At 45.9% G+C, this 63,831-nt stretch overlaps 1 protein-coding gene and 1 long non-coding RNA gene across 6 annotated transcripts; one reads left to right on the top strand and one right to left on the bottom strand.

The window, feature by feature from the left end:
- Window positions 1-1,193: 1,193 nt before the first annotated feature.
- Window positions 1,194-29,262, bottom strand: PIGG (phosphatidylinositol glycan anchor biosynthesis class G (EMM blood group)). Of its 5 annotated transcripts, none has more exons than XM_045519469.2 (13): window positions 28,973-29,260; window positions 27,854-28,059; window positions 22,205-22,414; window positions 20,749-20,937; window positions 19,811-19,952; window positions 16,987-17,199; window positions 15,041-15,258; window positions 14,398-14,679; window positions 12,578-13,035; window positions 10,134-10,325; window positions 5,568-5,877; window positions 3,068-3,231; window positions 1,194-1,997 (listed from the first exon to the last, which is right to left on the bottom strand). In XM_045519469.2, exons 1-13 carry the CDS (start codon window positions 29,124-29,126, stop codon window positions 1,787-1,789), a joined length of 2,949 nt encoding a protein of 982 aa, XP_045375425.2. In that variant the 5' UTR covers window positions 29,127-29,260; the 3' UTR covers window positions 1,194-1,786. The 5 variants fall into 5 exon arrangements, 4 of the variants coding, with proteins under 4 accessions (XP_045375425.2, XP_010956996.2, XP_045375426.2 ...); XM_010958694.3 differs by having other exon boundaries at window positions 1,194-2,000; window positions 28,973-29,259; XM_045519470.2 differs by lacking the exons at window positions 27,854-28,059; window positions 28,973-29,260 and adding an exon at window positions 24,988-26,379 and having other exon boundaries at window positions 1,194-2,000.
- A 59-nt stretch (window positions 29,263-29,321) lies between these two features.
- On the top strand, window positions 29,322-35,916 carry LOC141574973 (uncharacterized). Its single transcript, XR_012502150.1, has 3 exons — window positions 29,322-32,826; window positions 33,494-33,782; window positions 34,294-35,916. It is a non-coding gene; the product is annotated as an uncharacterized LOC141574973 (long non-coding RNA).
- Window positions 35,917-63,831: the final 27,915 nt, after the last annotated feature.

Below are 63,831 nucleotides of genomic sequence, written 5' to 3' on the forward strand. Positions count from 1 at the left end.
GGACCTCAGCAAGAAGGGTCAGAGGTCATTCTGAATACTGTCTACAGGCTGCCTGAGACTGGGTGCCAAGCACGTGAAGAGCAACAAACAGTGGGGCAAACTGTCATGCCCTGTGGTCACTGGGCTCCTCACCACCAGGTTCCTGCAGCACGTGCTGCATGAGCAGGGCAACCCTGCGGGAGGTGGGAGTGCACACGGTGCTGCCCCCACACCTGAGGTTGTCTCCAGAAAAAGCCCCGTCCCCGAATGCACCTGTACCTGAAAGAATGACAAACTGGTTATTCGAGTTTGGGTCTGTGGCAGACATTATCTTCAAGATGAACAAAGTGAGACTGTCAGTCCCAGGAAAAAAAAGAACACTCAGAACTTACTGTCAATCATAAAATTTGAGTTTTCACATGTAAGTTAAAGTCTTAGAAAACTTGCATTTGCCACTGTGAGCTTCCAATATTCTCAGACTTTTCTGATGAGACTGTTGACGATGTAACAAGTGAATTCTGGTTCTGAACAGTGGACAGTGTCAACACTGGAGGAGCTACATAACTCAGAGAATCGTCACTTTCCAAATGATAACACAGATGTTACAGGACCACACCTGGGAAAAAGATCCACTCAGAGTGCAGACAGATCAATGGATTGAACGCCACAGAGCACAGATCACTGATACGGTTTCAGATTCTACAGTAGGACTAATCTTTTCTTTTGTAAAATAACTTTTATTTTGAAAAGTTTAAATCTCACAAGATGTTGCAAAAATATTACAGCTCCATATACCATGCACCCAGCTTCCCCTAGTGATAGTATTGCCACAGCACTTGTCAAAACTGGCGAAAGAGGCTGGTGCCAGTCTGGTAGCAGGCGTGGACCCGGCAGGTCTCATCTGTTCACAAGCACTTGTTTCTTTCTTTGCCAGCTAACTTGGAAGAAACCATCACCTGTTGAATTTTAGTGCAGTGTCAAAAAAAAAGAACATCCACAATGATCAGAAAAGGACATTAAAGCAACTGCGTATCTGTGACTACTTTAACCACACCCACGCATCACAACGGACTGAATGCAGAATCCAACAGTCTTCAGTTAAGCCAGACATCAGATTTGCAAAAATGTAAAACAATGCCACCCTCCCAGCTACATACTTTTGTTTTGGAAAATATAAGGTTTTTTTCCCTTAAAAATGTTATATTAACACGCAATGGGTTTATATCTTTATTTTCAAATGAATGTATATTTCAAATGAATATGTATTTTATATGTACATAGAATTAGTTTTAATTTTAAATGCCATCAATGCTGACAGAAGTAATCACATAAACCGAAGCTCCTGGGGACCCCAGTGGCTTCCAGGGTATTAAAAGGCTCCCCGAGCTCTGCGAGGTGAACCTTGGCAGAAGGACATCCTCCTGCCAACAGAGCCCCCGGGCTCTCTGAAGTTCACACGCACCATGACAAACCTGGAAATGTCTTCTTCTATTTAAACACATATATTTGGGTCATATCATAACCTACCCTGAGAAAATTAAAAGTTTAGAAGTTTCTGGAGTGATTGTCAGCAGGGGAATATAACTTGTATCCAAACTAAGTGACTTTTTATTAAACCACTTACTATTTAATCTAAATTCAAGTACAGTCATCACAGAAATTGAAACTATTCATCAACATGGTAGAATTTACATCTTTTTTTTAGAATGATCTTGCATTTAAATAAGATTTTTTTATTATGCCAATCCATGAAATAAACAGTAGACTTTAAAATTAAATTATTTTTCCAGTGCCTCAGTAGTGTAGTCTAAGACTTTGTGTTGGTCCGGTCCATGGCTGTGAAGAACACACAGACAGCAGCTGTGACGAGCAGGTGCATTCCCTCATAGAGAAGTTTTGGAGAAAACACACTCCATATAAATAAATGGTAACGCAGAGATGTCACCAAAATGATATATGCGGAAACTGGAAAAGAACAAACCAATGCGTAGCAGAAGCAAGCATGACTCAGTGCTGAACTGCTGTTAACAAAAAGGGAAATATGTATTAGTATACATACGCCACCTCCTTACTGTGTAAGGCATGGACACATATGTAACCACATTTCTATACTGAAAATGGCTGTGGCAGTTCCTGCTCCTGGGAACACGCCCCTCCCCCGCCACTTGAAGTCTGGGTCTGGTCAGTCTGGTGGCCACTGAGGTGCTAAGGAGTCAGAGCTGCACATGGGCAGCTCCAGTTACTCTCCAGGGCCACCACAATCTGTAAAATATTGTCGAAAATGCACCCCCAAATTTTACATAGTTATTTATTTAAGAACTATACACACAGTATAAAATATAAACAAAGAAAAGAAAGCCACACAAGGATGAGATGCACATGCTGCCCAGCGGGCGCCTCGTCTGCCTGGCCTGGTCTGGGGACACTGGCTCCAGGGTGTGTGCTACGCAAACAGGGAGGCAGAGCCTTCCTGAAATGGAAGCAACCCCTCAGAGTGCACAAACATACTGCCTTTGCTTTCAAGCCACCAACAAACCATGACATAAATCTAACCTACTCTTTAAGGCAACTTCCTGAGATGGTGACTATTTCAAGACAGCAAGTTCCAGGCACCCTTCACTCTTATCCACCCCACAGACCCTCGGAGGTCACGCTCCCAGATTCTGGTTAAGCCCAGTTCCAGTTCTGCCACCCTGCCCCCCCACCCCCGCAGTGAGCCCATGGGTGGCATCTCTGTGGTCACAGGACTGCTGCGGCTCTCCTGTGCCCAGAGGACCCGCAGCCCCAAATGGCCTGCCCTACCCCTGGGCTCTCTCACTGCCCTCACCCTCAGCGGGAACATGCTCTGCTTATTTGCATGGGCAGTCTCCACTGGCTGTGGTCACTCCCACCTGCAGCCCCTCCTCCGGGATGGCGCATAACTGGCCCACACACTGTGGACTGTTCATTCTTATTTAAGGAAAAGGAAAGTGATGACAAAGACCTTTGAGCCCTTGGGTTTCAGACATCCTGTCTCTGGAACAGGAGTGGCTCTTCAAACTGTCCACTTGCCACCAGAGTTTGCGTTAAAGACAAAGGAGAGTTTCACCTGTTGGTTTCTGAGCTCAGGAAGTTCACCAAGTGGCTGGCCCACAGCACGGGCCCCGCGTACGTCGCAAATGCTGTCAAGAACACCGCTGGGATCTCCATGTAGGTGTCCAGGCCCACAAAGCCTGCCGAGATGTCCACGGTGGTGATGCTGTTTGAGTTTCCCTGCACATGGAAGAAACACGGCTGACCCAGCTAGTGTCATGACATGGCCACTAGCGACCGTGAGAGCCACAATCATGGTGACGTGGACACACAGGAGCCCCAGCTGCCCATCCACTCTTGGTCTGGGGTTGACCCTGGATGAGCTGCCCCTCCACCGGCCTGCCTTACTCCCAAGTGTGGAGGAGCAAGTGAAATGTCCCTTACCTTTGAGAAACTATATAAATGTGTGTGCAGACAACAACTATGGATAATTTCAAACTTTCCCCAGCTCATCTAACTTAGACAGACACCCTGACCTCCCTCCTCAGGGACACTGTCTGAAGGCTGCACATGGCCCTGGGGGCTGAGGGTGGCGTTGCCACACGGCTCATTCGAGGGTGGGCGCTGCTGCTGGGTGGCGGAGGGCAGGCTGGCTGCTTGGTGTCTGGCTTATGTGTCAGACTCAAGATCCTGGCGGTCACTGCCCAGGCCCGGCCAGGAACAGGATAGTTCGTCCTGCACAGGAAGGGTGGGGGTTTGAATCCAAGGGCGGGGTCCACTTCCAGTCTTTGATACTGGTGTCCTGTCCTCAGACATGACATTTACAAATCTGACAGCACAAATGTCTGTCCCGGCCCAGCGAAGGCCCTCCCGACCTGGAACTCTTTATCTGATGGCCCAGGACATGAATCCAGACCCCACCACCTCCTCCTTTGGCTGCATGTCACTTGGTGGTCACTGATGCAGGGGCCCCGACGCACACGGAACAGGTGCTCAGACCCCCAGTCTCCTCCCTCTCTGCCTCTTCGGCGCCCTGTCCACACTGGTTCCTTTGTCTTCTTCCTGCTCCCAGCTGGTGCTCTGGGACCCCCGGGCATGCTCTGCATTTCCCCACGTCTGCGATGCCTGGGACCTTCGAACTTTCTTCTGATAGCTAAGAAAAAGCCGTGTTCTCAGTGGTAAAACACGTGAGGCACACAAAGAATGGCACTTGTGGTCCCGGCGCTCTGGTTGTCAGAGGGGCTGCCTTCCTGTGAGGGGCAGCTTGGACCCCAGGGAGGCGGGCCACCCTCCAGGTTTGCGCGGACCCCAACCCTGACTTCTCGGCAGGGTCCTGATCAAGGCCGGCTGGCGCTGAGAGCTTATGCGCACGGGCTACCTCCTGCTTCTCATGCTGGGTCATCTAACCCTCACAGCCCCTGAGGAGAAGGTGAACTACTTATGAGCTTATGACCCAATTTTACAGACGAGGAAACTGAGGCACGGCAAATGCCTGCAAGAGGCCTCCTATCTCAGAGGTGCTGAGCACCAGGGTCAGGACAACCTGCCTGCAGCTCTGCTGGGAACTGCCACCCTGGATGCTGCAGGAGCGCACGTCTGGAGAGAGGAGCACGTGGGCTGTCAGGGGAGAGCTACAGCTGCAGTGAAAGGGAAGGAAAGTGGGGTCTGAGGCTCAGGGGCAGGTCAGATCCCTCCTGCACTTACGGACTTCTAGAACTTCACCCCCGCCCACTCTTGGGCTTTAGGAAACAGAAGGAAAAGCCACGCACCTGAGGTGAGTGTCAGGAAACCAGGGAGGAGGAGATGAGGAAAAGGCCCTGGGCCAAGCTGGAGACACACTGAACCAGGTAAGCCTCAGGGGTCTCAGTGGAGGAGAAGGGAGGAGCCAGTGACACAAAGGAAAGACAGATCTTCATTGTAGAGATGGGAAGACACAGACGCTCAGGAGGTTTGCAAAGTTCCTTGGCAGAGAGCTCATGTGTCCACCCTCATGAGTGCCCCTTGACCAGGGTGGTGATGCAGGAAGACTTGGATGGAACTGCGTCCCTCTGAGGCCAGGAGCTGGACACTCTGTCCAGCTTCCCAGGCGCCATTCCAAGTACACAGGTGCATACTGAGGTCTACCCTGGAGGTACCTTGAACTTGCCTCTGATGGACCCTCAATACTCAAGAGAAGAAGTGACAACCACAGGGCCCTGGGGGATTAATGACCAAATGGGGAGACCCAACAGTGCCCAGTGCTGACAGGCAGGGGTGGAGGACGAGAGCACAGTTATCATCCACCTCCGATAAATCATGGAAACATGACGTGCATCCCTGACTGCCCGTGTAATCAGACCCAGCACAGCAACTACATGTCGTCACCAAGGACGTCTGCCTTAAATGAGTAAATGTACTTTTTCTTATGAAATATATGCGAGGTTTAAGCATAATATACCACGTCACACTGACAGCTCCTTCACTAGACAGACGTTGTAACTTCCCAGCTTACGGTAAAATTTTCTCAAAGAAAACTAAAGACAAGGGACATAAAGAGTTATTGTTGTTTTCTACCTGCAGTGATCACGAACACCTACCTGAAAATAGAAGAATGCCTGACCAAACCAATAATGCATCACGGTGATCTCAGCTGCGTCGTGCCTCAGGGGCCTCCAGATGAATGTGGTCAGGATGGCCTGGACCAGGAGGCTCAGCACTAGGACGGGGAGGTTGTGTGGTCGGAAGAGCAGCGCTGCCAGAAGCACCAAGCCGCTGTACACCTCCCAGAGGCCCAGGGTCCTGGCTGCAGAGTCCGTGGTGATGACTTGAGATTTAAGCAAGTCTTTGGTGCCCGTGAACAGAATGCCAAGGACAAAGACATAAACAAAACGAGCTTCAGTAATGCCCCTAAAAAAGCAAAACAGTTAGATTCACTAGCACCAACTAGAAAAATTCAAACCCACAATTTCCCTTGAAACCATGTGTCTACTGAACTGACTATACAAGCCTCAGCACCTGCCCTCCAGGGACTCTTTGGCCGTACGGGTGTCTGCCTCTGCACATCAGCTCCCCCAAGACCCCTGCTGGGGGCTGACAGGCCTGCCTTCTCCGAGCGGCTGGCCCTCTCTGTGCGCACTTCTCTGACAGAGCTGGCTTACGGGAAATCTTGCTCATTTGGCCCAAGGATCACCTGGGTACAAGACCGGAGACAAAAACCCTGTCCACCTGCTTCACACAGTTAATTTGAAAAACTGTTGCAGCAGGATAGGGTCCAGCTCTGTGAGGAACTTCCAAGCATGTTCACAACCGAGCAGACTGAAGTTAAGTACTCGCATGTGTATACGGATACACACATACAGAGGTGCAGTCCAAACTGTGGGGTCTGGAGGAAGGCAGGGCCAGGGTGGTCTGGGCTCTGCCCCTTGCTGACTCTGTTGCTGGGGGTGAGTTAATTACAACTTCTGATGCTCAGCTTTGTTACTCATAAAATGAAGAGAAATGGTACCTACACCTCACAAGGCTATCCTGGGAATTAAACAGAGAACAAATGTAAAGTGTCTGGCACAGAGTAAATGTGAAATGTTAGTATGAATTAAGTATGTTAGCACTTCATTTACACCCATCTGTAGAGGATACAATTTACGACCCATACCAAAGAATTTTGTCTTATGAAACACATACATTCCTAAAACATGTTTAAATAAATTTCATAACTCAAACATTCTATACATACTAGAAAAGCTGATCATTTAAAGTAATACAAAAAAAGTAATACTAACTAAATAAAATTTTAAATGAAATAAGCACCCTAATAATGTATCTGTATCAAAAACTGAATTTTCCTGTATCAGATTTTCTTAGGAAATGGTTTATGCATTTTTAAAAAATTCCTTTTTCAATATGGTCAGTTTAATGTAAACAGTGGGACACACTCTCTCATGTGCCTGGCAGTGTGGGAACACCAGAGACTGACATGATGTGCTGAGTGCTAAGGACGGCCCACAGGGGTTACAGAAGGAGGAGCCAGCAAAGGTCCAAGCAATGGGAGAAGTTCCAAAGAGGAAGGAGGCTGGGCTTTCTATGGAGGAAGGGCCAGGGTGGGGTGGATGGAGAGCAGGAGAGCGTGCGTCCCCCTCGCCTTCAGCAGGCCCACCTCCTGGCCCAGCCAGCTGGCTGTGCCTGCACATGGAGAGCTGCCAATCGGGGCCTCCCCTCAAGCCAGGCTCGGGCTTCAGGGTGGAGAAGAAGCTCAAGAGTTAAGCGTAAAGGGCTCTAGAGCACACATGGACAGCAGCAGCTGGGGCTGCCAGGAGAGAAGCAGCTTTCAGGCGATCTAGAACCAGGGAAGATCCAGAACCAGGGAGGATCTAGAAACAGAATGGTTCTAGAATTGGAATGGACTTGGATCCAGGCTCAACCTAGAATGGAAGTATCTCACAAGAGGGTGAGAACAAGCAGTGCAGGTTAGGGAAGCGGGGCACTGCCTACGTTCTGGACACCAATGAGGTACAAGCCGTTGTATCCACGAAAGGTAAGTGAGAGACACTGAAATTAGGTGTGTCTACCTGAGAGAAAAGAGGAATTTACTCATATACCACACTCTGAGATTTAAACAAACACCCCATATTGAACCCCCTCACACTGACATCTAGCCTTGACATCTGTCCAGAGCCTCAGACTCTGAAGTGAACAGCCTTCAAGATGTCTCCCCACCACACTCTCCCTACCTGACCTCCCTGCCTCAGGTGAAGTCCTGCCACTCTGCTGTCACCTCAGCCAGGCTCTCAGTATCACCCTGAATCCCTACACCAGTTGACACGTCCTGTTTCCAGGTGAGGCCCTTGTGCCCCTCGGCCACCCATATGACTTGATCATAGCCCTCAGAACTCACTCTGACCCTTCCACAGATGACACCTGCTTTTCTTTCTCTCTAGAAAAGCAATACCAAACATTCAGAGAAGAGTTAACACCTATCCTTCTGAAACTATTCCAGAAAATTGCACAGGAAGGAATGCTTCCAAACTCATTGTACAAGGCTACTATCACCCTCATACCAAAACTAGACAAAGATATCACACAAAAAATTATAGGCTACACCAGAAATTGACACAACAGTGTAAACTGAGTATACTTCAATACAAAACAATTTTTTTAAATAATAAAATAAAAAACAAAGAAAAAATGTATAGGCCAATATCACTGATGAACATTGATGCAAAACCTACAATAAAATATTAGCAAACCAAATTCAGCGATACATTAAGAGGATCATACACTGTGATGAAGTGGGATTTATCCCAGGAAAGCAAGGATGGTTCAATATCCACAAATCAAAGTGATACGCCACGTTAACAAACTGAAAAATGAAAATCACATGATCATCTCAGTAGACCCAGAAAATGCACTTGACAAAATTCAACATTCATTTATGATAAAAACTCTCCAGAAAGTGGGCACAGAGGAAACATACCTCAACGTAATAAAGGTCACATATGGTAATCCCACAGCTAATATCACACACAATGGTGAAAAGATGAAAGCATTCCCCTAAGATCAGAAACAAAACAAGGATGCCCACTGTCACCACTTTTATTCAACATAGTATTGTAAGTTCGAGTCACAACAAACAGATAAGAAAAAAAAAAAGGGGGGGTGGAAACCAAATTAGAAAGGAAGAAGTAAAACTGTCAGTGTTTGCAGATTCCATAATACTATACGTAGAGAATCTTAAAGACACCGCCATAAAACTACTAGAGCTCATCAATGAATTCAGTAAAGTTACAGGATACAAAATTAATATATACAGAAATTGGCTGCATTTCTATACACTAACAACAAACTAGCATAAAGAGAAATGAAGAAAACAATCCCACTGACAAGTACCTCCAAACGAACAAAATACCTAGGAATAAGTGTAACCAAGGAGGTGAAAGGCCTGTACTAGGAAACGATGCCACAATGGAAGAAACTGGAGACAACACACACAGATGGAAAGACACACCCTCTTCATGAATCGGAAGAATCAATATTGTTAAAATGACCACACTACCCAAGGCAATCTACAGACTTACTGCAATCCCTATCAAATTACCAATGGCATTTTTCAAGGAACTAGAACAAACAATCTCAAAATTTGTAGGGAAACACAAAAGACCCCAATTAGCTAAAACAATCAAAGAAAGAGGAACAAAGCTGGAGGAATCACACTCCCTGACTTTAAACCATAAGACAAAGCTGCAGTAATCAAAACACACACACACACCCCTTCATGGAACAGAATGAAGAGTTCAGATGAACCCACACTTACATGGTCAGTTAAACTACAACAAAGGAACAACAAATAAAATGGGGAGAAACCGCCTATTCAATAAATGGTGTTGGGAAAACTGGACAGCTACATGCAGAAGAATCAAACCACGCACAGAAATAAATTCAAAATGGACTAAAGACTTAAATGTAACCTGAAACCACCACCGTCGGCCACTTACGTGTTTTTTGTTATGCGCAACTGTAAATAGCGCTTCAGAGAACACGCCTGTATCCCCATGTCTGGCCTCTCCTCTAGTTGTTTTTTTGACATAAATTCTATAAAAGCATACCTGAGTCAGAGGGTTGGAGAAACTCAAGGTTCTTAACATATTTGATGAACAGCCCTCCAGAACGGCCTCTGCTTGCACCAACCCACATCACCATTAAAAACAGAGAAGCGGCCACTTAGGCAGAAAGTGCAAAAAGTGGTATTCCTGATTCAGTCAGCAAGAGCCGCCCCCTGCCTACAGGACTCACCATAAACCCTGGGAAAGCTGTTTTCCGGCATGCTTCACCCTCAACAGCTAGGAGGCATCCAGTCCTTATTATCCTCATTACTTGCTACTTCTTGATGGAGCAAAACTGAATCCTTTAAATTCTTTATATTTAAAGAATTCCTTATTTAAAACATAAACCTCAGTGACCTTACTCCTAAGTTATTTCTCTGTCTTCTACCAAAAAAAGGCGGCTAACAGAATTGGTTCACTGAGGTGTTGTCAGATAGTAACTGCTGACAAGATCACAATTCACGCAAACTAAACTCTAGTGCTCTCAAGACTGCAACGGCAGTTTTTAGTACATAAAACGCTAGACCAGATCTAAAGACAAATGCTCACATCTGCCAGTACACTTACTTTGAAATGTCTTTGTTGTCTTGTTGCCATGGGAACAGTACATTTCCAATGGCTGCCCGGTAGCAGTAGACGCCCAGCAGGCCAAACGCCATGGCCACTTTTGATGCAGGGGAGCACCTCCTCTGAACCAACACAAAAATCATGATGAGGGAAAGTGCAGCCAGAACAGAGAGCTCAGCTTTATGATCAGAGCTGAAAAGAAATGGAGAATGCCCCAAATTACTAACGACTATGGCTAGTGATGTTACGGATCTACACCAAGTGCCTTCTAAGAACTGTGCTAAAAAGAGCTGATCTTCCTAAAAAGTGAAAAAGGAACCTGTTGGTTATTTAAATTCAAACAAGTTCTTCCAATGGAACAAATAAAGGGCTATTCCCCTGCACTTCCACTGCTTGCTCTCAAGTGTCAGCCATCATCAGCTCTGCACCGGCCAGCGTGGTGACATCTTTAAAACTGTGTCCGCTGTCTCTCCGGTGCCCTCTCTGGGGCAGCCCCACTTTCCCCACAGACAGGTGAAGAGGCTCTGGGCAGCTCACCCTGCTCATGGGAGACACACACACCCTGCTGCCAACCTCTTCCAGTCACTCGTAACGCAGATGGTCTCACATAAGTGTATGCCCCCTCCCAGGCGGGAGACTTTGGGGGGGCAGTGGGGCACACAGCTGTCCAGGGCAGGCCAGTCCCCTCTCTCTACCTAGCCTTGCCCACCACCCCTGCTACCTCGGGGGCGCCTCACTGTGGAGGCATGGTCTTTTCTGTTTTATTCACTGCAGCCCTACTCACAAAGCCCAAACACTCAACAGTCTGCCAAGGGGTACACACTGATAGGAAAAACTGTGTGGGAAGACGCAGAGGAAAGGTGTAGCCAGTGTCAGGACATGAGTCCTGAGGATGGCAGATGAGGATGGGGGCCACACTGGGGCCTGGCACTGCTGGGTCCACTTCTTGTTGCTCTGTAAACTGTACACTTTATGCAAATCCCAGATTGCTAACTGTCACAAATGACAACAGAGAAGGCGACTTTGGGGATTTCACGGAGGCTCTGCTGTGGAGAACACTGCAGCCTCTTCACAAACTGGTGGGAAGGGCTGGGGTCCAGTGTGCTGGAAGGGGATCCAGACCGAGATGCGGACCTGGAGAGGGGGCAAGGCTTGTGGGGGCACCACTGCATGCACCTTAGTGCATCTAGGGATGGAAATCAGCAGATCCTCCTGTGGTGTGTCAGTTTCCCAGGAGAATAAGAAGTGTGGTCCCTGTGCCGCCTCAGCGCTCTCACCCTCACATGCTCTGGCCATGACACCCAGCAAGGCCTCTCACTCTTGGTGATGCCCTAACTCCCCTCTGCCTCCTCACCCTAAGTAGGGATGGGCCATCATCCTCTCTTCAGGGCTGCTGTGAAAAGGAAATGAGCGGGCACACAGCAGGCGCCCAAAAATGCTACCTGTGGTCACTGTGGTTGCCAAGGGTTTGCTAATACAGTTAATACTGGGGAGAAATTCACCACAGGAATTATTTAGCCAGAGGAAAAATAATTTTACAGCCTTTGAGGTACAATTCCAGGTATCTTCCAAAAAGGCTGTGCCAGCGTGTGGTCCTAGGACCCTCCAGTGCTCACCGAGACTTTATCCCTTCCTTTGGTTTCTGTACCTCATTAGTTATGAAATTGCGTGCTGTTATTTAGTTGAAGTTCCCTAATTTCTAGCAGAACTGAGCATTTTCCTTCTCTTTCCTTTGGCACTTCCTTCTCTAGGAATGTGTGTTATTCTCCTGAGCCCCCTTCCTGTTGGTAATTTTTACAGAAGTTCTTCACAGCAACCAGACAGTGACCTTCGTTTGTCTCTCTCGGAAACACTTTTTCATTTTGCTGTTCTCCCCTTACTTGGGCTTTCTAAGCCTTCGCTGACTGTTAAAATGCGTGAGTTAGCCAAAGTCTCGGTCTTTTCTGCCCTAGTTTCCTCTCATTGCTTTACTCCTCTCTATCTGCTGTGCTTTCTACTGGGCTTTCCAGCCGTTCGAGAGGCTTTGCAGGGCTGAAGGCTCACCCACTGGCTCCAACCAACATAGCTGCCCTTTCCGGGGCTGGGGAGAGAAAAGGGGGGTGGACACACGTGCCTTGCCAGCCTGTCACCCCAGACTTGCACCATTTGGGACAAGGCAGTGGGGACAAACTACACCCTTGCTGCAATTACCATTTCAAACTTTCAGGTTTTCAAACATGAACAGTTACAGTGATTTTAGCACTAAAAAAAACCAAACATGTTAGGGCAGCCTCAAATAAATTCACCTTTCAACATGAATTCATGGTCATTTTTCTATTTCTTCAGGTCCCAAATACCATGCCTATCCTGAATATAAAAACTAGGCCTACAATTTGAAAAAGGAGACACTGTATATGGCCAGTCGGCTATGGAAGGTCTGGCCCGAGGCCATGCTCTGCTCTCACCTGGTGAGCCAGTGCCCCAGGTCAGGCCGGTGGGCCCACTGCACACCCGTCTGGTTCAGAGACCGCAGCAGCCGGCAGCAGGTAAGTACCAGCCACGGGCTTGCCAGCACCATCCACCTCTCACAGCCTCTGGGCACCTCCACAGAAGAGGGGCCCTTGGACACCGCGTCGAGCTCTAGCACGTTGCAGTCAGCTCTCTTGGCCTGCAGGGCTGGCGTGGCCCCTTCAGGTTCCTCTTCTGCGTGTAAGCAGTGCTGAGGCCCACAGTCGTCCCCCAGAAAGCAGCTCCTGTAGACTTCGTGACACAGGGCTAGACACAGGGTGTTAATAAGGAAGTACCAGGTCTGGTGCTCCTCTTCGACGAAGCTGCTCGCACCCAGACTCAAGACGTGGCCCACAGTCCCTAACAAGATAAGAAGGTCTAACTCCGACCACCGTGAGATGGGATGAGCTGGAGTCTGCAAAAAGGAAAACGTGCTGTGTAAGGGGAAGGTCTGAGAAGTGCACCTGTCCTGTTGCAGGTACCACAAGCTTTTGCTCACAGAACACAGCCTGTTGTGACAGGACCCAACACAGGACCCACACAGGACCCAACCCACCCTGCTCGGTGGAACAGCCCATCTGCCTGGGGTGCTGCAGGGAGGTCATGGGGACAGTAGGGCAGGCCTCACCCTGGACTGCAAGTCCTAAGCTGAGTGACAGCGAGACTGAAGATGTCTGGACCCACATCGTCTCGACAGGGCCTGGGTCAGATGGCTCACCCACCAGCTCCGGGACCCATCCTTCCAGGCCCTCGTCCTCACCTTCTCAGAGTCAGTTCCTGCTACTTGAACTCAGAGAACCCCAAGGACATATTCCACCAAACCAGACATCTAATTTCTCCATGAATTTTCCCGAAATCCAGGGAGTTCCCACTACAACAGTCAATTTTATTGAAATGACAAGGTTGGCATCACAGGGCTATTCCTTAAATATACTAACTTAAGGCATTTAAAGGTGAAGATGAGGACTTGACGATGTCATTGGTAACTACTCAACATTCATTCTACTAATTGCGTGCAGCTAGTACACAATGGAGAGGTGCTGTGAACCTCGTCAGGCCCCGAGAGCCCCACGTGTGAGCAGGGAGAGAGGTGTCGTGAACGACAACACACCAGCTGCTCAGCCATGGGCATGTGGGCCGGGGGTATCTGCGGCCCCTGTGACCAGTCCCTGCACTGGGTCCCCTGGGCCCTGGGCGCTGTGGCCTGAAAGGACTGCCCATCTCCTCCTTGCCGCCCTGCCACCACAACCAGCTGATGCAGGAAGGTGTCAGAGGCTGAAGGCTGTAAGGATTCTAAAGCAAAGTGCCAGTCTTGGAAAGCAAACTGCATTTATGAAGCAGAATGAGGATAGGGTCCGAGACTCCTTTTGACCTCCCTGGAGTGTTAAGGGGTTGACGCCTTCCTCCCGGTAACGTCCTTCCCTTGGCTGCGCTCAAATGCAGCCTCTGATTCAAGCACTTCCCCATCAGTCAGCGGCCCAGCAGCTATGTGCGGTCCCTGGGTACAGTCAGGGGACTTGTCTCTTCAACTCGGATGGAAGCATGAGACCCGACAACACAGGTCTGAGAGACTGAAGTCAGGGTGCTCAGGGGCCCGGGAGACCTGCTGCTGTGAGCACATCCTGTTGGCTTCTAGGAAGGGCGTGCCCCTCTCCTCGGCTCCCACCAGCACTGTGCCTGGTCCACACCAGGGGTTCAACCAACGTCTGATCAGCTGAAATAACCTGAAAAGGCCTACCCAAAAAGACACTGCTGTGTCTGCGGGGCCCAGCCCTACCTGACTCAGAAGCTTCCCACGGGCGAGCGTCTTGGCGAGAGCAGATGTGACTGCACAGAGCAGCGTGGAGATCAGCACCATCACTCCACCGGCTGCCGGCCACGAGAGGCTGCACAGGTAGCACCGACTGCCAGCAGAGGTGCACACGATGACATGCAGGGCCGAGAGAACCAGGAGTACCAGGTAAAAGAGCAGCGAAAACACAGGCGACAAGAGAGGGACGTCCAGCTCAGCCTTGCTGCTCAGCGCTTGTGGGACGCTGAGCAGGAGCAGGGTGAGAACCTGGAACAGGAACACAACAGCAGTGTCAACGGCTGCTGGGTGTGGAGAAGCCTGCGTAGAAGCAGCCCATCTCTTGACCCTGTGTCATCGTTCAAATGGCAGAAACTGAAAAGAAAGCAGAAACCCAACACATAGTATTTGTCATGAACTGCCAGGAAGGGGCACCGAGTGGTGTGGAGCAGGGCCCTGGGACACCTGACGACACTGGGGTGTCAGGACGCCCCACGAAAGTCTAACAAGCAGAGACACTCACTTCTCCCTTTTCAGAAACACTGATGCTGCATATCCTTCAAACTACAGAATCCTGGCTGTTCTACAATTGGCCTGCCAGCCGAGCCCCCACTCCACACGAGGACCGTACCTCCAGAACGACGACAGTCCCCACCACCATGGAGTAGACATCGTACTGGGCCATCTGTCTGCTCAGGGACAGGCTCAGGGTCCTCAGGGCATCCAAGTACTGCCTGCGCAGCTTGCTTCCCAGGTTGAAAAGGACTTCTGAGGAGCTCTCCTCCAAGTACAGCCTGATCCAGTTCCCATGCAGCCTCTCTGATACTTTAAACTGCTCGAATCCAGGGTCTGACAAGAAGAGAAGGCGACTTACACAGATCACAGACACGCCACCCACGTTCATTTCACAGCATTCAGTTACTTGCGGCTTGTGGTAAAGCCTGACACCTGACTGCCCCTTGGGGAGGGGTGGTCAGCGACACCGTCAGTAAAACCGCAACATCTAGCGATGCTGGCCTAGGCTCTGACGCCAGCTCCTTCCACGGCCTCGGCACACGGCCACGCACAACACCCCGCAACTTGGCCCTGTCTTCCTCTGCCTCCTGCTTACCCCTCTCCCCTTCTCTCTCCACTTGCTTCCTCAAGGTGCAATGTTAAAATAACCCAGAAAGGCACTGCACTAAGAGGCCCTTGGTTTTACAAAATCTTTCCAACCCTCAGGCACTGAGCACGGACTGGGTAGGAGTGGCCTGAAGCCTCCTCCACTGCATCCACTTTTCCGAGGGGGGCAGGCCACCCCCACCCCCACCAGCTCCCTTTTTCCACTGTGTCCCTTCCTCACAGTCTCTCCTGGGAAGCCCCTCCTACCCCAACGCTGAGCTAAGTCTTCACTTCAGGGCTGGCCACAGCTTGTGGACAGAGCCCAGCCCCGGCAGCCGCTGGCTCCCTCTTCGGGACAGCAGTGAACCAACCCCTCCTCACACAGCCGCTGAGATCCTCAACTGTCGGATGGGTCAGTTCTCAGTTCCTCATTTCACTTTACCTTGAGCAGCATTCAACACATCCTCACACCCTCCTTCTTGACATTCTTTCTTTACTTGGCTTCCTCAACAAGCCTGCCCCCCACCCGCGAAACACACACACACACACACACACACACACACACACACACACACACAGCCTTGCAAACATGTCCTTCCTACAGCCTTCTCTCCCTCGATCATGGCCACTGCATCCTTTCACTGCTCAGCTGAGAACCCCAAGTTGTTCCTTACACCTCTGGTTTGCATGCACCTGATACCCAGCGCATCAGCAAATCCTGTTTGCGCTGCCTTCAAAATGAATTGAGAATTCAACCATCTGTCCCAGATTCCACCACCTGGGCCCGCCCTCCCTCATCTGTCTCTGAAGGCACACGGGCACCTGAAAGAGTCTCTGCAGATGCAAGGGCAACACTTCAGGCTCTGCGCGAAACCCTGTAGCAGCTCCCACTGAACTTAGAATGGAAGTAAGAAACCTTCCACCCTCAGGCCTCAGGTCCTTCTGCCTGCCCCCAGTTCACTCTGCTCCAGACACTGCGGCCCCCGGTCACTCCATGAATGTGCCGGCAGGTCCCCAACACTAGACCTTGCGCCTGCCACGATGCCCCTGCCAGGCTCCCAAGCCAGACTACCCCTACGGCCCTCACCGCCTGCACCCCTCTTCCAGCTTCAGCCTTTTCCTAAGGCACCGTCACTGTCCAACACTTACTGCCCCCTCTCTTTCTGTCCTCCCTCCGGACGACTGGCTCTGTGAGGGCAGAGCTCTCGTGCTGTGTTTCCACAGTCTCGAGTGCTTTCCACAGTCCCTGGCCAAACAGGACACTGAAAAAACTCAACATTTGCTGAATGAGTAAATGTATGAAACAATCAGCTTTAGACAAGTACATCTGCAGGCACCACTAGTGGCGACAGTCAGGGCTCTGATCAAACAGAACACACAGCCTGACTGCTGAAGCCCCACCACGGACACACCAGGACAACGCCAGGCACGCGGAAACACAGTGCAACAGGTGTCAGCAACTGTTAACTGGCTCACCTTTCTTATAAGATGGTACATTCTCTTGCAACAACTTGCTAAGCTGTACTGTATTTAAATGTAAAAATCTCAGTTGTTCTCTCATTGGTTTTCCTTCTACAACTGGGAACAGGAGACTGCCCACGCTGTTCTCTGGAATCGGCAGACCAAGCCCTATGGACAGGGTTGCAGCTAAGTCAGTCTGCTGGACACGCTTTGGGTGTCTGATGTCACCTAGAAGAAAGGAGACAGTTTAAGTGACAGGCTCGAGGGTGTGTATGATGGTAGTCACTCCTGAATCTGACCTTCTACAGCAGTGTAAATCAAATCACCCATCTCTACAAACTGTTCCGTGTAGATTCAGACAGAAATCACCTCGTTGTCTTCTATGTCAATAAATTTACACAACACTCACTGTACGCGGAGCCTGGTGCCTTCCCCAGAGTAGCACACGTACAAGGGAGGGATACTAGCACGAGGAACTCTGTAACGTGTGAGTTTTGGAGTGTGGGGTAGACACTGAGGTAGAGGGAGCCCAGTGGATGCAGAGGCACATTCACTTTGGAGAGGTCAAGTCAACCCCGCTGTCCCTCTGGATTCAGAGCATGCACACAGCCCCCCAGAGAAGCTGATGGGTGAGACCAAGGACAAATGTGAGAACAGGCTGAGGGGCTGTGGATGACGGGGTCAGGCCACGTGAGGAAAAGCTTGTCACCTGGAGGACCTGTGGGAGGCCCGGATACGGTGAGTAATGGGGAATGCAGCTCAGGACAAAGCAATGAGGTAGGCAGGGAGCCTCACGTAGGAGTTTTACTGTATGTGAGGTTCAGCTACTGAAAGGTGGTATGTATGGGAGATGGGGCTGGTCCAGCGTGTGGAAGGAGCAAAGGAGGACACCAGGCTTCTACCCTAAAGAACGGGGAGTGGGGGGCAGAGCAGAGGTGCAGTTGTCCCATGCACTCCAGGCGTGGGAGGGCCACACAGGTGCGTCAGCAGGCAGCTGGGCAGACAGTCTAGACAGAGGAAAGAGGAGACAGCTGGAGGGACAGATGTGACAGCTGTGCCCCTCTCATGGAAGTAGATGAGGTCCACTGGAGTGAGGAGTGAACGCAGAATGAAAGAGGCCGCCCAGAAAAAGAGGCGAGGGCACTAAGCCCACAGAGACGACACGGCCAAGGGAGAGGTCAGAGGGAAACCGGACAAATGGGAGGCCCCAGGGTGGGGGGTCAGCCTGCCCACTGGAACTGAGGGGTCATGAGGGAGGGAGCCAGCGTCCAGCGTGGGAACACTCGTGAGGCCCAGATCAAGGGTGGGGAGCCAGACGGCCAGCCAAGTGCAAAGGGCTGGTGAATCTGAGCCAGAGAGCCACTGGCAGGCCCTCGAGCTGGTCCTGTGACTTGCTGACACTGCTATTCAGTATATACGTTCAAATAATGGACACTATTTAAAAGTTTAATTTTTTATGTTTCTCTCAGTTTGCACACGCAGTTCTGAAGTCTCTAAGCTGCCAGCACTTCTTATTAACAGTTCCAGACACCTAGGCCGTGACATTCACACCAGAAAATTCCTGAAAAGAATATTTGTATTTGAAGAATCAGGGCAAGAAATGTAAAGTCCAAACCTTGACCGACCCTCACGCTGTTAGTTTTCATCCTCACACCGCTCAGGGTTTTCAAACTTAAACCGCTTCCAAAAAGGTTGTTTTTAAAACTAAAATCAGCTCATACAACTTAATAAGAAAAAAACCAAACAACCCCATCCAAAAATGGGCAGAAGACCTAAACAAGCATTTCTCCAATGAAGACAGACAAATGGCCAACAGGCACATGAAAAAATGCTCAACATCGCTAATTATCAGAGAAATGCAAATCAAAACTACAATGAGCTGTCACCTCACACCAGTCAGAACGGCCATCATTTAAAAGTCCACAAACGATAAATGCTGGAGAGGGTGTGGAGAAAAGGAAACCCTCCGACACTGTTGGTGGGAATGCAGTTTGGTGCAGCCACTGTGGAAAACAGTATGGAGATTCCTCAAAAGACTAAAAATACACTTATCACGTGATCCAGCAATTCCACTCCTGGGCATACATCTGGAGGAAACTCTAATTCGAAAACACACATGCCCTATTTACAATAGCCAAGACATGGAAACAACCTAAATGTCCATCGACAGATGACTGAATAAAGAAGATTTGGTATATTTATACAGTGGAATAGTACTCTGCCATAAAAAATAATGCCATTTGCAGCAGCATGGATGGACCCAGAGATTGTTATTCTAAGTGAATTAAGCCAGAAAGAGAAAGAAAAGTACCATATGATATCACTTGTATGTGGAATCTAAAAAAAAGACAAACGAACTTACTTGCAAACCAGAAGCTGACTCTCAGACACAGAGAACAAACTTACAGTTGCCGAGGGGGAGAGGGTGGGAGGGGATAAAATGAGAGTTAGAGATTTGCAGATACTAACTGATATATATAGAATAGATGAACAGCAAGTTTACACTGTAGAGCACAGGAAACTATATTCAATATCTTGTAGTAACTTATGGTGAAAAAGAGCATGAAAATGAATATATGTATGTTCATGTATAACTGAAGCATGGCGCCATATACCAGAAATTGACACAACACTGTAAACTGATTGCACTTCAAAAAAAAAATATATATATATATACACACAAAATAAATAAAGAATCCTAAAAAAAATTAATTGAAAAAAATAAAACTAAAATCAAGTGGTAAAACAAAACAAAACAAATTTATTTAAATTAAAAAAAATCAGACTATAGAAAACGGAGAAAATACAATTTTAGAGTTAAACATCCCCAGAGTCTCACCATGTTTCCTTCCAAATGCAGAGCTGATTAGGACCAGAGGGGTGTTCACTTCCTCCGGGGAAGAGGCCCCATGACCCCCTGTTTCAGCCATGCCGTGGTCTGCACAAAGAACCAGCAGATTGGGTACCAAAGTCTCTCTCTCCTGTGAGGTAAAGGAAAAGTATTTCCAGTGTACCCAGACCGAGGAAGACATACCATCTTGTTAAGAAAACAACTTCAGATTTTAGTTTTATTTTATAAATTGTAGCTCTTTCTAAGTGAGTTGGTTTTCCTTTTTTTTAACCTAGGAGCTCATTGCCAGATCAAGGGTCAAAGTCAAGTGAATCATAAACAAAACAGATGGAATCATGTGGAGGTCAGAGCACAGAAGGGCTGTGTGTTCAGCCTCTCAGGGCAGAGGATCTGGGTTTGGTTTCTGTCTCTGTGACTCCAAGCTGTAGGAGCCGGGGCCCCCGCCCCCTTGTCTGTCAAACAGAGCCACCCCTGGGGCACAGCAGCGGCCGCGGCTGCCCCTGGATTTGCCTGCAGGCTCTGGCTTCCATCGCTGCTTCTCAGCCTGGAACACACCTGCACAGGTGGCGCCTTGGCCCTACCACCCCCTTCAATCTCTGCTCACAACTCACACATCCTCAAGGACCACTGCTCTGAACACACCATTTTAAATTATGGCTTTTCTCTCAGATTCTGTGCCCAGAGAGGGACGGTGGCAGAGGAGGCACTCAGGAAACATCTGTGATGAACAGGGAGAGGTAAGAGCTGCTATTCCACAGGGCTGCGGGGAGATGGTGTCAGCACAGGGCACGTGCTCGTAGGTGAGGGCTGCCTGAGTGCCGGTGGGGGTGAGGTTCACGCAAGGTCACCCGACTTCATGTTAGGAGCTTTACTTCCTCTAGGAAATACTGGCGCCCTGACACCCGAGCCCACTCAGCGCACCTCACCTCGGACAGCAGCGAGGTGTGGACCTTCATCAGGACGCCGTCCATCTCGCTGAGCTTGTGCCCGATCAGCGGGCTGCTGGGCCCAGAAATGTGGCCGATGTGGTCCAGCCCGAGGTAGTGGAGGATTAACATGTCCCAGTCCCGCCTTTTTAATACTTTATCCAAATGCCTTGTAACATTATCATCCACCTTGATAGGGGAAAACGTACACATGAAGAGCTCCCTGAAGTCCCCTGAGTTCACCCTTCAAGGGAAAGGGATGTGGTTGTTATAAAAATGAGGGGTTTATGTTAGGTAACCGGACTCATGGGAGTTTGAAAAGACATAAAAAAGAAACCCCCAAGTAAAAACTGTCTTTAAAAATGTTTGCATTAGATTAAGCTTTCACTAATACTGTTTTTAATGTCTCTAAGCTGTAGATAGGACAAATTACAATTCAAATGAACATGGGCTGTTCTGACAAAACAGTTCCGTGAGGTCACTACCGGAGCTTAAGCGGAAGTAACCAGTGACCAAGTTCAACAGGTGCCAAGTTGCTGAGGCTACTAAGGGCAGTGAGCTAAGACAGGGCAGCACCCAGAGTGCAGGAGAGGAGCAGCAGCAGCTGAGGGCATCTCGTGTGCCTACAAGGCTGTTCCGAAGAAGGGACGCAGCCCTCGGTGACTCGCAGTCACAGCCCCCGACAGAGCTTCAGCCCCGTCGGCCTAACTCTTCAGCCGGCCCCTCCCTCCCCATGAAAAACCTACTACAGAGAGAAGAACTTCAGAGTGTACACACAGGATGGGCAGTAACTGCTGTGTTCACACTGCTCGGCCTGGTGTGGCAGGACTGCAGATGTTCCCCCAGGCCCAGCAAGCAGGCAAGGGTGGTGCGAGGCATCCACCCAACGCCAGCCCAGGTGTGTGGGTGCCTCTGCCCTGTGGGCCTCCCTCCGCCCCTGGGCCAACTTTCTCACTGCAGGTCGAATCACGCTTCTTTTTTCCTTGTTGGAGGCTGCATGCCCAGCACAGGGCTGCCACCTCTCAGGACCAGCTCCACCCAACTCACTTCTGCCCTCTTGCCACCGCACAGTGAGGAGGATCCCAGACAGACCATGGGGTCCTCGGGCTCTGCCTCGTACAGATGCTGCCACCCCATTCTGTCCACTGGCAAAGGCCCCACTCAACTGTCAAAGCTCAGATTGAGCAGTTCCTCCCAGGAGGCCTCCCCAACCTCGGCACTTGTGAGCAGCAGGTGAGCAGCTGGCCTCGGCTCCGGCTCAGAGCACTACGCTCGCACCTGCGTCAGGATTTACGTTCCTTGCTTGTAGCTGGTTACGGGAAGGAACGGTTGTTCCAATTCCTCCATACTGTTCCCAACATACTAATAGAAGCCACATACAGAACAATGTTGCCTCTCACTAAGTAAGAGGGCACCAGGCTCCGTCTCATAGGACATACTTTTCTTAAAAACTGACCTCTGTATAATCTGATACAAAAAATGAGGTTGTTCCATCATATTCCACAAAATGCTTTGGAAATAATTTCACCCATGTTTCATCTCCATAAAAGACGATTCTTTTCCCAGCTGCTCTTGCCCGTGAGATCACGCTGTCTTCCAGCAGTGTGGGAGAATTGAGGTTCCTGACGACATCGATGAAGCCAGGGAGGCTCCCTGTCATCAAGGCCTGCAGGAGACATTCAGGAATCAGACCCCGTAATCAAGTGCAGAGTGGGAACAGGTGCCAAAGATGGTTTCACGAATGAGGCGAGCACAGGGCTGGAGCAACCCCAGGACCCAAAGCTGGGTCAGTGTTAGGACAAAGAGGGAGAAGCTACAGATACTGGGCAAAACCAGAAAACTCAACAGTGGAGAAGTGACCATACTTTAGCTGACAAGAGGATACAGAGGAGGCCGCGGGGCAGCCAGACGATGTGGCGGCCACAAAAGCAGCTCTGGATGGTAGGAGCTGGAGCAGACGGCTGAGCGTGTGCACTAAAAACACAGACCCACTGTCAGGTCTGCTCCATGTGACAAGCAAACTCCATGCACTAACCCTGAAGGCCGGTGATTCCAGTGTCCACCCCAAGAGAGAACAGCTTCTCACACACTCAGGGAGGAAAGCAGTCTCCAAACGTGAACTCTCAGAAATTCTCACAGTAAAATGGCCCAGGGGCGCTGGTGGGACCCCGCCCCCGAACTTGGCACCGTTAATTTCTTGGAGAAGAGGGTTGGTGTGACATGTCCTCACGCCTTTCTGTCACAGAATTAAGTCAAAACTTCCCTCATTTTACCACAGTCTAAATATGTCTCTGTGATCTGCAGTTAGCAGACAACCCATGACACTAGCATTCAGGGGCCTGTGTGATGAAAATAAACAGGAGTGTGGATAATGCCAACAGGCGTAATAATTTTGCCAAGACTTCTTTAATAGCAAATTAATACAAATATAAATTAATCCTGGACTTCAGGAATGAGGAGCTCAGCAAATCCTCTCCCCTAAGAACAACGACAAAACTGGATAAAACTGCCAAAAACAACCATTTCAGGACTTTGAAAACTCAGCAAGGATATACACAAATTGAAACGTTCTTATTCAAGACAAACTTGAGAATTTCGGTAAGAGCTATGCGTACCTGTGATGTTTTAACTCGGGTTGCTCCTCTCCCTGACACCCAGCAATGCGGCAGCCATGACAGCCAGGAGGAGCCTCCCCGATCTTGCCCTCCAGGGAAAAGTCCCCTGCCAGGGATGAGGTGAACACAGGGAAGGCCACCGTCACAGTGCCTGGAGGCTTCTACGCTGGTTGTAGTAAGAGACCAGCAAAAAACTGAAAAAGGGATCTGGGGAACAGGACAGCTATGATGGACTTCCATGAGCTCCCATGTATTCCTGGAACCCGGAAGGCCGCGTGCACACACAGGGCTGCACGCACATTCAGGAGAGAACAGAGGGCCTGGTCACCTGTTACTTCCAGCTGAACAGAAGGCCCTGCTCAAAAGTGAGAGGCAGGGCTGACCATAAACTGACTCAGCAGGAGTGTGTGGCACACAGAACCCTGCAAAGGGCGGAAGCCACGCCGCATAATGTGTTAAAGCACAGCCGCTGACCAAGCACTGCTTACCACGGAGCCTTGCTGACCCGGGCGACCTCGGCTTAAAAACAACCAAGAATTGAAAAACCAAACAAGCAGAGACATCAGTTATTGAACACTTGGACCTTGGCAGAGACAGACTCTCTCAAACTAGTCTGAGCAAGTCAATGAAGCAACAGCAACAGCTATCTCCGCTGGGGCGGAGGTCAGAATCCAGACTCGAGGCGGGCTGCATGGATGGACATCTGTTAATCTCATCAAACTGTATGGACTGTATAAAAATTCTATCTCAATGAAGTTTTTTTTTGTTCTTTTTTTTTTTAAATGGAAGGACTGGGGATTGAACCCAAGACCTTGTGCATGCTAAAAAGGCACTCTGCCACTGAATTATTACCCTCCCTCCTCTGAAGTAATTTTTAAAAAAATGTGAGCCTTTCACCCCAAAATTCAACTCCCTAAAGGTAACCAGTTACTTCGAGTGAGTATCCTTTCATACTTTTTTCTGCATGTGTATAATCATAAATATACAAAGTATACACTTTTTTTTACCAAAAGGGTAACAAACGATATAAATAATTCTGCAACTTGCTTTTTTCACTTAATAACATATCATGAACCCCTTTCCACAGAAAACATAACAGGTACTTCATCTTTTGTTTTCAGTAGCTACAAAGCACTCGTGGTTGGATGTATAATGTATTTATCCAAGACCGTTTTAATGTCTGTTGCTTTTAAAAAGCCTCCAACTGAAGGGCCATTTGAGCTGAGGTGTGGAAGGGGAAGTGTTGTCGAGGTGGGGTGAGGTGGGGTGAGGTGGGCCCTCCCAGGGCGAAGCACAGCAAACGGCAAACACCGCAAGGTGAAAGAGGGCAGCACACGTTAGGGACGGAGCTATGTGTGACCTGTGTGGATTAAAGACACAGGAAGAGGGGGAGGCTGAAGAGGTAAACAGGCGCAAGGCCACACGGCACCCAGGCCCAGGTGATTAGGCAGCGTGTAAGCCACTGAGGATTTTAAGAAGTAGAGCAGTGTGACCCGATCTGTGTTTGGACACATTCTGGGCGAGAAACGGTGCTGGGAGAGTTTTATAGGCCAAGCTGGAGGCCGCAGTACACTGGACAAGGGTGGAAGTGGTGGGTGTGCTGGCTCAGTCCAGTCATACTCACATCGACAGTACGAGGAGCATTTGTCCACCTCATTTCTTGTGATGCGTAGGTTATCAACCGTCTGTAAATTTGCACGATGAGATAGACAAAAACCGGCCTTACATATTGTCTTAGTTTGACTTTGATCTGATTACCAGTGAAGTTAAGAATCTCTTCATATGTTTACTGGCCATTTTCAATTTTTCCTCTGTGGACTTCTTTATACCCTTTGTCCAGCTGTCACTGAGTTGCTGTCTTTGGTCGGGTCCTCTTTACATACCACAGGGTTAACCCCTTGTTTGTTGTGTTACTGTAATCTTTCCAGTTTATCATTTGTCAGCTGACTTTGTTTTTAGCGCCTTCTACCACTGAGGGTTTTCTGCTTTCAGGTATTCGAATCTGCCTGTCCTCCCCTCTGGGCTGTTACAAGGCACTTCGCCCCTCACACTGGTTTGGGTTCACACTGACATTTTCAAAGGGCAGAGACTACCTGGTGTCCCCTGTGCCCCAGGAGACATGCAGGCAGCAGCTGAGTTGCAGCTGAGAGTTCTAGGAAGTCTAAGTGAGAGCTCAAGTCTGTCATCTTCTTGGAGGTTTTCCAGTGACCGCTGCGGCCCATGGGACAGTAATTTCCTGCCTTCTGAGAATTAAGGAGGGCTCTACAGAGACCACTGAAAGAGAATGTGAGAATTCCCCATCAGGGAAATGGAGAAGAGAGTGGTGCCTACCTCACGGAGCCCAGCCCACAGGGCTGCTGTGAAAGTGCATGAGATACTGCTGCACTATGTGCTCACTGCAGCCAGCGGTCACTGCTCCTTATTATGACTATAAATTCCCCCCAAAAGGAAAGACATTCAAAAATTAGTTACAAAATTTTAGAAGGAAGCTACTGCAGAATCCTAACATGGGAGAGTGCTACCAGAGACATTAGTCTTGAAATTTTAAAACTGACGTTTCATGACAATTGTATCAACACCTCCAGGTGAACTAAGTCCCTTCCCTGAGTAGAGGCAGGGCAGGGCACACACTCCTTGGCCAGCACCACCCGATCCTATCAAATTCCAGAGCTGTGTGACCCTAACTCCAGCACGGACTTCCTGTATTCCAGCTCCTCCTGGATGGAGAATGAGGAGTAAGAACCTACAAGGCACCCATACCAAAATTAAACAGAACACTGGTTTGGTGAAAGGTAACAAACTGGAAAAGAGAGGCCCTAGGAAACACCCTGGCCCACGTGCAGGACGGAACAGAACCTGGAACACGCACGCTCACGATACTTTTTCTTACCAAACTGCCCAGATTCCTAACAGCACTCTCCTCATCAGAATGAAGCAGGAACGGGTGCCTTCCACACTTCTGACAGGACAGATGAGGAAATCAGCAATTCTGATGGTCTGGAGCCCAGGTGCCTTTCTTCCAGCTTTCACAGGACCTGCTTCTACAGAAGGACCGCTCCCGAGAGGCTGTCCCTGAGCATCCAGACTGAGGATGACCCCACCCATCACTATCACATTCTCCTCCTCGATTTCTTCGATCACATTGGTTGTTTCCTGAAACTGTTCTGATTACTTATTTGTACACTTACACATTTTCTGTCCCCTCAGTTAGAAAGTAAGCTTCACGAGAATAAGACAGTTGCTGTCTTGTTCTTCACTGAACCCTCTGACCTAGAGCAGTGCCTGGCACACAGTGGATGCTCAATAAATATCGCTGAATGAAGGACAAACTACATCCAGAAGTGCCAGAGAGTGGGAGGCTCAAGAGAAAAGGTCAGTGAAATATGTGGCATTAACCCCTTCAATTCCAGGCTGCTTTACTCACCCAGTAAATGTTTACTGAGTAACTACCAACATTGCCCTCAAGCTTTAAATCAAAAAATGATTCCTCACCAAATGATAATGTGTCCCATGAGCAGCCACAGAAGTAAGGCTTGGTCAGACTTCTACACCACACTGACTTGCAGGGTACTCACAACCTTTCAAGCTCTTCTGTCCTTTTCTGATCCCACCCCTTTACTCATCCTTGGGATCTAGGCTGGAATGTAATTTCCTTAGACAGGCTTTTCTGCTTCACCCCAATCTAAACTGAGCCCCCTACCCAGCACTGAGCACCACACCCTGTTTTTTCATTAGGCATTAATCACACTTCGTAACTGCACATTCATTTGTTTAACAGCTGTGTCTCTTATTAGAGACTGAAAGTTCCATGAAGACAGAGATACTATTTTCCCCCAACTGTATATCCACTGCAATATCAGCACACAGTAGTTGCTCAATAAATAGTTTTAAAGCCAATCAGTAAAGCTTTACTCTTCTCTTTACCCACAGTTCTTGGGTAAATCACTGTGCACTTCAAAGGCACACCCACTAGGCTGAACACATGAAGACAGTTTATAGAGTAGAATCAGAGATATCTGTTGAAGCCAGATCATGTTGGTTTGGTCACTGTGTACACTACAATTCTGGACAAGTCATTTGACTTATCTGAGTTTGCTTCCTTATCCACAAAGTAAAGAGACTGAACTAGATGACCCTAGAGGTTCCTTCCAGAATTAAAACTGATCCACTGATGATTAAAGAAGATAGCAGGTTAGCAACGAGGATGGTATCTCTTGAATCAGGTTGGCCTAGAAGATCTGGCTGAAAATTTTTTATGCTTCCCATGAAGCACGAGCTTTGGCTATGTGGCAAAGGGCACAAATCATGGGGCTCAGTTCCATCCAATGGGAGGCTTCTTCAGCATTCTATTGCCCCAGCCAGGCTGACAGCACCAAACTAATTTTCACTTAGTTAAAATTGGGACTCCAAGTAAAAGACTACAGGGAGTCCCTCTAAACTTCTGAAACAGCCAAACCATGATCTGTAATATGTTAAGTCAAACTGTTTACCTTGATTCGAGGCATAGTAACTGTAGGAGGCTTTGCTTCGGCCACAAAACTGTGAGATGGTCCTTTTTCCACAAGGTAAGTTGTGTAGGGCATAAATTTCACACCCTTTGACCCAAACACAAAATCATCTCTCAAGCCGTCTATCAGCACAATAACAATTTTACTGAAGAGAGGTGGTGGGAGCTTGGTCCAGTTGGAACTGGCTCCTAAAAGTGTTTGAAAGAAAAAAAGGAAATTGAATTTTAAACTTTATGTAGCATTCAAACACCTTCTAATGTAGTTTCTGCCTACTTCTCCAGCACATACTCTGTCACATCTACATATCCTGACCCAAAGGAAAAGGCCTGTTCTTGGTAGACAACGCTGGGTTCAGGGGGTGGGCAACAAGGAAGCTCAGAGATCCCCAGTATTAAGTAGCAAACTGCCCTTAGCATGGTGAGGAGTACTGGGACAAGGGAGTGTCCTTCTTGAGTGTCCTGGAATGGGACACCAGGGCGCCTGACCCCAAACACAGTGCTACAGGTAGGGGATGGGTGAGCATTTACAAACTGTTTACATGGCTAGCAGCTGGTATTGTGTGGATCTGGTCCAAAACCTGAGTGTCTTTACCTGGTATATACTGCTGGATAGGTGAGGGCTAAGAAGGGGGGTCTATGCAGGGAGGTCTTAACTACTGAGCAAAACGGGGTCTTGGAGGAATATCATAGAAGAAAACACGAGAGGTCGGCAGGAATCTCATCTGTTGTGTCTTACTGAGCAAAAAGGGTGCCTGGAACAGTGAGTGACCCAAACACCTGCTCAGGGAAGGAGGTCGGGGTGTCACTGGATGAGGAGTGCTGGGGAGAGGCTTGCTTTTCACGGGTGTAGAGAGCTTACTTTATGGTGACCAAGGAGTAGGATCTTAGTAGTAGGCTGGTAGTGGGGCTTGCCAAAAAGTTGTAGGATACAGAAAAGGAGACTGGAGCGGTAAGAAGGGGGCTCTTGGGGGTGAGGATCAGAATGGACGAGGAGACCACTCGGGAACCCTGGAAAGAAGTCCAAGAGGCAAAGCTCATAAGGAGGGTCCTCCGGGGAAATGTGGGGCCCAGGGAGCAGAGATGCCTGGGGAGTGGTCCGTACCAGACGAGGGTTCGGGCGCTGGGGGCTCTGCTTCGTTCTCCGTCCTGGAAGAGAAACAAATGGGGGCCGGGAAGAATCCCCGAAGGAAGAGGGCGACCCCCAGCACCTCGATCACTACGCAGCAGGCGGCGAAGGCCCCGGAGCCTAGCCGCATCGCGCCCACCCGCCGGGCCGGGAGCCAGGTTCCCAGACCCCCGTGCAAGTCTCGCCAGAAGCAGCCTCTTCCGCCCCGAGCAAGCAGCCTCTGAGCAAGCGCGAACCGGAGGGCCTGACAGGTTCCCGTCGTCTATCCGTCAGTCTGCGCGCCGGAAATGCGCACAAGGGGGCGGGCGCTTCCGGGGCGGGGCGGCCCTGGGCTCCCGGCTCCTCGTGTACTTCCGGTGCGCCTGCCCGCGAGGCCCCGCCAGCCCCGGGGGGCAGTGAGGTGTCCCGTGTGCTGCGTCAGTGTATTCGTGTGTCTGTGTCTGTGTCTGTGGCCCTGCCGTGTGCTTGCCCCCTGCTAGGAGCTGTCACACATTCTGTGAGCCTGCTGAGTCAGGTGCCGTCGCCCTCAGAGCCACTTGTGTCGTGGGCAGGTGTGTGCAGAGGACGCGGTCTGTGGCTCGGGCCTCGAGTCAGGCCATTGCATCGCCAGGTGACCTCCAGAAACTCCGGCTGACGTCCCGGGTCAGGGCCCCCTGTGCGGCGTTGAACTCCGGGACATTGTTGGGGCTCCATCCAGACCCCTTCAGTGTCCAGTGCCTCCATCCCTGGCTTCTGGGCACGCAGGGGCCGCAGCTCACAGCTACCGTCTTCTCTGAACGATTGCCCTTGGCTGGTGGGATCTGCTGCGCTGGGAGTTGTCGCTGCCCAAACACCTTGAGCTCAAGACGGGTTGCGGTATAAAGGCCCAGCTCCTTTGCCTCAGAGGGGACTGACTAGTGCTATTTGTGCTTTCTTGAGTGTTTATTTCATGAAATAGCATTGGGTTTTGTTTAAAGCTTTTTCGGCGTCAGTTGATGATTTTGTGTTTTTACTGCACACAGTTATTGTGGTGTATTACATTGCTTGACTTTAATATGTTGAACAATCTGGGATTGCTGGTGTAGAGACGCTGGCTGATGGCATAGTCCCTTCAATCGGCTGTTGGTTTCATGCTGTTACTATTTTGTGGAGAATTGTTATATTCATATTTATAGGGATACTGGTCCAGTTCTTTAATGGTGTATTTGTGTTGATTAGATTGGGCTTGGTGTCTAGCACTAGGGCTGGGGCTAGAGTAGGAGCTGGGGCAGTGTAGACAGCCCCTTTGGATGTTTCATTTTCAAACATCCCTGTGGTTGAGGGTGCCTCCACCCTCAGAGCCTCTTAGCCTGCTGAGAGAGGTAATAACCCTCCAAACACTGATTGTGGTCCTGCTATCCTTTGGCCTTCTGGTTGGAACAAACCTTTGACATTTATGCTCATTAAGAATCAGAGATACAGGAGCAACTAGGCCTCCCAGTGGACAGTTTCACGCTGAGGTTGTGTGGTCTTAGAAACCTGAGTGCATCCCAAGCCCATGCCCTGTGGGCTTTGGAAAGCCGCCAACGGTGGTACTGTGGTATGGGATAGTCCTCCAGACTCCCACTGCCTCACTGAGCAAGAGTCTCCTTAACACCCTGGTATTTGGTCTCTGCTCTTTGTAAAGAAGACAGAAGAGACTGGAAAAGGAGCATGTTTTTTTCTTGGATGGGTAATTAGTGTAGCCAAGGGACAGATGTGATGCCTGGGCTTCCGCCTCCCAGGGATGCAGATGAGGTGTATGTGTCTTGCGAGGGCACGTGGGCTGTTCTGGCCCAGTCTCTGAGATACAGAGATGCAGTGTCCAAGGCAGGAGTCCTGAGTTTACCAGCGACAGCAAAGTTGCTTTTTGAGCAAGTGGAAGAGCTTCTTGCCATCCTGGGAGAACAGGAAGAACACTGGGTGGGCGGCTGCAGCCCCTGACCCAAACCCCTTCCTTCCTTGGACTTCAGATCCCACAGCTGTGCAGTGGGCAGTCAGCGGGGTGGAGTCTGCTGCTTTCCTCAATGCAGCATCCATTCTCAGCACCTCAGTTTTTAGGAACTACACCTGCATCTGGTCCAAACAGTCGCAGAGGGCTGATCCCATGTCCCACTCACCTTGAAGATGGGTGTATGATCCCACATCTATCCAGTCTTATGTTCCATCCTCTTGGTGCTCTGATCGGTTCAAGGATGAGATATAACCCAAGCTAGACCAAAGGTATTGAAAGCTGTGACTTTTTATGGAACCCAAGAAAGGAAAGACCCTTCCCCACTAGACTGGACGTGTCAGCCTGGAGTTGCTGGAGGTCCCTGATGCAGTGAGAGAGGGAGACTGTGGCTATGAATGGGCCCTCCCAAAGTTACTTAGTAGGACAAAGGGACCAGGTCACAGTGTGAGAGTATGAGCGCCTGCCCCACCAGGCTCAAACCCACTCTTAAACCTGTCTCTTGCAAGCAGTATTTTATTTCATCATTAAAATTATCCAGGGTATCACATGGCATTGAGCCATCATGTCATTTTTTAGGATCTTGTAGGAGAAAATAGTGTGGCCACGGCCTCAGGATATTGGGACACAACAGAACATGTTTGTTTGAGCGTCTCCAACCAAGTGAGCTGGGGAGGGGGCTTCTCTAGAGAGTGGGTGCCTGGTGACCTATGTCCCAGGTTCTGTTGGGCTCTATTGCCAGGGAAGTGAGGTCACTTCCTGGGGTCCCCTTACCCAAGCTTCCTCCTTACACCAATCTCCCCAAGGGCCCCTCTGGGCTCCCGACTGCTCACCTCTCACCCCATACCATGTCCATGCACAGTGACACCAAGCCAGTGCACCCCACAGCCCTGGGGAGGCCTGGGTGCAGCCAGGGCCCCAGTTCTGAGGACACAGCTAGGTTCAGACCCGGCTCCCCCTCCTCAGAAGTGCTGTGACCCTGGACAAGCCACGTGCTTCTCGGGTCTCCCCAGCCCCCCATCTGCACCATGGGGGGTCATTCTGGCCTCTGCTTCCTAGGGAAGCCATCAGGTCTGTAGACTATAAACACCTACAGCCCCTGTAACACCCATGGGCTGGCATCACAGGGAGCTCATGCTCAGACTCAGCAAAGGAAGGATTCCACAGAGGGCTGGCGGAGCGCAGAGCACACCCCACACAGGCCTGGCTCTGCTCTGGGGTCTGGAGAAAGTCACTCTCCTTGCTGCCTGCTTCCCAGTCTCCCCCATGGGTGGGTTGAAATGAAATACAATTCAGACACTGTCCGCTCTGGCATACAGCCTTCCAGGTCCTCCTGTTATGTTCAGACTCAGGTGCCAGTGTCTCTTTTCGGCCTGTGTGGTGGGCTGCCCCACCATGGCTCCCTGCGTTCTTGCCTCCTGGTCACTTGGCCTTGTGTGATTCCCACACCCACACATGCAGGGTGGTTGGACCTTGTGCCTGGGTTCCGACAGGTAAACTGACTTACGAAAAGTGCGTGACTTCCACCCATTCCCAGCTCCCGTGTTCATTCTCTGTCTCTCAGTGCCTCGTCTGTCTGTCTGTCTGTCTGTCTGTCTTGTCTATTTCTTGCTCCCTCTGCCTCTCTGTGTTCCTGTCTATCTCTGTCTTGTGTGTGTGTGTGTGTGTGTGTGTGTGTGTGTGTGTGTGTGTATTTATACATTTATATTTATATGTATTGTGTGTGTGTGTGTGTGTTGTTAGAGCCCAGGGCAGGTCATTTCTAAAGATGCCTGAATGACGTATTGATTGTTTTGAATTCATGTTATTGAAGAAATGACCCATGTAAGAGAGACACTGTCCACATCCTCTCTGTCTCCCTGTGACATCTCTCCTATGAAAGGTGCACCACCTGGGGGCTGAGGGTGAGGGCTGAGCACTGCAGACACGCTGGCTCCTGCAAATCAGTTCATACTGGGAACCTTCTGTTGTGAATGCTGAGGAGCCAGTTAGCTTTACGATGACCAAAGCCAACTCCCCTCTCTGCCTATTTCTGAGAAAAGGCCTGAGTCTGAGCTACTACAAATTCTTGGAATTTCTTGGCACCAGGACTGACCCTCACTCTCCCATCCTGCTAGACCCTTTGTACAGACACCTCCACTTGGAGAGTTATTTACCACAGCCAGCAAATAAACAACATCCAGCCCCAATTTCCAACAAACAAAGAGATACCCAGCTGGTCTCCTCCCTCAGCCACTTCAGAGAGTCACTCTTTTACAAGTCACTTAAGCTCAAGTACTTTCTGCTTCTCCCTTCTGTGGCACAATGCCACCCCTGGATGAGCCCCATCTTAGTTGGCAGGTTGGCACCGCTCAGGTGAGCTGGAGACAACACCCCAAAGTGGGCCAATGATAGCACCGTACATTCAGTCACCTGCACACCAAATCGGCCGTGAACGCGGTGGCCCAGAGACAGGGATGTGCATGTGCCTCCGACAGTCGTTGCTCAGGAGACCCCAGCATCTATCACCAGCTTCTCCCTGTTCTGACCTTGGCTCTTCCTCTTTTCAGCTGATACCTTGCCAGATCATTAATGGAGAAAGTGGATCCCATCTGGCAAGAGCAGAATCATCTTCCCAACACATGAGAAAAGAACAAGCCTGGGCCCTCACCCACCCTGTCCCTGTCTGCCTGCCCAGCCCCTTCATGTCAGAAGAACGTGTCCCACCTCCTGTGCGAGGCCAAACCCCAGGGACAGGACTCAGAGATGAAGGAAGCCTGAGCATTGTTTATAGCTTTGGATACTTTTACAGAGAAAACAGCAAAGAGAAAACAAACGACTCCATCTCCCGCAAAACAGGTGAAGAGGGACGTGCGGAGCTTTCCCCTCCGTCTTCCTGGCAGCAGGAGACAACACATCCATCCCCCGCCCCCACCCCCACCCCCATGGGAGACGTCCTCCCTCCTCCTAGCAGGAGAGTGACAGTGTTCTCATTCAGGGTGGAAAGATGAGAAAGAGCGAATTCTGTACACACGGACCTTGTTGACCGTGATTCTCATCCTCCTCAGCCTCCCCACGTGGTGCAGTTCCTCTCCCACAATCCCCTCTCTCTGTTCAGCCCAACAGGAAAGCATTTAGGTTTTGCCACTTCTCTGGGTATTCCTTCACCTCCTTAGCAGGACGGCCCAGGTCATGTAAAACTTAGGGGTAATAAGTGTGTCTGCTTCTCTCCTGTGAGTCTGTCTCATGTGCATTTAATTCTCAGGACGAGCTGTCAGCTCTGTGAGGGTGGAGGGGTGGTTTTGTCTCTGCGACGTCCTTCTTACTGGCATCTTTGAAATTAACCTCTTTCCTTGGCTTGACTCCTCAGGATGCCGACATGCTCTCAGCGACCACCTTCAGGGTCTCTGTGAAGATAGGCTGGGTCTTTCAAGATGAAATGCATCCTTACCATATGATCCAGTCCTCCAACTCCTTGGTATCAATGGACCCAAATGGGTCAAATGCTTACATCTACACAGAAACCTGCACCAGGACATTTAGGGCAGCTTTCTTCATACCTGCCAGAAAGCTGGAAGCAACCAAGATGTCCTTCAGGAGGTGAATGGACACGTGGATTGGGCTGCACGCATGCAACAGAATATTCCTCAGAAACAAAAAGAAGTGAGAGATCTGTTGAGCCATGGGGAGACAGGTGGGGCACCTTAAATGCCTGTTACTCAGTAAGAGAAGCCAGTCTGGAAAGGGGGCACATCTTAGGGTCCCAACTACGTATGACATAGGAGAGAAGGCAAACCATGGAAAGGGTTGGAATGATCAGTGCATTGCCAGGGGTTTGCTGTGGGGTGGAGGGCAGGGGCTGATAGACTGGCCAAGCACAGAGGATTTTTAAGGCAGCGACACTATGCAGTGTGATGGTTTTGTGGTGAGATGTGTTTGATGGGACTGATAGGTTGTGCACCACCAGGAGTGGACCCTGATGCAAACTCTGGGCCCTGGTGATCACGATGTGTCCATGTGGGCTCAGCAGTCGTGACCAACACACAGAATGTTGACAGGAAAGCTGGGGGCAGGAGGCTCTAGCACCTGAGTGTGTGTCTGGGATTGGGGGGTGGGTTGAAGGGAGCAGCAAGAGCAGAGCAGGGGGTGTGTGGGACCCAACTTTGTGGTGAGCTCAAAACGTCTTTTAAAAAATAAAGCCTGTTTAAACAAAGAAACACACACTCCAGTAGTGTCCCATGGCTGCTCCTCTTCGAGTCCTTCGTTTGTCCGGGCCACGTGAGAGTAGAACTTCAGATGACCTCGTTTTTCAACCTACATCCTTTTAAAGTTTTATCTGACATCTGCGTTTTATCTCATTACACATCTTTCTTTTTTAAAAAAATAGTGGTTTTTCTTCTTTTAAAAAAATTGATGTATAAAAGACAGGCAGTATTATATTAGTTTTCTGGTATACAACATAGTGATTTGGTATTTCTATATGTGGCCAGATGATCACCACGGTGAGTCTAGTGACCACTGGTCACCATACAATGTCAGCACAGTGTTATGGACCCTATTCCCTATGCTGCACATGGCATTCCCGTGACATTTGTTGTGTGACTGGAAGTTTGTGTGTGTTGGTCTTTCTCACCTGTTGCGCTCATGCCCCCAGCCCTCTCTCCTCTGCAACCACTAGCATGTTCTTGGGATCTATGAGTCCGTTTCTGTTTTCCTCTTTGTTCATTTGTTGTGTTGTGTAGATTCTACAGAAAAGTGACACCATAAGTTATCTCTCCCTGTCTGATACAGGTCACTTAGCATTATACCCTCTAGGTTCATTCATGTTGTCACAAGATTCCATTCTTTTTTTGGCTAAGTCATTTTCCATTTTGTGTGTGTGTGAGGTAAAAAAAAATATATATATATTAATAAAGATACCCCAAAGTGTAATTCCTGCGTCATATGTTAGTTTTATTTTCAATTTTTTGAGGACCCTTCATACTGTTTGTCATAGTGGCTGTAACAATGGACGTTCCAAACAAAAGTGCATGTGGATTTCCTTTCCTCCACCTCCTCACTGGTGCTTGTCATTCGTTGTCTTTGGATGATGGGCATTCTTTCGGTTGTTTGGAGATCATCTCCTTGTGGTTTTCATGTGCATTTCTTTGATGATGAGTAGTATTGATCATCTTTTCATGTGTCCATTGGCCATCTGCATATACTCTGTGGAAAAAGATTCGATCTTCTGCCAATTTTTTAATTAGGCTTTTTTTTGGTTTTTGGTGGTTGAGTTGTGTGAGTTTTTAGTTGGTCTGTTTTGGAATGTGAACCTCTTTCAGATGCATTTTTTGTGAATGTTTTTTCACATTCAGCCTTTTCATTTTGGGAATGGTTTCTTTGTTGTTCAAAAGCTTTTCAGCTGGATGATTTCCCATTGGTTTATTTTGCTTTTGTTTCTCTTGCTTGAGGAGACAGATCCAAAAGAATATTGCTAAGACTGATGTGAAAGAGCTTACTGCCTGTGTTTTCTTCTAGGAGTTTTGTGGCTTCAGGTCCTACATTGAAGTATTCGATTCACTTTGAGGTTGTCTTTGTAGATGGTATGAGAAAGGGTTCCAGTTTGATTCCTGTGCATGTAACTGTCCAGTTTTCCCAAAGCCACTTATGGAAGATGCTGTCTTTCCCCCATTGTATATTCTCACCTCCTTTGTCATAGATGAATTGACCACACAAGCATGGGTTTATTTCTGGGCTCTGAATTCTGTTCTGTGAATTTATGTGCATTTCTTCTGTGCCAGTACCATACTGTGTGGATGATTCTAGGATTGTAGTAGAGTTTGGCACCAGGGAGTGAGATATGAAAGGTTTGTGCTTCTTTCTTAAGATTGTATGGATTGTTCACGTTCACACAGTTTGGAATTCTTTGTTCTGGTTCTCTTAAGAATTCCATTGGTGTGTTGCTAGGATTGGCATCGAATCTCTAGATTGCCTTGGAGCCTGGGGTCCTTTTAACAGTGCCACTTCTTCCAGTCCACAAACACAGTGTACCTTTCCGTTGTTTGTGTCGTCTTCAGTTTCTTTTATCAGTGCCTCCCAGTTTTCTGGGTGCAGCTCGGTACCTGCTGGGTTAGGTGTACTCCTAGGTATTTTACTTTTGTCCAGTTCATTGTCAGTGGGGTTGTTTTCTTAATTTCTCATTTGCTAGTTTGCTCATTTGCTAAAGTGTATAGAGATGGAAATAAGTTCTGTGGGTTAATTTTGTATCCTGCAACTTAATTGAATTTTCTGATGAGTTCTATTTGTTTTTCTGTGTCATCTTCAGGGTTTTCTATACAGAGTATCATGCCATCTACAAACAGTGACAGATTTACTTTTTCTTCTGCCATCAGATTTCTTTCTTTCTTTCTTTTTTTTCTTTTCTTTTTTTTTTTTTCATCTATTTACTATGGCTCGGACTCCTTAGACCATGTCGAATGAAGGTGCAAGATGGGTCAGGGATAGAGTTAGATTTAAGCATAACTGGCCCTCTTCCCCTTCCTCCCTATCCATCTATCTGAGGCCTCCAGGAAGGATAGGACGAGTCCTGGGTCACATATGACTCAGGGAGTTGAGCTGAACAGTGTTTTTTCTGCACCTCCTCCCCACCCCACCCTGAGTCCCGGGTGTATTTTGGTATACTATCTGTATATCTTCTTTGGCCAGGTGTCTACTTAGGTCTTTCCCTATTTTTAATGGGGTTGTCTGTGTTAGAATTCTTTATGTATTTTGAGACAAATCCTTTATTAGATATGTGTTTGCAACTCTTTTTCTCCCAGTTTTTGACCTGTCTAGATTTTCTGAATAAGGTCTTTCACAGAGTAGAAATCTTTAATTTTATAAAGTTCATGATATTCCTTGAGTTTCTTTCTGGATTGCCTTCTTGTGTTGGGTTAACACTCAAAGCTCATGATGTACATGACCAAACCCAAGCTCGTGTCAATTCTCTTCTGTTTTCTTCTATGATTTTGAATAAGTGGCTCTGAGTGCAACTGAGGGGACTTTGTCTGCTCATTTACCTCTGGGGCTGCAGTTTGGGTCACGTGGCAGGTCAGCATCTATGCAGCAGGAGCTCAGTCTCCTTGGGACCCACGAGTACTGCAACTTCAGGGCCAGATGGGGCAGCATCCACGTGGACAGGAGCTAGATTTCCCAATGATCCAGGCACTGCCGGGAGGTACAGGTGAAGAAAGATGGGGAGAAGCTCCCTGTGCACGGGTGATGGCTTGGAGTGGGGTGGGGGTGGGCTTCAGACAACCAGGAAGGGCTTGGTGTGTAAAACCAGGTGTTACCAGTTTTGTGTGCAGTGTAGACAGCATGTGGTGCCCAGCACTGCTGCTTGTGGGGACCATCCTTTCCTCTCGTGTTTATAAGCTCTTTTGTCATACCTTAACTGACCTTGTCATCATGGGTTTGTTTCTCTCTGTTCCTCTGGTCCACATGCCTGTTTTTGTGCCAATTCCACGCTGTTTTCGTGAGTAGCTTCGTGCTGTAGTGTGAAGTCAGGGAGGGAGATGCCTCCAGCTTGTTCTCCTTTCTCAGGGTCGCTTTGGCTATTTGGGGTCCTTTGTGTATCCACACAAATATTAGGGTGATTTGTTTTTATTACTGTGGAAAACACCATTGAGATGTCTTATTTAAGGGGGCAAGTGGGCAGTTTTAGGTGAGAGGGCCCTGAAGTAAGAACCAGATGCCAGTTACAGTTCATTTGCAGAAATTCCCACAGATCATGGGCCCAGAATGAGGAGAGAGGCAGGTTTGTGGGCGGGCTGATGGCTTATCGAGGCTTGATGATTAAGCGCTGGTTATCGGTGATGATAAGCATGCTGACTGGAAATGTTTGCACTCAGTGTGGTAGTATGATTAGTAAACATATGTTCTATGTAATATCGGTCACTTCAGTTACCCCTGGCGATGTTTGTAGGCACTGGAATCTAATATGGATTGAACTGTTTACTGTGTCCTGTAATAGCAATAGGCTGGCGTGCACGCGTATGCACGTGGGTTAGCTGATTAGTTCCCCATTATACGTATCAGTGTTACGTGTGGTGAAGCGTCTGTACTGCGCTTCTGTGGGTGGAAGGGCACGTAGCGCACCAGGTACACAGCGATGTTCGTTTTCGTGGTGTCATTTTCTCACACTCACACAGCCCTTAGAGACAGCACTCAAGGAACAAGGTAAGAAAGCTGTTCAGGGAGTAGTTTAAGTGGAACCTCAAACTTGGAAGCTGAAGGTGGAGCTGGAGCTTCTCTCTGGAGTCTCAGGGAGGTATGTTCTCCTTTTCGAGTCTACAGGACCAGGGTAGTAAATACATGACAAAGACTCTTCATTTCAGGAGGTTATAATATGTTTATTATTAGTAAAAGGACAAGAATTAGAATAATTAAAAGAAAGTGTAGAATAGATGCTAGTTTGGGTTTGTGCAGCCAAAAACAAGACTGAAGCTGATATCCATGCAGCACAGCTTTATTCAGTGGTCAAAGACTGGAGAAGCAGGAACTTAGATCACAGATCAGCTTCTCGCCCTCGTGGAGAGAGGGATTTGATTTTAAACAGTAAAGACAAAGGAGGACTGTTTGTGTCTCAGCTGGGGAGCCCTTCTCTGCTCTCTTTAATGAAGCAGCTGCAGTGCCAGTCCCTCCTGAGGTGAGCAGCTGTGGGGTTTCAGGCTGTGTCACCTGGCCTGCTGAGGTGCTCAGTGTCAGGGAACCCAGGAGCCAGCAGCCTAGCGGGGGTGCTGGGGACCCTCATGGCCCTGGCGGACGTCTCTCCAAGCAGACAGCCCAGCCAGAGTGGGGAAACTTTGGAGGATTACAGGTGGGAGGGAGCCACCATCTCATTGATTCTTCAGAAAGTTGGGATGGGATGTGAGATGCACTGTTGGGGCAGGAGTTTTGTCAGGGCCTGATGGAGGAGCCGGGCACAACATCCAGCTTGGGCCAGGGCTGTAGAGGGGAAGTACTGTGGGGACTGGCCATAGACTCTGGAGGAGGAGCTGACAGTCAACGGGGCACAAGGAAAGTGGGGGACTGGGAGGCCCCAGGTGTCTGGGCTCAGCAACCAGGGGATGCAGGGCTGCCTCATGGGGTGTGGGAAGTGGCAGGATCATAGTCCTGTGAGGGGTCTCTTAGCCTCAAGGTTAGAGGAGGATGTAGTGGTAATACAGATGCATCTGACCTGGGAGAGGGGTACAGGGTGGAAGGGGAGAGGCTGAGTGGGGGCAGGTGGGTTACAGCAGACTCCATGCAGGGGACTGTGGTCCTGATGTGAGCAGCTCAGAGCTGGAGAGGAGTGGCTGTCAGGTGCTCAGCTTCACGCTCCTGTTCCTTTGTGAAACCACTGTGTCAGAGTTTGAAACACCACCAGGAGAGCCCTGAGCCCATTGCAGCCCTGGCTTCATCCAAGGGGCTCAGGTGGAAAACAGAACCACTGCAGGTCCCGCCAGTGTCCCCACAGGGAATGAACCCCATCAGGGCACTGGGCTCACAGACTTTAGGAGACCCCTGCCGTCAGGACTGGTCTTCTTCCTTGCTCTGACATGCTGGCCAGAGATCCAGGTACCCCGTCCTGACTCCACCCTCTGGTGCCTGGATTCTGGGACAGCTTGTGGGTAGTGCAAGACCCTCACACTCCTTTATCTGCCTGAGGGTGAGACTGTCTTAAAAGCTGCATTGGCTGATTTTGGGGGTCTGAGTGTTTCCAGCAGGTATGGGGAGAAGAAAGGGGTGTGAGGTTCCTACATCGGTAGGGCTTTCCCAGGGCAAAGAGCCGTGCCTTCCCCCTCCAATTCCATTCCCCACACCATCCATCCAGGAAGCTCAGATCCAGGAGCACGAGGGCCAAGGCTCTCCCTTTGCTTGTCTGTGATTCCCATTCCCACAGCGAGGAGCCTGGCTCCCACCACCTGCCCTTTATCAACCAATTTCTCTGTTGCAGGTTATGTGCACAGAATGGATTTCAGAATTGTTAACTACTACACCCCGGAAAGCACTTTATAGTAGAAAGCCCACAGGTTAACAGCGGTCCGTTCTGCCTCTGCAGAAGAAAGTCTGTTCATTTCCAGAGTTAACTTAGGTCAGCACCTGTTGCCCCACCATCAACTGTTTTTTCCACCCGTTTCCAATACATTTCATAGATTATGTGTCACACTGTGTGTTCCATCCTGTGACGCTGCTACACCCTAAACAACTAAGTCTGAGTAGATTACGATTGAACTTTGGGCTGTACAAATGTGTGGGTGTAGACAAACGCATAGTGACAGGTGTCCATCCTAAAGTAAGACATGGAACACTTCAGCCCCCCACCCCCACCCCATGATCTGCTCATGTACATAGCTTTGCCTTTTCCATGATTGTCATCAATGGGGTCCTACTGTGTGCAGCCTCCTCAGAATGGGTTCTTTCACTTAGTAACATACAAGTGAGACTTACCCGTGCCTTTCTGTGGGCTGACGGTTTAATTTCTGTTGCTGAGGAGAATTCCACTGCGTGTGTGTGGGAGGAAAACCTGTTCTCCCTCTCCCCTTCGAGGTTCTTGGTTGACACCCCCCAGCCCCTAATAAGACAGATTACAGGGAGAAAAAGAAGCAAGTTGAATAACGTGTATACCTCCTGTATACAGGGGAGACACCCAGGAACACTGACTCCCTCCCTGAAACGGCCAGAGGCATCACCTGAAGTATGACCTTCAGCTGAAAACAAAAGCAAGGCCTGGGGGAGGGAGGAAGTCGCTTATGGCAGGTTGTCATGAAAGCTCAGCAAACAAGGGTGTAAGGTTTAAAGTTTGTGTCCCCGTTCACTTCATTCCATATGGCTTCCAACTGATTGTTTCTTAAGTATTTGGAGAAGTTATGGACATTTGGCTCTATTTCAGTTTGAATTTCCAGTGTAAAGGATTGAGCAGAGCCGCTGTCGGGGCGGGGCCTCGGCTGGCTGTGAGGGCGGCTGGGCCCGCGCTTTCCCATTGGCTGGCCGGGCCCGGAGCCCGCCTCCCTCAGCTGCGGCGGGAACTCGCGTGCGTTCTGCCCGAGGATCTGGCGTCCTGCGCAGCTGCCTGGGGCTGCATCTCCTCTGGACCTGCCGGGGCTTCGGGACAACAGGGGGTTTTGTCCCCGCTGACAGGAGCCCCGTCTCCTCAGGATCCAGCAGGAGGTGCTGCACTGAAGGGAAGGTGAGGAGGAAGGGAAAGTGAGGGAAAGTGAGGAGAAGCTTCCCGTGAGGGGCTGACGGCTGAGGGGAGGCCCTCCTCAGAGGCCCCGGCGGAGGAAGGGCTGGATGTGGGAAGCTGTGGGGTTTAGTCAGGTTTTGTGTGTGGTGCAGAGAGTGTGCCGCGTCCTTCTTTGGCGTGCGGTGTCCTGTTTTCCCAGCACCATTCATCGAGGGGACTGTCCTTTCCCCGGTGCAGGTTCCTGGCTCCTTTCTCGTGACTTAACTGACCATATCCCCGTAGGTTTGTTTGCAGACTCTCTCTGGTCCATGTCCCTGTGGTTGTGCCAATTCCACACCTTTTTGGTGACTGTGCTTTTGTAAGGCTGTGTGAAGTCAGGGAGGGAGATGCCTCCAGCCCGTTTCCCTTTTGTAGAATCTCTTCAGCTGTTCAGGGTCCTTTGTGTTTCCACGTGAATGTTAGGAATGTTTGTTCTGTTTCTGTGAAAAATGCCGCTGAAGTTTATTTTATTTTATAGAAGTATAGTCAATTCACAATGTTCTGTTGTTTTCTGGTGTGGGGCACAGTGATTTGACGTGCCTGCTTTGAGTCTCAGCACTGCCTTGGGTAGAATGGGCATTTTAAAAACATTAATTCGTTCTGTCCGTGAGCACAGGGTATCCTTCCACTTATTTGTGTCTGTTCAGTTTCCTTCCTCAGTGTCTTAGGATTTTCAGTGTGCAGGTCTTTCACACCCTTGGTTAAATTTATTCCTAGGTATTTTTTGGATGCAACTGTAAATGGGATTTTAAAAAATGTCTCTTTCTGATGTTTCATTATTAATGTATAGAAAGACAATTGATTTTTGTGTATTGATTTTGTACCTTGTGGCTTTACTGAAATGATTTATTAGTTCTAACAGTTTTTGATGGTTTGATGTGGAAAACTAGAAATCAGAAATCACCCTGTTTGGACTCCATCCAGGTCCCCCACAGCACCTGAGACACAGCGGCTCCTAATCTTCCCACAGTGCCTCTGAGTTACACGTGGACTCCTGCAAGGGCGACGAGCATCGGCACTTTGAGTGAACTGGGTCGCGTTAAGGGTGGGCCTCTATGAGGGAATCTGATGTCTTCTCTGCTTTTTTGGTGTGGTGTTGCCATGGTTGTTTTCAAAAGTAATACAGTTTCTAATAAAGTTTCTTATAAAGTTTTCTTACAAAGTTGCATATAAAATACTTTAAACAGCATTATACGCAGTACTCGCATTTGCCACCTCACATGGAACACTCCAGTGGGTTTTACCTAACACTGGGATACTCCCCCAGGGAACCAGCACATAAACCCCAAATGAAGAGATTGTATGGTTCACCTTGTAACCCCATCCACAGGCCCGCTTCAGCCTTCCCCTTCGCCCCAACTTATGGAAATCCCTTTTCCATTCTGTGCCAGTTTTCTTTTTCTGAAGCTGTTACTGAGAGTTTCCCTCTTTTTCATCCCTTAGTGGATTTAAGGCCCAAGGTGAGTACGATCCGGGTGCCCTCTTCTGTGTGTCTCCTTTCACTTAGAATGTATCCAATTTGAATCATTACTGATTCACTCACATTTTTCATTGTCATTAAAAATACAGAACACAGCATTTACCATTTAAACATTTAACTATGCAGGTCTATGGTATTCACTAAATTCACATTGTTGTACAGATGCCTCACCATCCGTCTCCAGAACTTCCTCATTTTCCCCAAGTGAAGCCCTGTGTCCAGTGAACACTGACTCCCCTCAGCCCCTGGCAGTGACACTGTTTCTGTCTCTGCATCTGACTTCTCTGGGTGCCTTGTACCAGGGGAGTCCTGCAATATTTGTCCTTCTGTGTCTGGCTTGTTTCACTTAGCACAGTGACTTCAAGATTTATCCACGTTGCAGCATGTGTCATAATCTCCTGACTTTTTAAGGCTGTGCGGTATCCCACTGTGCATACACCACATGTAGTTTATCCATTCACCCGCTGATGGACAGGTGAGTTGTTTCCACCTTTTGCTGTTGTGATTAGTGCTGCCATGGATATGGGTGTACCCATTTCTATTCCAGTTCCTGCTTTTGAATATTTTGAACATATATCCTGAAGTGGCATTGGTGGATCACACGTCAACCCCAAGTGTAAGTTTTTGAGGAACTCCTATATGGTTCTCCGCCGTGGCTGCACCATTTTAGCCCTTCATATGGCAGAATAACATGGCAGTTTATGGATGTACCCTGTTGTTTATCTGTTTAGCCTTTGATGGACATTTCAATTGTTCTACCTTCGGGGCCATTGCGCGTAGTGCTGCTGTGAATATGTGTGTGCCTTTTTTTGTTTGAACACCTGTTTTTAATGTTTTGGGGTCTATATCTAGGAGTGAAGTTGTTGAACCATAAGGTAACTGTATTTTTATCTGTTTGAGGAAATGACAAACTGGAAACATGGGCTGTAGGATTTTCCAATCTTTCAAGTAATGTTTAAAAGTTTCAATGTCTCTACATTTTTGTCAATATTGTTTTTAGTTTTCTTGACTGCAGGGCTTCCAGTGTGCTTGGGAGGGATGGCATTGTGGTATTCATTTACATTCCCAGCACGGCTGACTTTTAACATCCTTTCATGTGCTTGTTGACTATTTGTCCTGTCTGGAGAAGGGTCTATTGTAAAAAAAAAAATTAGTTTTATTTATTTAGTGGTGTTTTTCTTTTTCATTTTATTAGGTAGAATTGTTACTGTTTGACTGCGCATATAAATTACTTTGCATGTAAATGCATATATACAATATACTGTACATTTTTTTTTAGTTCTCATATAGAGAAGGGTCTATTTAAGTCCTTTTACCATATTAAAAAATGGGTTTGTTTTGTCTTTTTATGAGTTGTGAAAGTCCTTGATATATTCTTGATAATTTTTTTTTCAAGTATATAATGTGCAAATATTTTCTTTGATTTTGTGTGCTTTCAGTTTCTGGATAGCATCTTTGATGTACAAATGTATTTAATTTTGAGGAAAGGCAATTTATTTTTTTCTTTCCTTGCTTGCATTTGCTATCAGATCTAAAAAAATTGCTAAATCCAAGGTCATGATGACTTATCCCCATTGTTTCTTTGAGAATTTATGCAGCTTCCCTCCCTATCTGTGAGGTATGGGTTCCAGGATGCCCCGTGGACACTAAATATCTGTCGGTGCTCAAATCCACTATATGAAGTGATGTAGTATTGGCAAATAATCTAAGCACAGCTTCCTGTATACTTAAAATCATCTCTAGATCACTTATACCAAATAATACAATGTAAATGGTATGTAAATAATTGTGAAGAAAATATAGTGTTATTTAAATAGTTTCTGGCATGCCACAAATTCAAGTTTTTCTTTATGGAACTTTTTCAAATTATTATCATTTTTTTTTTATCTGAAGATGACTGATTCGGCAAATGTGGAGTCAGCAGATGAGGGCTGATTGTCACTTTACCACTCTTTAAATTTAAGCTTTTTATGTATCTTGAGGTAATTTTGCATGTGGTTTGAAGCAAGGGTCCAATTTCATTTCTCTTAGAAATGAAAAAGTTTCACTCGGTAGACAATTGCCTGGCACCACTTGTTGAAAACACAATTTCCCCCCAATTTAATGTTGCCCACTATGGTAAAAAAAAAAAAAAATCGAGTTAGTGCATGTGTCTTTTCACGTTAGAGTTTTGCTCTGGATACATGCCCAGCAGTGGGACCTCGGACTTCTTTTGCTTCTGACCTAAACAGAAGGAGGTCACCATGTGGAACCTACACTTCAGGTGAGGGGGCTTTAGCTCCACCTCCTTGATTGATGCCATGGATTGCTAGGAATTCTTCTGCATAGGAGTTCTCCATTCAATCCCATTTATTAAAAAAAAACCCCAACAACCTATGTCATCACTTAACTTCACCATTGTGGATGCCTGGACAGTTACTTTAACCTTTTGGTTATAATCCAGCACCACAGGCTTGTTTGCTCAGTTTAGTCCTGCTTTGGCTACTGAGAACTCTCTCACTGGCCTCTGTTTCCTTTGAGATCATTCCATGTTGGGTTTTTTCTCCTCTGGTACTTCCTTACTTTCTGATACAAGATTCAAGATGATCCTGGCTCATATATTGACTGTCTCAGTCCTAGTATAAGCCATTTCTTCAAAGAGTCCTGATTCCTTTTATTAGAGAATGGTATTAAGAACTTACACATGGAAGGAAAATGTTCTCAGCTGATAATGCAAGGAAATGTGTGCATGTGTTCCCACCTTAGTGTATAGTTGTTGCTCAGGGACCACTTTCCCTCATTCATCTGCCACAACCACAAAGTGTTTTAAATTTAAGTTACTTAGAAATGGCCAAAGCAAGAGGAACACTCTGACCCCCGCTCTATGTCCCTAAAAGCAGGAAATAAGTCTCACATGAAAGGTTCAGAGGTGCATATAAACATAACTTGTAGCTTCTTTAATTTACCACCCAAAGCCCAAACTCTGTTTAGATTCTTCATTGAGTACCTAAAAGCTACGTTTCTTTGGGCTGTCAATTCCTAATAAATTTATAGTTTTCTAGATGTATAAAATCTGCCTGTTTTCACTACCTCTTACTTCCCATTTCTATGAGACTTTTGTGTGTAGGAATTAAAATTTCTTTTTCTCCTGTGGCGCTGTCTTGCGTTAGTTTTATTAGTAGTCCAGCCACAAGAAGTCAAGAGGGAGAGAGAGTGAAATTTCCCCCTTCCCAATAGTATACACTCCTAATTACAAAGATTTATATGTGGAAATGTCTGTATTCATATGAAGCAGAAAACGGTATTATACTGATGCCTCCAGCTTGATCCATTATCATATGGACAGTGTACACCCCCCCCCTTATCTGTAACTCCCAGTCAGGCAGTAGAATCCTGGTTCCCACCAGCTTCCACCCATCCAGTTCATTTCTCATTCTGCTCCAGATGAGTGGTTTCAGCGTTCTTAGCTCCTACCTGTGTGGGATGGATCTTACAGAGCCCACTGTTTACGTGCAGTACATTTTCCCTGTAGTCTACACGTTCTGTTCATTCCCGCAGTTACTGAGGCTGGCCCCTTCTCCACCAGCAGCAGTGTTTTCATACATTTCTAACACAGATCCTGTGTTACATCCTGCATTCCATCCTGTGACACTACCACTTACTGGATCACTTAACTGACTTGTTGGGTCATAAAAACCTATGGGTTTAGACAAATGCATAATGGCAAATGTCCACCATGAAGTATCATATGGAACATTTCAAAACTCCCGCATGACCTGTTTACCATATCTTATTTTTCCCTTTCCCCAAATTTCACATAAATTGGGTCACATAGTGCATATGTAGCCTCTCCAGACTGATTCTTTCTCTTTTTGAAGGAAAATCAACATGGAGTTGGTATTGATAAGAGAGCTCTGTCAAATGGAGCCAGGAGCCCATTCAGAAATTGTGACCTATTGTATCATATCTCAGCCTGAAATCAAATCCTGTTTTGACCTGATAAAGTCATCCAGAACATCTGCCAGAAACCTATCTACTTGTTGTACTCTTGGCCTCAAATAATTTAGGACGTACTGATCACTTGAGTTTCTAAGCCATTATGCATAGACCTCCTGTGCATTACTTGATGTTCGTTTTTGTTTGAAAAGTTTTTCAAAGCAGTTGTCTAAACTCAAGAGATGATTTTTTTGGATTCTAAGCTGAGACTGTTTGGCTTTGGAAGAAACTGCCAGGCTGTCTTCCAAAGTTGGCCACATCTGTCTTCCACTAGAATCTTGAATATATTTTTGTATGGTTATTTTCTATCTGTATACCTTTTTTAGCCAGATGTTTGTTTCTGTCTGTACCCACTTTTAATGGGGTTGTTTGTTCTAGATTTTATTGGTATAATTTGAGTACAAATCCTTTATCAGAAATGCATTTTGCAAATACTTTCTCCTAGTTTGTGGTTTCTCTTTTGCCTTTATGAATAAGACCTTTCACAGAGTAGATGTCTATATTTCTATAAAGTCCACATTATTAATTTTGTGTTGATCTGTAGATAGGCATTTGTTGTTGTGAGTTAAAACTCATCACCAGTCCCAAGGTCTTACAGATTTTCTCCCTTTTCCTTTTAAGACTTTTATAGTTTTGCCATTTAAATTTGTCTACGGGCAATCATGAGTGAATTTTGCTATCAGTTGTAGTTTGTGTCTATGTTCTCTTCATTCTATATGTTTTTTAAATTAATTGCTCCTTAACCAGTTTTTTGAGACAACATAGTGAGCTATTTGGCTGTGTTTCAGTTTGGATTTCCAAAGGCACTACATAGAGCAGAACTGCATTCAGGATGAGGTCTCTGGGCTTTGTGAGCTCAGCATTCCCTGAACTTTTCTGATGGTCCACAGCGGGGTGCCAAATCCACCTCTGACCCACAGGGCACAGGTGCATTCTGCCCATGGACTTGGCCCCTTGCACAGCTGGCAGGGGCTTGGTCTCTTCAGGACTGTCAGGGCTTCATCTTTTAGACAGTGGGGCTGTATCCATGCTGTCATGGGATGAGTTTTCTTGGGCATTGCTGTGAAAAGGCACAATAAGAGGAAAAAAAGACAAAGCGGGGAGAAGCTTTCTCTGTGCAGCTGACTGCTCAGGGGAGTTGTGTCTTCAGAGGAACCTCAGAAAGAGGTTGATGTGGAGAACTGGGGTTTCAGTTGGTTTTGTGTGCAATGGAGATGGTGACCAGTGATGTTCTTTGGTGCTTGGTGTCCCATTTTCCTGGCAATGTTTATTGAGGGGAGTGTCCCTCCCTCTTTGTATGTCCTTGGCCCCATTTTCATGAATTAACTGACCACAGCCATGTGGGTTTATTTCTGGGCTCTTTATGCTGTTACCCTCGTCCGTGTGTCTGTGTTTGTGCTAGTTCCTCACTGTTGTGGTTACTACAGCTCTGTAATACAGTTTGATGCTAGGGAGGGAGATGCCTCCAGTTGTGTCCTCCTTTGTCAGAACTTCTCTGGCAGCTCAGGGTCCTTAGTTGTTCTATATTAATAGTAGGATTGTTATTTCTATTTCAATGAAACATATCACTGAACATTATATTGATGTTGCAGTGAATTTGTTGATAGTTTTGGGTAGAATCAATAATTTAATACTAGTAATTCTTCCAATCCATGAGTACAGAATATTTTTCTGTTTATTTGTGTCTTTAACTTCTTACTCAATGGTTTACAGTTTTTTGAGTATAGGTCTTTCACATCCTTGGTTAAATTTGTTCCTAGTTATTTTCTTCTTTTTGGTACAATTATAAATGTGACTGTTTCCTTAAATTTTCCTTCTGATGGGTTATTATTAGCGTATAGAAATGCAACTGATTTTTGTACATTGATTTCAAATTGAACTTTACTGAATTTATTTATTTTAACAACTGTTTGTTAAGTGTTGTGGAAAATTGAAATTTTGAAATCTCACTGTTTCTCCTGCATCCCAGGTCGTGCACAGGATCTGAGACTTGGTGGCTCCTGGTGTACTCATCCCACGGTGACTCTTAATAACAAGTGGACTCCTACAAGGGCGATGAGCATCACAACTGTGGCTGACCTTGGTCTGGGTGAGTCTTGGCTTCTATAGCAGGGTTTGATGTCTGTCTTATCAGCTTCTCTGCTGTGGTATTGATATGGTTGTTTTGAAAAGTAATGGACTTTCCAGTAATTTCTTTGATGGTAAAATCTACTTACAGTTGCCACTTTATACAAAATACTGTAGAGTGTTTTAGCCCAAACAGGGATAGTCTCCTGAGGAGCCATCATATAACCCACCAGTGAAGAAGTCATATGGCTTCCACATTATTGTGTGACCCGCCGGTCCCCTTCAGCTGTCACCACTTGGTCCAGCTGCTTGTTCCCTGTTTCTGGGTTTTTTACTGAGACTCTCACTTTGACAGCCTTGATGGAAGTGAAGCACACACGGTGACCATGTGATCAGGAGAACTTTTCTCTTCGGCCCTTTTCACTAGGGATCTTTTCAGTGTTTGTTAATGGTGTAAGTTGTATCAGTTCTACATTCCTACATGATTTTCACTGTGATTAAAAATGCATATGACACTTTTAACTGAAATCATTTCAAGCACACATTTCTGTGGTGTGAGCTTCCTTCACGTAGTTGTACAAACAAGTTCGAGGACTTGGGTGCCTGCTTTGAGCCTGGGAGGTGCCCAGGAAGTTGAGTAGTTCCCTGAGACGGCCCACGACGTCACCCGAAATGCCATCTTCCTCTAACAGCAAGAGAAAGGAAGGGTATGTTCATTATACGGATTTAAATCTTAGCCTTCTCTATTGATAAGTTTTCTGAGATTTAGTCTTTCTTTTATTCCTGGTACAGAAAGGGAGATTACTTTTCAAATGGAGATTTCCCTTATAAATGTAAATTTGCCTCACAAAAGGCAGACTTGACTTGGGTTTCATAGAGTCTCATGTGTCTTATTTTTAAAGAAGTCTGCCCATTGTAATCTTCATGCCAAAGAGATATAATTTAGGGTGTCATTTGCCCTCTTTTCATGGGTGTACCCCAACTTGCTTATGTATTCATTCACAGAAAGACATCCTCATATTTTAAAATTTTTAACCATTATGAGTAGAGTTGCTATGAATAATTGCATGCTAATTTTTGTTTGGACACTTTATCAAAGCAATTATCTAAATACTAGAGGTGCAATGTTGGATTCTCAGGCGAGCATTGACTAGCTTTGGAAAAAACTGCCAAACTGTCTTTCAAAGTAGCCACACAATTATTCCACTTGCAGTGAGGGAGAGTTCCTGTTTCTCTTCATCTTCCATCAACCACAAGTAATGTCATTTTTTTAGAGTTTCATGGTTCTCATAAGTGTGCAGTGTTATATTATCGTTGTTTTAATTTGCAATTTCCTACTGGCGTATGATTTTTGAGAACATTTTTATATGCTTATTTACTATCTGTGTATTTTCTTTGAAGAGGTGTTTGTTAAGATCTTTACCTGTTTTTATTGGGGTTGTTTGTTGTAAAGTTCTTGGTGTAATTTGAGTCCAAATCCTCAATCAGTTATGTGTTTTGTAAATTTATGTTTCTCAGTATGTGTCTTGTCTTTAGGTTTTCTGGATAAGGTCACAAACAGAGTTTAAATTTTTAATTTTTTAAATTCCATGATTTAAATTTTACTTCTGTGGATAGACTTGGGGATTTTTGTAAAAGTTCATTACCTAGACAAGGTTATGTTGATTTCCTTACAGGTTTCCTTTTAGGATAATCCCAGATGTGTATTTTATAATTGTCTATGAACAATTTAGAGTGCGTCTTGGTGTGAGTGGTAAAAACTGAGTGGTTGTGGCGTGCAGTTCCCAGCTGGGCAGCGGGTGGCACCACACCTGTTCTCTGACCCTCAAGGTGCACGTGTCTCACTGGGGGGTTTGGCTCCTGTGGGAACTTGGCTCCTTGCGGGGCTGGTGGAGGCTGGATCTCCTCAGGACCCACCGTGGCTTCAGCTTCAGGACAACACTCGACCAGCCAAGTCCACCCAGACAGGAGCCAGACGTCTCCAAGAATCACCAGGAGGCATCACTGTGGGAGTAAAAAGTGAGGGAAAAGTGGGGAGAGGCTTCCTGTGTGTGATTACAACTAAGGAGGTCCATTTTCAGAGGATCCAGCAGGGGCTTGATATGGAAAATTTTCAAATTTACTTGATTTTCTGTTAGGTGTTGATAGTGTCTGGTGTCATTGTTTGGGGGTATGGTGTCCAAAGTTCTTGGCACCGTTTATTGAGGGGACTGTCCTTTTCCCAATTAGTGTTCTTGGCTCTTTTGCCATGAATTAATGGCACCCTAAAGATGGATTTATTCCTGTGCTCCCTATTCTGTTCCTTTGGTCCATGTGCATGTTTTTGTGCCAATATCTTACTGTATCTCTGCTGGTGACTGTAGCTTCCTAATGTCGTGTGAAGCCAGGGAGGGAGATGCCTCCAACTGTGTTCTCTCTTCTTGAGGTTTCTCAGGCTACTCCAGGTTCTTTTTTGTTCCATACAAATGGTAGGATTTCTTGTTTTCTGTTTCTGTGAAAAAAATGCCATTTAGTAGAGTTTGCAATTAATGTGTACACTGCTTAGGCTTCGTGAATGTTATAGTAATGTTCTTCTAGTGCACATGCAGAAGTTTGATTTCGTGTGCATCCTCTTCAATTTCTTTATCAGTGTTTTCTAACTTTCCCTGTGTAGGCGTTTCACATCCTTGGTTAATTTTATTCCTAGGTATTTTTTTATTTTATTTTTGGTACAATTGTTAAATGGAATTGCTTTATTAATTTCTCTTTCTGAAACTTCTTTATTAGTGTATAGAAAGTCAATTGATTTTTGTATATTGATATTATATCATGTAGCTTTACTAAAGTTAGTTATTACTTCTTAACATTTTTTTGGTATGTTGATGTGGAAAAGTAGAATTCAAAATTGCCACTTTTTTTTTTTTTTTATCACATCGAAGTCCTTCACAACAACCAAGACATAGTGGCTTATGACATTATCTTATGGTGTCTCTTAATAATATGTAGATTTCTGCAAGGGTGATCAGCTTAACTTTTGGATCAACTGGAACTGGAGAAGGCTTGGGCTCTGTAGTGAAGTTTGATGTTTTCTCTGCTTTCCTGTAATGATTTTAACATGGTTGATTTAAAAAAATTATTTACTTTTAAATAATTTTTTACATACAATAATTTTAAACATACAGAAAATGTGCAGTAGCAGTGCAGTGTACTCTTCATCTGTAAGCTCAGGTTTCTCACTCATCACTAATGTAGCACATATGCCACTTTTCATGACAATCTCTAGTGTGTTTTTACCTTGAGTAGAGACACTCTCTCTGTGTCACCACATATCACCCAAATGAGGATTCATTATGGTTTTCACTTCATAATGCAGTCCACAGGCTCAGTTCCACTGTCAGCACCTGCTCCAACTGTATGGCAATGGGTTTTCCCAATCTGATCCAGTGTTTTTTTGTTTCCTGGAACTGTTCTTGAGACTTTCCTAATTTCCCCAACTTTGATTGAATCAAAGGGCACAAGATGCGTGTAATCTGGGTGGCCTTTTCTGTATGGCTTCTGCTTCTTAGGATGTTTTCATTGTTCATCCATGTTGTGACAAATATCAGTACTTCATGGTTTTCATTGTGATTAAATTTATTCCATATAACATTTACCATTTAAACTGCTTTAAGTATATAGTTTCATTACATTTATGTCATGTAGTTTTTGGATATTAACTACACTTACATTGTGGTAGAAATATTCTCAGCATTCATCTCCACTACTTTTTCATTTCCCCCAGTGAAACTGTATCCATTAGGCACGAACGCCTAACCCCCTGGAATGTACATTGTACGTTTTGTTATTGAATTAGACTTATACGGATACGTTATCTTAGAATCATAGAATACTTGTCCTTTTTTGGTTTGATTTGGTTTGTTTCCCTTGAATGACTGCAAGGTTCATCCACATTGTAGCATGTGTCAGAATTACCTCTGTTTTAAAGGCTGAATCCTATTTAAATGTGTATATACTACATTTTGTGTATGGAATCATCCATCCATGGACACTTGGGTTTCTTATGTCTTTTAGCCAGTGTGAATAGTGCTGGTATGAACATGGCTGTAGAAATGTGTTTTTCAGCCCCTGCTTTGTAACCTTTTGGGTTTATACCCTGAAGTTGAATCAATAGATGATAGATGTTTTCCACAGTGGCTGCACCATTTTACTTTATTTCTTTCAATGGCAGAATTACATGAAAGTTTATGGATCCACTGTACTTTGCATATCCATTCATCCATTGATGGACATTTGAATAGTTTCTACCTTTGAGCTATTTCAAATAATGCTGCCATGGCTATTAGTGTAGTGTAGCATTTTTTTTGTATGGACACATGTTTTAAATTTATACATATATATATATATATATATATATGAGGGAAGTTGCTGAACCAAGTGATAGTTGTTGGGGGAATGCTGTGACTCAGCTATGGTCATCAGAGAACTTAGCACAGCCAAGGAAACATTAGCTTAGCTTAAATTGAATACTATTTACCAACATCATCGACCATCATAATGTGTTATTGAGTCAGTGGTCACAGGACATTCAGGAATTACACATACATGTCCACACACAAATCAGTAAATAGCTTGCTGTATCAACCCCCTGCTTACTGCTTAATCTCATACTTTGTTCTTATCACCTTGCCAAACCTCCCAAACAAGGCAAAGGATATATCTATGTAAGATTCAACTAACTCATCTAACAAACATACTGCCCTTACTTCACCAACCCAGTTACTATAACTACAAGTTGGCCTTTTAACTCTATCTGTCAACTGTTCAGATATGTAAGGCTTATATCAATAGGCATACCCCTAGATCTGCTATTTACTTTGAACAAAATAAAAAATATAGTACACTGTAACAGTGTCCAAAAGAAATATTATATATTTAATACTAATTTTAACAAAACGTGGACTACTGTAACAAATACCAAGATATCAGTTAAATACATAAATCTCATATGTGAAAAATCCTACTCAACCTGTTGATGTAGCTTTAATAATCAAAGCAAGGCAGTGAAAACACCTGGATGAGTTTACTAACTCCATTAACATATAGATGTCATTCCAGCCTTTCTAATACCTTGTAATAAAATACACGTGCAAGTTTCTGCATTCCCATGAGAATGCCCTCTAAATATTTTAAAAGAGTAAAAGGAGCAGATATCAAGCACCCTAGATGTATCTTTCAATGCGTCACTGAACCATGCCCCTATGGGAAGTGGCATTGAGAAAAATTAAGCCACAAATGAAAGTTTGACTAGGTTACCATAACTAATTAGGGTTGGTAAATTTTCATGCCAGGCACCACTGTCATAACATGAACCTCAAATAATAGAAAGTCAGGGTGATGCGTGCTAAAGAGTATTGCAAAATAAAGGTAAGTCCTAGCTACAGTGTTCAAAGCCATAGATAAAGTGAAAATGAGCTACTAAAATGACTTTAACATTCCTTATTACAGGTCATTAAAGATTCAGAGTAGTGTCCATGTGTTAGTATGGGGGTAGACATCCAACTATACTTATCTTTAAATCAAAATAAAATAATCATAATAAAATTATTGGCCAAATGAATACTAGCATAGTCCCAAAAACTAAAAGGACTCATGGTGCTTCCTATGGTGTTTATAATATGAAAAACCTGACAAACCTCACCACTCTTGTGAACACAGTCCATATGTCTGTGTACCAGCATCTTCAGCAAACCCCCAGAAGGAGCAATAGTGATCATAACGATCAGGTATAAAAACATTAGTTCTAGGTGTAACCTATGGGGTGGGAAGATAAGGGTTTCATTTTCTACCTTGAGTACAAAATGATATATACAAAATTATGGTGGAATACCAAAGGAGAACTTAGTTGTAAATTAAGAGTGCCTAATACAGTCAGGCCATGAAGCAGGCACACTCATCACCCTTCTCAAATAGCGATACATTTTCATAACCCATTAATAAGTAGTAGACATTAAAAAGGAGAGGAGTCCTTACAAGGTGGGCACACTGGAGAGTGTGCTTGGATACACTGAAGTGTAGTTTAAAGAAAAGCACCTGGTTTACACCCAGTCGATTCCATACTTCATGGAAAGTTTGAACTAAAACTAGCCGAGGCTTCCCACCAAATTTAACTGTCGTAAGTAAATTAAAGATTCATTTAACAGCTAATGCACAGAAAACAGACATTTAAATCTGGTAGCATAAATTACCATTAGGGAATGATGAAATAAGTTAAGTACCTTGAACCCAGATGAGGTAATTATGAACAGTTTAGTGGAACAGACTCATCTATATGTAAAATAGAAGATCTATGAGTAGAGGTAGTAACCCTAACAAGGCTGCTGACAGCATGTTGTCCATTAAAGAATTTTAGTTCAGTTTTAATGATTAATTAAGAATATAACTTAAAATATAATTTTCAATTTTTTTTTTTATAAAAGGCACAGGTTTTTAGTTACAGGATAAAAACTCTAGAGTATCAGTATAAACAATGTTGTAGTTGGCTTAAAAACAGCCACCCTTTAAGAAAGTATTCAAGGTTGGGAGGGTATAGCTCAGTGTTAGAGTGTGTGCATAGCATGCACAAGGTCCTGGGTTCAATCCCCGGGACCTCCATTAAAGAAATAAATAAACCTATTTGCCACCCCCCTAAAAAAGGGCAAGTATTCAAGGTCAAGAACACACTCATCACAATACCAATAGCAAAAAAAAAAAAAAAAAAAAAAAAAAAAAGAAAAGAAAAGAAAAGAAAACCCTCACAATTTAATACTGAACTAATCTATTAATTAGTAAAAGCAGTACTCTTCATATGGGCAGGAGGAAATATTTCTCCTTGCATAAGCTTATATCAGAATGAATAAGCTACTGATAATTTACAGTACAATAAACCCTAATCAATATTTAATTATTTATAAAAACAATTCTTAATCTAACACAGGTATGAATTTCTAGGAAAGATTAAAAAAAAAAAAGTAAAAGGAACGTGGTGATCACAAGTCCTGCCTGTTTACCAGGAAGATTAACTCTAGCACTTCTGGTCTTAGAGGCACTGCCTGACCACGGGCATGGTTAATGGCTGTGGTTCCCGACCCTGCCAAGGTAGCATAATCATTTGTTTTCCACATAAGGAGTTGGGAGGATGGCCCCACAAGGTTTTAGTATCTCTTTTTATCAGTGGAATTGACCTTCCCAATAAGAGGTGGGAGCCATATAAAATGAGAAGCTCCTATGGTGCTTTAGGCGTTTAACCTATAAAGTAATGAACTGAATATTAAGGAATAACACAGCTTTTAATGGTTTAAAAATTTTGGTTGTGGTGGCCCCAGTGAATAAAACAAACTCCAAACTCCAAGTGATTCACATTTAGACCAGCTATTCAAAATGCTGTAGCATGTATTGTATCCAATACATTGATTAACAGAACAAGGCACTCCAGGGATAACAGTTCAATCCAAATTTAGAGTTCACTTCAACAATAGGGTTTACAGCCTCAGAATTGGATCAGAATATCCCAATGTTGTCACTGCTGTAAGTGGTTCATTCAATGGTTAGAGTTCTGTGAGATGTGAGTTCAGGCTGGAGTGATCCCGATTGGTTTCTATTTATTACACATTTGTCCCAGTCTGAGAGGACAGGGGAGTTAAGGGTCGCTTTACAAAAGCACCTTCAAACTAATTGGTGATACAATACAATTTAAATAATTTTGACATACTCTACTGTAGAACATGGTTTGTTAGGGTAGCAGAGCTCAGCAATTGCATCAAACCAAAACCTTTATTTCCTGAAGCCTAAGTCCTCTTCCTAAGAATAGGTTTATAATCTGCATTCCTTTACCAATGATTACAGTTTTAATCGATGTTTCACTTCTCATATTATTTGAAGGAAGTCCTAGGTTCTGGAAATTTGGAGAGGCCCAAACATATATAGTGTTAAATTATACATAATACATCAATTTACACATATATATTATATTATATATAGTGTTAAATTATATATAATACATCAGTGTACATTATATACATATAGTTGCACCAGTGCTGGCCTTAACCATGGCTTCCACATTAGGAGCTCCTCTTCTCATTCCTTACCCACTGTCTGCTCATGTGAACCTAGGCATACTTCTCATACTGGCTGTATGAAGCCTAGACATGTATTCCACCCCCTGATCTGCATTACCTTCATATTAAAAACACACACTCACCGGAGCTCTGTGGGCAGCAGCACAGACAATCTCATGTGAAGTAAACTAGCAGTTATTGGTTTATCATTCCTACTGATAAATAGATCATTTATACTCTCAGTTATTACACAAGAATATCTGATTAATTTCCCCCTCCCAACTCCTAGTCAGATTTTTATTTACCTCTACTGTAGCAGAAATCAACGGAGCTCCATTGGACTTAACAGAAGGAGACTCAAAAGTTGTATCCAGCTTCAATGTAGAGTATGTAGCAGGTCTATTTTCTCTGGCCTTTATAGCAGGTTAGGTCTATATCATGATAATAAATATTTTCATAATTTACTTTTAGGAGCATTTCAAATCCCTAGATAATAGAATTATATACAGACAAATTACATACAGCCAATGTTATCATTCAAACAATCCTCCTAACAGTCTCCTTCCTTGGACTTTGAATATCCTATCCAAAATTTTGAGATGATCAACTTATACATCTCCTATGAAAAAAGAAATTAACACTAACAGTAGTCCTGTGTATGTTTCACTACCCATCAGTGCATCGGGCATCCCACCGAAACATTGATATGTTTGACAAAAGAGTTATCTGAAAAGTAAATAAAAGAGGTCTAAGAACTCTTATTCCTAGAATCACAGGAATTGATCGTTCCCTTAAGAACTTAAAAGTATTCATGCTGCTACGTTACACCACATTCTGTGGTGATGGATGGGCCCCCAAGTGAGCTATCAGTGTTGTTTGATATCTTTACTATGCTAATAAACCCTATTTTTACTATCATTCTACTGACCATTCCATGATTTTATTAGCAAGCTGACATTGTACAAGTATTTCCATTCTAATAAGAAAATTGAATGCACAAGTTATAGAAGCACCCAACAACTGTTCTCTAACACAACCCACCACATCCATACTATTTATGTGGGATTTTACTTTTAATCTAATATACTCCAGCCATGGACAAGTACAGAATTTTTTTATCCAACAGGATCCACCATTTAAACAACAGCCCTAGTCACAAAGTTGGACTTGTCACATTTCTTTTCTGAGTGACTGAAGCTACACAGGTCATCCCCCACACAGCAGGGCCAATGCAATTAACGTGATGTATGTGCACCCCCAAGCGCACCCGCAAATCTCGACACCCGCCCCCCAAGCATACTGTTATTCACAGGTGTGTTATGAATTATCGTCAGCAGCTGAGGCAGACAAGCAAAACCCAACTACCACATTTATAGCCTGCTCGTCAATTGTCCATGGAGGATGGATGACAGCTATTACAGTGTGTAATCCAACCATGACGACCCTGAATGTACTAACTTATATCATTCCACACTGTCGTCTTGCTATTCACGCTCTGCTCATGGACCACAACTCTGTCGTTATCATACATGTGGAATAAAACACTTGCAACCACGATCCTCATCCCCAGCATCATGTTTTATTAGGAGGCCTCCCACCAGGATCAGGGTTTTTCCTCAAATGAGTAATCATTTGAGATATAACAGAAACCAGTAACAGCAACGTACCAGCACTAACAGTCCTCACAGCACTGTTCAACATATATTTGTACATCTGGCTAAAATTCTGCATATCACTTCTTCTACTTTTATGAATAAATTAAAAAAAATGAGATTTTAAGCATAGACAACAACCATCTGATGGTTACTAATCCTAATAGTCACACTATTACTGCCCTTAACGCCCATTCTATCAGTGCTGGAGTAGGAATTTAGGTTAATATACACCAAGGGCTTTCAAATGTTCAAGGAGGTACAATTTAACTTCTGAAAATATGGATTGCAAGAGATTGTACTACATCATTTGAATGCAAATCAAACATGTTAATTAAGGTAAATACTTGGTAGATTGGTGGGCTTCCACCATAGCACATTTTAGTTAACAGGAAATCTTCTGGTAAGTTGGCTTCCAGTTATTTCTCCAGCCATCTAGAAGACATTTGCAGGAGAAGCCCTAGCAAAACTGAAGCTGCTTTTTTTTTTTTTTTTAATTTGCATTTCAATATGTTGATTCACCACAGGGCTTGACCCAAAAGGGGCCAAACCTCTACCTCTAGATTTACAGTCTAAGGCTTGCTCAACCACTTCACCTAAGTTCACAAACCAACTTGTTAACAACTTTCAACAAGTCACAAAGATAGGCATTGTATATCACCATATTATTGTTTGAACTGGAATAGTAGGCACTGCTGTAAAGTCATTAATCCCCGCTGAGACAGAGAGACCTGGAGCGCTCCTCGGAGATGACCAAATCTATGATGCTGTCATAGCATCGTATGCATGTGTAGTACGCGTATCCTGTGCATGTGTTTTTTAGTTATAGTAAGGACAATTGGGGGACCCAGAAACTGACTTGTCCCACTGATAATTGGGTCATTCAATACTCTGACTGAATGATAGCAGCTTCTCACAATTTCTCCCGCCATTCTTACTCCTACTCATATTGTAAAAAGTAGAAGTGGGTGCCAGCACTTGTTGAACCACGTGTACGTCCACCTCTAGCTGGCAATCTGGCCACGTAGGAGCCTCTGCCGACCTAGCCACGTCCTCCATGTATTTAGGAGGTGTCTCTTTCATTCTTGGTGATTTAAAATTTTTTAACTACAATCAGTAATATAAAACCATCAGCCATATCCCAATGTATGTAGTTTGAGTTAATTGTATACGTGGTTTATTCCCCTGCATGTGGATAGCCAGTTACCCAGCACCATTTGTGGAAGAGTAGTAAAAAAAAAAACCCTAAATATTCACGCTTGTGAAAAATGTATTGATCCTAAGTGAATGGGATTATGTTCGGGCTTCTTATGTACTGCCATGTATCTATATTTATATTTTTATGGCAATATCATATTTTTTATATTGCTTTGTATTGACATGAAATTTGAAAATATGAAGCTCTAGCTTTGGTTTTCCCTTTTCAAGTTTGTTTTGTCTTTTTGGGGTTCCTAAAATTATATATGAATGTTAAAATCAACTTCTGTGTTTATTCCAAAATTGTCATAGAAATTACCTTGTCTCCCTAGATCGCTTTGGGCACTTACACCATATTTAGTTTTGTTACCAACATGGGATGTCTTCTTCTTTTTTTTAAAGGTTGTATTTCATTTCTTTTAGTGGTGTCTTTTCCATTTTAATTTACTAGTCTTGTACCTTGATTAAATTGACTCTTAAGTATTTTAGTAATATTGACATCATGTAAAATACAATTCTCTTAAATTCTTGAGATCATTCATTGTTAATGTGTACATGTAGACAAATTTTGACTCATTGATACTTTGTATCGTCTACTTGCTGAAGTATTTGAGTTGCTCACGGTTTAAAAATTGAGCTAGTCAATGAATTGTGTGTGCTTTCAAGATGTATCTGTAAAATGATGTCAACTGTGTCTGTGAGTAGACGTTCTTTTATATGTAACAATTTTATGTTTATTCTCTTTCATCCTGGATTTGCCTGGAATTTCCTGTACCATAGTGAATAACAGAGGTGAAAGGAACTCTCTGGGCCTCATTCCAGATGATTGACATTTACCGTGTGTTTTTTTATACTGCTTTGTATCATACTGAATAATTTGTTCCCGGTCCTATTTTCACGAGTGTTTATGCTATGAAGTAGGAGTGGAATTTGTTTAAAGCTTGTGGTGAATCAAGTGGATGGGATGGCGTGATTTTTCTGTAGTGTACAATTGTTGTTTATCACATTGCTTACCTTTATGTAATAATTTATGACACTGCTTGGTTTACAGTGTTAAAACTGGATTATCTGCTTTGGAGACATTTGCAGGAGGTGGATACTCATTTCTTTTGTGCTGTTAATTTCAGGTAAGTAGTAATATACGGGGAAGTGGAGGATTCCATTTCATAGGCTAGTTGATGTGTTTCAGTTACATCTTCGTGGGATTTGACCATCAGGAGAGTGCTAGGGTGTTACAAGAAAATAGGATTAAGGATTAGGATCAGGGTCAAAACTAGAGGTAGGGTAGTGGAATGGGTTAGGGTTTGGGTCAGTGTGAGGGTACCGGTGAGAGTTAGAGAAAGGGTTAGGGTGTGGATTAGGATAGGAAATAGGGCTAGAGTACAGGTTAGGATAGGAGTTTGGGAACAGATTAAGTTCAGGGTATGGGTAAGGTATGGGTTAGGGTACAACTTAGGTCATGCATTAGGGAACAGCATAAGGTTAGTACTGGGCTAGAACCAGAGCAAGAATCAGGGTTAGACTCAGGGTTAAGGGTTAGAGGGTTAAGGATAGACTAAACGAAAGGGTTAGACTCAGAGTTAGACTCAGGGTTACACTCAGGGTTAGACTCAGGGTTAGGGTTAGGGGTTAGGGGTTAGGGGTTAGGGTTAGGGTTAGACTCAGGATTAGACTCAGGGTTAGGGTTAGACTCAGGGTTAGGGTTAGACTCAGGGTTAGGGTTAGGGTTAGGGTTAGAGTTAGACTCAGGGTTAGACTCAGGGTTAGACTCAGGGTTAGGGTTAGACTCAGGGTTAGGGTTAGACTCAGGGTTAGACTCAGGGTTAGACTCAGGGTTAGACTCAGGGTTAGGGTTAGACTCAGGGTTAGACTCAGGGTTAGACTCAGGGTTAGACTCAGGGTTAGGGTTAGACTCAGGGTTAGGGTTAGACTCAGGGTTAGGGTTAGGGTTAGACTCAGGGTTAGGGTTAGACTCAGGGTTAGGGTTAGGGTTAGGGTTAGACTCAGGGTTAGACTCAGGGTTAGACTCAGGGTTAGACTCAGGGTTAGGGTTAGACTCAGGGTTAGGGTTAGACTCAGGGTTAGGGTTAGACTCAGGGTTAGACTCAGGGTTAGACTCAGGGTTAGGGTTAGACTCAGGGTTAGGGTTAGGGTTAGGGTTAGACTCAGGGTTAGACTCAGGGTTAGACTCAGGGTTAGGGTTAGGGTTAGACTCAGGGTTAGACTCAGGGTTAGACTCAGGGTTAGACTCAGGGTTAGGGTTAGACTCAGGGTTAGACTCAGGGTTAGGGTTAGGGTTAGACTCAGGGTTAGACTCAGGGTTAGACTCAGGGTTAGGGTTAGACTCAGGGTTAGGGTTAGACTCAGGGTTAGGTTAGGGTTAGGGTTAGGGTTAGACTCAGGGTTAGGGTTAGACTCAGGGTTAGGGTTAGGGTTAGACTCAGGGTTAGGGTTAGACTCAGGGTTAGGGTTAGGGTTAGGGTTAGGGTTAGGGTTAGGGTTAGGGTTAGACTCAGGGTTAGGGTTAGGGTTAGGGTTAGGTTAGGGTTAGGGTTAGGGTTATACTCAGGGTTAGGGTTAGACTCAGGGTTAGGGTTAGACTCAGGGTTAGGGTTAGACTCAGGGTTAGACTCAGGGTTAGACTCAGGGTTAGACTCAGGGTTAGGGTTAGACTCAGGGTTAGACTCAGGGTTAGACTCAGGGTTAGACTCAGGGTTAGGGTTAGACTCAGGGTTAGACTCAGGGTTAGGGGTAGGGTTAGACTCAGGGTTAGACTCAGGGTTAGACTCAGGGTTAGGGTTAGACTCAGGGTTAGGGTTAGACTCAGGGTTAGACTCAGGGTTAGACTCAGGGTTAGACTCAGGGTTAGGGTTAGACTCAGGGTTAGGGTTAGACTCAGGGTTAGGGTTAGGGTTAGACTCAGGGTTAGGGTTAGGGTTAGACTCAGGGTTAGGGTTAGACTCAGGGTTAGGGTTAGGGTTAGACTCAGGGTTAGACTCAGGGTTAGGGTTAGACTCAGGGTTAGGGTTAGACTCAGGGTTAGGGTTAGGGTTAGGGTTAGGGTTAGACTCAGGGTTAGGGTTAGGGTTAGGGTTAGACTCAGGGTTAGACTCAGGGTTAGGGTTAGGGTTAGGGTTAGGGTTAGGGTTAGGGTTAGGGTTAGACTCAGGGTTAGGGTTAGGGTTAGGGTTAGGGTTAGACTCAGGGTTAGGGTTAGGGTTAGGGTTAGACTCAGGGTTAG

The sequence above is a fragment of the Camelus bactrianus genome, chromosome 2, assembly GCF_048773025.1.
Source record: "Camelus bactrianus isolate YW-2024 breed Bactrian camel chromosome 2, ASM4877302v1, whole genome shotgun sequence".
Classification (NCBI taxonomy): domain Eukaryota; kingdom Metazoa; phylum Chordata; class Mammalia; order Artiodactyla; family Camelidae; genus Camelus; species Camelus bactrianus.

Excerpts from the sequence above, each read along its gene's own strand:
- PIGG (XM_010958694.3), bottom strand. The coding sequence starts at position 29,126 with ATGCGGCTAGGCTCCGGGGCCTTCGCCGCCTGCTGCGTAGTGATCGAG. Across the intron at positions 15,259-16,986 it reads TGTACCATCTTATAAGAAAG|ACCCTGGATTCGAGCAGTTT; the intron begins GTGAGCCAGTTA and ends TCTTCTTGTCAG. Across the intron at positions 2,001-3,067 it reads CTGAGCTCAGAAACCAACAG|CAGTTCAGCACTGAGTCATG; the intron begins GTGAAACTCTCC and ends TTTTGTTAACAG.